Source organism: Sesamum indicum, linkage group LG4 (genome assembly GCF_026168435.1).
Source record: "Sesamum indicum cultivar Baizhima isolate 11 linkage group LG4, ASM2616843v1, whole genome shotgun sequence".
Lineage (NCBI taxonomy): Eukaryota > Viridiplantae > Streptophyta > Magnoliopsida > Lamiales > Pedaliaceae > Sesamum > Sesamum indicum.
The window spans coordinates 10,842,505-10,914,593 of record NC_142660.1 but is presented as its reverse complement, the minus strand read 5'-3'; the positions used below and the strand labels follow the sequence as shown (position 1 = coordinate 10,914,593).

General features: G+C 36.9%; 2 protein-coding genes and 1 long non-coding RNA gene across 3 annotated transcripts; all 3 read left to right on the top strand.

The window, feature by feature from the left end:
* Positions 1-18,249: 18,249 nt before the first annotated feature.
* LOC110011904 (uncharacterized) lies at positions 18,250-21,027 on the top strand. The gene is made up of 2 exons (XR_016065125.1): positions 18,250-18,568; positions 20,820-21,027. It is a non-coding gene; the product is annotated as an uncharacterized LOC110011904 (long non-coding RNA).
* A 15,162-nt stretch (positions 21,028-36,189) lies between these two features.
* Positions 36,190-36,927, top strand: LOC148788455 (uncharacterized). The gene has a single exon (XM_088880091.1). It carries the CDS (start codon positions 36,190-36,192, stop codon positions 36,925-36,927), a length of 738 nt encoding a protein of 245 aa, XP_088736217.1.
* A 4,603-nt stretch (positions 36,928-41,530) lies between these two features.
* On the top strand, positions 41,531-44,915 carry LOC105160176 (putative late blight resistance protein homolog R1A-3). The gene is made up of 2 exons (XM_088879352.1): positions 41,531-41,756; positions 41,976-44,915. Exons 1-2 carry the CDS (start codon positions 41,643-41,645, stop codon positions 44,544-44,546), a joined length of 2,685 nt encoding a protein of 894 aa, XP_088735478.1. The 5' UTR covers positions 41,531-41,642; the 3' UTR covers positions 44,547-44,915.
* Positions 44,916-72,089: the final 27,174 nt, after the last annotated feature.

Sequence of the window (72,089 nt, the reverse complement as noted above, 5' to 3'; positions counted from 1 at the left end):
TGGGTGAGGACGTCATGAGAAACTCACAATCTCATATGGAATAAGACTACTTTTTGGTGGAATAAGTAAGGGGAAGAATTCAGAGACCTCCTTAAATAATAAGAATGCTTAAAAAATTTTTTATGAAAATTAAAGTGTCAAATACCTCTCTTTGATATAAAATAAAGTTAAAAAAACTCCTTCCCTACAAAAATTGGGTCACACGCGCTTTGACTGCAGATTTGTTATGAAAATGCCTGTTTTTTAACATTTTTGTCCTTCTCTCCCATCTAATATATAACATTATATATATTTATTAATAATAAAATATTATTTTATATAATAATTATTTATATAATAAAATATTATTTTAATTAAATTTAATTAAAGATTAATTTATATGTTAAAAAGAAAAAGCAGCGGTGTCGGCGATGGTCGTCGCCCATCTCCAGCGAGGGCGATTGCCTCGCCTAAACGGGCGGTGAGGGGTGGGGAGTGGGGTGGAGGGGGTGGGGGTTATAATTATTATTATAAAAAATTTTTATAAATTATGATTATATATATTATTAATATATTTTAATAGATACAAATTATATATATTATAAATTAAAATAATTATATATTAATAGGCCTAATTTGATCGGTTGATTATAAGGAGTATTTTGGTCATTGTTTCTAAAAATTATGCTCAAATTGACCAGGGGGCTGTGTGATTATTTATTAAAAATATAGGGGTGATTTTTTATATTAAAAATTTTATAGGGGAATTTTTTATATATATATCAAGGGGGTCAAAATGAATTTAAACTAATAATTAAGTGAAATTTCTCCAATCTTGACATGAAAAATTCCATCTCCTAGTATTCATTGTCCTAAATCTCGCAAATGGTCCTCATATATTTAATTTAAATTCGACTCCCCCCAAAAAAAAGAATTAACAAAACTATATTACTTATCATAACTGAAAAGAAAGAACGGAAAAAATATAGTACAAAGTTATCTTAAGAAAGTATCGGTAACAATGAAGATTCTAACAAAGGCAAGACTACTAATCTTATACTGTCAGTTAAAAAGCAAAAGAAACCCCTTTGAGGTGCGCAATCTCAGGCTTGAATCGCCACGGGTTGTTCCCTCACCCACTCGAATGTGAGTTCCTTGTGATAGCGCAACCCATTTGAGGCGAATGGCAAGTGAAACTTGCAGTTGATGCTCCTCATAATTTTTATAGTTTTGGCATCTGATCCCTGTTGCTCAGCTACCTCGCGTTCTCGAAATGGTTTTCAGACCTGAGAAAAGAGCAAATCATTAGGCTTGAGAGCTTTACAATTAAAACCCTCTGATATTTAAGTTAGTAAAAGGGTTTGAGATAGAATCCCAATGTATTTAATGTAGATTTTAGTGTAATAAATATCTTACCATAAATGAACTGTACATGATGCATTTATAATGCTGGAATAGATCCCCTTTCCTATCTGAAGGGGTTCACTTGCATTGTGCCACGTATTGTGATCTTACTTTGTAGGATATCAGGCAAATCAACGGCCCTCAGCAATGGATCCTTTGAGTCGAATCGCAGATCGGACCCGATCTCGATTGAAAGTGCGTTTATCTTTTGCCTGACCATGTAGTAAATGCCCATTTTAAGGGCATTTGTCTGATTTTATTGATAATTTCCTTAATCCCCATCGACATCCACAAGCTTGCAGCTTAGCATGTACTTTCTAGTCGATGCGGTGAAGTTTAGCTCAAATTTGTATACTCCTAACGTAACAACCCAATGTATCCAGTAACAAACTAGGCATATATCACCGGCTACATCACCATACAATTAAAATAATAGAAGAAAATTTTGTTAACCATGTGCGTACATGGTATATTATTATACGCTACATGGATTAATTTACTCTTTAAATTTTCCGTTTTCTTTTTTTTACTAGCTCAGAGAATTACAGTAATTTGTTACTGGATACATAGGACTGTACTTTAGGAATAAGCAAAATTCTCCTATTGTAATTTTTAAATCAAAATAAAAATTATGGTCAAGACTAATATCATGGTAACATATATATATGTCTACAAATAATTAAAAAATGCTTAAGAAAAAAAATCAAGTCAATTGACATTTAAAATTTACAACACCAGCCCCTAAAAATTGAGATATAGAATAATAACGTTCGATCATAGATAATTAAGACTTCCTTATTCTTTTTTCAAAGAAAAAAAAGTTACCATCAAAATCTGTACTTGCATAAAAAAATTTATAACAATAATTTTACCATCAAGAAGAGAGATAGGCGTCTGATTTAGTGCAATTCTATTCCTTCTTGGACCTTGAGTCACCCATTATATTAACAATTAATTTATTTTGATTAATCAACATAGAATTGCCCTCCTTTATCCTTAAGATTAATCAAGAAATTATTTGGGGGTATGAAAAAATACCAAGAAAAATAAAAATAAAATCCATTTTTTCAAAAAATCAAATATTGTCATCATTTATGAAGCACTCAAATTTTGTCGACCATCAAGAAAAACTTAAAATAAAAAAGAGATAAAATGAACAATATTAATATAGAATAACAGAGCAAGAAAGAAATATAAGTGAGCAAGATGATGAAAAAGAGATCAAAGGAGAATTGCACGAGAAAAGAGTGAGGCAACATTGGGGGTTTTATAGTAGAAATTTTGTTTGGTAGATGGTGTGTAAGAATTCAAAATGATAATTTCTCCAAGATTTCGATTATTTTGAAGGAAACTACGCAATGAACATAAATGAAAAATATCAACATGTTTCAATATAGAAAATCTCAACATAAACTCTAATGATTCGATGCAAAATACAGAAATATCAACACATTTTAATGTAAAAAATCTCAACGTAAAATCTAATAATTCAATACAAAATACACTGCATAAAATATTAAATACAAAAGCATATCCACACCGAATACAAGTACTCATGACAATCTCTCTAAAATATTTAGATACACAAAATATAGACGTGTTCTAATTAAAATACCATTATACTAGTCAAAAGTTTTAACTTTTTCAATTGTACAATAAACATAACAATTTCTTAAGAATTGTACAATATAAAGATTTGGTAAAAACATAAGAAGGTTGATGTTTGGTTGGAATGTGTTTAAGTGCAAAGAATCCTTCTTTGTACTTATCTCGTACTAAATGGCAATCTATTTCAAGGTATTTTGTTCTCTCATGGAAGACAAGACTAGCTACAATGTAAAGGGCTGCTTGGTTGTCGCAAAAGAATGGAATTGGAGTAAGTACTGTAATCTGTAAGTCTGCAAGAAGGTTGTATATCCATATAAGCTCACAAGTAGTTGATCCCATACTTCGATATTCTGCTTCAGCACTAGAGCGAGCCACGGTGGTCTGATTCTTCGTCTTCCATGATATCAAACTTTGTCCAAGGAACACACAATAACCTCTCAAGGACCTTCTAGTGTCCTTGCATGTAGCCCATTCTGCATGACAAAATGCAGTGATATTGAAATATGCTTCTAAAGGAAAATACAATCCTCTGTTCATAATCTCTTTAAGGATCTCACAAGAAAAAGTGTTGTGTTCCAATGTGCCTTGCAAGAGTGTTGCATGAACTGGCTAAGTTGTTGAGTGCTATAGCAAATATAAGGCCTAGTGAACCCTAAGTACAATAGTCTGCCAGAAGCCTTCTATAGGATTCAGGATTTGACATTTGTTCTTCTTCAAAAACTGTGAGTTTAAAACCTATTGGCAGAGGGGTTGAAGTGGCTTTAGCCTGCATAAATCCTGCATTTGTCATAATTTTTCTTATATATTTTGTTTGCGTGATTGTAATTCCTTGATTAGACCTTGCAATTTCCAAACCAAGGAAAAACCTTGCTGATCCAAGGTCTGTAATAGTGAAAAGCTTGTCTAGGTATTGCTTAATTTCTGTAAGTACTTGCTTTGATGGACCTACAATTAAGACATCATCCACATATACAAGAAAACAAAAAAATCCTGCAGGTGTTAGGTTAGTAAATAAACAATGATCATGTTTTGACTGAATGAAGCCAAATTTTTCCAATTTTGTTATAAATTCTAAGTTCCATTGTATTGAGGCTTGTTTTAAGCCATAAAGACATCTTTTTAGTTTGCAAACATGCCCTTCAGGGACATTGTATCCTTCAGGTGGCTTCATATATATTTCATCTAAGGTTCCATGCAAGAATGCATTATTTATATCTAATTAGTGTAAATGCCATTTTAATTTAGCAGCAACAACGATAAGAACTCTCACTGGTACAGCCTTGGCCACAGGTGAGAAACTATCTATATAATATATACATTCTATTTGGTTATAACCCTTAGCCACTAATCTAGTTTTTTATCTTTCGATTGATCCATCTGGTTTGACCTTGATCGTAAAAATTCATTTGCTGCCTATAGTTCTTTTGTTGTGAGGAAGTTTAGTTATTTTCCATGTTTGATTTCCTTCAAATGCCTTAAGTTCTACAGCCATTGCATCTCTCCATTCTCTTTTGTTGGCTGCTTGAGCATAAGTTCTAGGCTCTTGTGGAAGTTGGGAAGCTGTGAGTAAGCAAGTATGCATTGAGTGGCTATGGATGATTGTAGGCAAGTCTGAAGAATTAAGGTTGCTAGAACATATAAAGTCTTGAAATTTTATTGGTCTAACCTTTAATCTGGAAGATCTTCTTAGTGTTTCATTAGGTCTATGATTTACATCTTCATTTCCTTCTTTAAGTGAAATGTCTGCAGAATCCCTATTTTCATTGTTCTCATTAGTTTCTGAGGCATGCTCAAAGTTACCAGTTTCCTTCTAGTCTAGATCGTCAAGCATTTGAGGTATGGGACAAGTGACAGGATCAGGCTGTTGTCCCATATAAGGAAAAACATCCTCTTTAAATGTTACATCTCTAGAGATTAAACTAATCCTTCTATTCAAGTCCTATAGCTGGTTTGGAGCATATCCTAAGAATATAAACTTATGTGCTCTAACATCAAATGGATTTATGGGGTAGTACATTTGTTGCAAAACACAAACACCTAAAAGTTTTGAAATGATTGTAATTCACTGGTTTATTATAGAACACTTCATATGGTGTTTTCCATTCTAAAACATGTGAAGGTATCCTATTAACTATATAGGTTGCTGCAAGAATTGAATCTGTCCAGAACATTTTAGGCACATTAGATTGAAACATGTTGAAATTCAAGAAAGAACTATCAAGAAAATTTATCAGGGAACAACTGAATTCACAGAAAAATTTGAGAGAGTTGCAGCGTGGGTTTCTGTTCTAATATATATTATGACAGAGGAGGGGGAAAGCTTTTAATACATAGAAGGCCAACTAACTTAACTAACTGATAAAGTGCCTAATCACTTAAACGTATAGTACAAAGCTTGTTTTAATAAACACGATTTCTATCTCTATAAAGACTAGACTAATGCTCAGTAAAGTCAACTGCTACTGTTCATCTTTTTCCTTTGTCTGTGACTGTTGTTGCTGTTGTACAGAATCCATGGATACTGATCCTTGAATTTTATTACCCCCTCGCAAGTTAAACTTGGGTTGAGGGTAACCAAGGATAATGTGGAACGTAAATGAAGAAATGAACTGCAGGAGAGTGGTTTAGTGAATATATCTGCAACTTGTTGTTTGGAAACCAAGTATGTTGGTTAAATAAGTCCTGCTTTAAATTTATTCCTCACCACACGATAGTCAATTTCGAGGTGCTTTGTTCTTTCATGGAAGAGGGGATTCGCTGTTATATGTGATGATGCCTTATTGTCACAATAGAAGGGAATTTGTGTCCTAACTTTGATTCCCGAATTCTTCAACAGATAAACTAACCAGGTAACCTCACAAGTAGTTGTGGTCATACTTCTATATTCAGCTTCGGCTAACGACCTTGCCACTATTGTCTGCTTCTTGGTCTTCCAAGATACAGGCGTTTCTCCCACAAATATGCAAAATCCAGTCAAGGATTTCCTTGTTAATTGGCACATTCCCCAATCTGCATCACAAAAAACTCAAAGTGAGAAATCTGTTTTTGCAGAGAAAAACAAACCTGAAGTTATGCTGCCTTTTAGGTATCTGACAACATAGATAGCAACATTCCAGTGTCCCTCACATGGTTGCTGTAGATGTTGACTTAATTGCTGCACTGCATAACATAAGTCAGGTCTTGTAAATGCTAAATGCAATAACCTTCCAACAAGCCTCCTATATCTTGAAGGATCAGTGAGTGCAGCCCTGTTTCTTTAGTGAGTTTCAAGCTTGGAGGCAGTGGGGTAGTGGCATGCTTGACATTACCAAGTCCAACATCTTTTATAATGTCTTGAGCATACTTATGTTGAGTAACAACCAATCCTTCTTCAGAACGAGTCATTTCAAGGCCTAGAAAGTACTTAGCATTGCCCAAATGTTTGACAGAAAAATGTTTGTCCAAATAATTCTTAACATTCATTATGGAATTTTTGGAAGTAGATGTGACAAGTATATCATCAACATATTCAAGTAGAGCTACTAAATTCATACCTGATCCCTTCACAAATAAGCAGTGATCATGGCTGCATGGTACAAAACCAAATTCACTAATCTTATTTGTAAATTCCTCATTCCACTTCCTAGAACGTTGTTTTAATCCATACAATGATTTTTCCAATTTGCATACCTTACCTTTTGGAATATCATAGCCTTGTGGACCTTCCTTGTAAATATCCTCATCAAGAGTGCCATGCAAGAATGCATTAGTAACACCAAGGTGGTTACAGGCCATCCTTTTCCCACAGCCATAGCCAAGAAGAGTCTCATAGTGACTGCTTTGGCTACAGGAGCAAAGCAATCATTGTGTCTTCCCCCTCAATTTGGCTACAACCCTTTGCCACCAACCATGGTTTATATCTGTCTACAGTGCCATTAGGATTAAGTTAAATCTTATACAGCCATTTGCATCCAATGGCTTTCTTATTAGGGGGCAAATCAGCAATCTTCCAGTTTCTGTTTCTTTCTAAAGCATTGAGTTCTTCCTACATAGCTTTTCTCCATTCTGTTTTATCTTGAGATTCCTTAAAGTCTTTGGATTCCTGCAAGTTAGAGAGACTTTCCACAAAGCAAGAATGTGCATGTGACATATGAAAGTTAACATGAGTGTCAATGTTATAGCATTCATAATCTCTCATCCAGATGGGCTTATTAGTGATTCTGCCAGATCTCCTAGGTTGTTCAGTGTTTTCCTCATGCACTTGATCAGTTTCTGTGGGAGTCTATGTAGGTTCATTACTATCTTTAACATCATTACACTCATCCACAGCAGGAAGTGGGCAAATTATATCACCTTCATCATCTTTAGAATCTGAAAAGGGAAATGAATTTTCATAAAAGACTGTATCCCTAGTTATATGTATGTTGCCTGTTCCTAGTTCCACGACTCTGTATCCTTTGACACCATGTACATATCCTACGAATACACATTTCAATGCCCTTTGTTCAAATTTCCCTTTAAAAGGTGCAGTGTTGGTGATAAAACAAAGGCAGCCAAACACTTTAATGTGTTCATATGTAGGTTTTGTCTTGTATAGGAGTTCATAAGGGGTTTTCCATTTTAACCTTTGACTAGGCAATCTGTTTCCAAGATAAGTAGCCATCAATAAGGCTTCAGTCCAAAATTTGGAGGGCATATTAGCTTGAAACATTAGAGACTTGGCAATTTGAAGAAGATGATGATGTTTCCTCTCAACATCTCCATTTTGTTGAGGGATATAAACGCAGGTTCTTTGATGTATTATGCCTTTATTTTGAAAGAAGTTTTGGCATTCTTTATTGACAAACTCAGTTCCGTTATCAGTTCTGATTTGTTTTATTTGAACATCAAATTATTTCAGCACCATGTTGTAAAACAGTTCCAATTTTGATTGTCTTTGGGATTTGTGCAACATTACATAGGTCCATGTACTCCTACTAAAGTCATCTACAATAGTAAGCATATACTCATAATTGTTGATAGGATATTTTCTGTAGGGTCCCCATACATCTACATGGATGAGTTCAAAAACAGATATAGTATTGGAATCACTCAACGAAAAAGGCATTCTGTATTGTTTTGCCAAAGGGAAAATCTCACATTTCATTTGTTCAGTAGTACTGTTGCTACAAATTTTCATGTGCTTCATAACATCTAGGCTTGTGTGACCTAGTCTATTGTGCCACAAAGTTTTGTTGCCTTCAGCTCTACATTTATTCACATAATAGGCATCAGTACGTAGATTTTCTTCAAGGTTCAGTCTAAGTGCTTGTGGTTCTCTTTCTAACACATAGATTCTTCTTTGTTGCCTACCTACAACAATCACCTTCTTTGTCTGAGGGTCCTGCACAACACAAGTTTTGTCTGTGAATTGAACACTAAGATTATCATCTTTACATAGTCTACTAACAGAGAGCAAATTATGCTTAAATGCAGGGGCATACAAAACATTCTTTAATATGATATTTCTTGTAATATGAACATCACCTATTATCTTGACCATTTGGTTAGTTCCATCAGGGAGTCTAACAGGTATTTTATTGTCAAGTTTATGAGGATTCATTAAAAATTTCATTAAAGCACACATGTGGGCTGAAGCTCCACTGTCAATAACCCATACCTTTGTAATGTTAGAGTTATTACCTTATCCTTCAAAGTCTGAGAAATTGGAGCTTATTTGACTGTTGTTTTGATCCTGAATGATTCTGAGCCTTTCTTGTCTAATGATTTCTATGATTTTTGCATTTGAATCATTATCCAAAGCTGTCTGTAGGCTATTGACTTGATGATGAATTTTGGAATTTGAAGTTCTTGGATTCATTGGTCTTCCAGCAGCTTTTCTTTGATCTAACATGTTCTTATACCACTCAGGGTATCCCACTAATTCAAAACACCCTTCCTTTAGATGTGCCTTCTTTTTGCAATGATCACATTGCATTTGTCTTTTATCAACTGTTGTTCCTTTCTTGTAATTGGTCTTCACGTTTTCCTGTTTTCTTGTCTCTGGTAACTGCACAGCCATAGCACCTTCCCTTTCTACATCAGCAATTCCAGAATTGACTTGCCTTTGTTTTTCAACTGTGCGAACCATGGAATAAACCTTTGCAGCTGTAAGTAGAGGATCCATGAGCAATATCTGGTTCTTGACATGATCATATATGTCACTAAGCCCCATAAGGAACTGGATTAATTGGTATGATGTTGATTTTTCAGACATCTTCTGGTTTGCCCCACACGAACACACAGGTAAGGGATCTAAAGACCCCAACTCATCCCAGAGTTTCTTGAGCTTTGTAAAATACACTGCCACAATTGAGCTATTCTGAGAAATGGAGGCGGTTTCTCTTTGAATTTTGTAGAGAAGAGGGCCATTGCTCTGACCAAACAGCATCTCAAGATCCACCCACAAGTCCCTGGCTGATGCACTTTGTGCATTTTTTCTCTTATTCTCTTTTAACAAAGAGGTTGTAGAGATTCCGAATTTGGTATGGTCTAAACAAATTAGAGGGTTGCTACATTGGAGCCTCAAGTGAAGGATATTCCAAGCGACCGTGAAAAATGAAAGGTAACATTTTTTTCACCCTTGTGACTTTCGGTTTTGATGCTTTTACATTAGCCCCATGTATGTTTTTATTTTAGAATATTGAATGCTCGTGTACTCCAAGGGTACACCCCTTGGATTCGTTTAATTCTCGTGTATATTTTTCGTTATTGTGCGTTATATTTTATCGCTTCCGCTAGCGCATTCCCGGGTTGTACCATGCGATCCTTCAGCACGCACGGCTAGGCGTGCGCGCAGGCAGGGAAGCTAGCGTGTAGAGTGGGCCGCGCAGGCAAGCTGTGATTCCAAGTACGACGAAAGCTCACGCTGCAAGGCCAACGGTCGACGGTTGGGTCGTTTCACTATTTTTTGAAAATTTAATTTTTTGGAATTTTTTTTCATTATTAATTGTGCTAATTTTAATTTAATTTGGATAAAATTTAATTTTTTTAAAAAATGATTGCATGATTAATTGGATTTATTATGTGCATTGGATGCACATAGTTTTTATCATCCTTTAATTGCAAATTGCGAACTTGTATTTCCTTCGTATAGTTTATTTTGTGAAATTGGATATCATGGATTGCAATATTATGTGGGATGTATATTATGAAATGTATGGATGGAGGATCACGAAGTCGACAAACTCTTTTATGTTTATGTTTATGGTTGGAATGCTATCTTCTCTCTTCGTCTCGTTTTTAGCCTTGGAATAATAAGGTTTGCTATCTCCCTCCTTTTGTACTCACCCTGACTTCTGATCAGGGTTGCTTTTTAAATATAATGAGAGTAGTATAGGAATTTTTGTTTGATTTTTTACTTTAAAGCAAGCCCATGGATAAGAAGGTCCATGGAGGAGGAGTCCCTTGGAGAAGTTAGGGCCCAAATATTTGATATTTTTGCATGCAGACAATAAAGTGTTAGGGTCCAAAATGGACTTGGATTAAAATGGTTTGATCTGTCCAAAGGTCTCCATCCACAATAATGTGGTGGAAAGCTGCCACTATCCAAGTGTGGTCTCACGAGTCGTGGCACATTTGGACTAGAGGCAAGCTGCACCATTATTGTGAAAAGAAACACGCTCACTATTTCCTTATATCAGGAGTCGTGGGGGGCGACAGTTGAGGTGAGACTTGGTTGATGGAATGAGCCCAACACTAATTAAATATTAAGCCCGTAATGGACTTGGATCTAAATGGCATTTCGATCTGTCCAAGCTTTCCATCCATAAAAGTATCATGAGGATGCTACCGCTATCCAAATGTGGTCTCCAGAGTCGTGGAACGTTTGGAATAGAAGGAAAGTTCTATAATTGTTATGAACAAAGGAATACACTAATTGTTTTTCTGTCGCACGAGTCGTGGGGGGCGAAAATTGAGGTGTGATTTGGTTGATTGGTTGGGCTTAACACCGAGTTACATGATTCGGTTGGAGTCGTCGAGATCATATGAAGAAGTGAGGCAAAATATCTTGGGAATGTCATGAGATGAGAATGGCATCAATTGCCTACCACGAGGCCTTTTCCATGTGAATCATAAAAGTGGGGCATGGTAAATTATTCTTTTAGATTTCAAGCCCACTAGGAAAGGATTTATCAAAACCCCACTTGAGAGTGGTGGGATTTTGTGAAGTAGGAGGGGTTAATGACTAAAACACCAAGTCTTCACTCAAACTCAATATTACTATGATCTACTTATTGTTTCTGCTCAATGTTTAGAATGCATGTTTTAGATCTGTTTTTCAGTTTTATTTTTGAGATTTATTTGATGGAACACCATCAATTAAATTAGCTGGAAAAATCGAAGGATTGCCCTCGATTTTCGAACCTAGCTTATGTCATGGAAAAGCCACTTATCGAACTTGCAAAAGGAGTCCTTACTTAAAGAACGTTTGGCGTTTAGGATTAAGACATAAGGACAATCACAAGGTCCGCACGTCATACATGCTTCTATCATCCATGAGCTATATGACAGGCTGGATATTATTGGCTCAATAATGCTCCACATAAATCAAATTTATGAGGCACCGAACCGGCATATTGGATATACCGCGACGGATGCAGTTCTTGAAGCCAAGATGACTGAAGGTCGTCTGTACACAAATATTAGGTTAAGATGCAATCCCTTATGGAGAAGCTCTAAGCCCTCAATGTTGATCTTAAAAGGAGATGTACATTTACGTAATCCTTCAGATCTCTTCATCCCTTCCGTCAATATATTTATCATGAACTCTAAATGGGCTTAAGAAAACCATTCATGAGACGATAAAAATGGTTAGACCAATACGAGGCAACGATTGAAAAATCTGCGTTGTCAGTATTGAATTTGAAGGCTTCGATCTCAAGAGCGAAAGGCAAGCGTGCCGAACACCGAATGAGAAAGAAGGATGAAGCAAAGTCAGCCGCTGCAAGCTTTTTTAGTGGACGTATGGCCACGATGGGCAAGGGTAAAAGGAAAAATGGAATAATAGTTCGATAGTCAAAATTCACGTATTATGCTTGCATAAATTGCCAAAGGGAATTAATTTAAAATTAATTCGAGAAAAATGAATTAATTTAATTAGATTAAATTAATTTAAGGAGAATATAAAAATGATTGGATCATTTATTTAATAATGCATTTGATGGATGGCTCAACAATTAATTAATTGGATTAATTAATTTTAGGCTTAACACCTTTAAAATTAATTAGATTATTTTGTTTTTGACAAACACCGAATGCCCGAGAATCTCAAAGGGAACACCCCTTTAAACTGTTTTAATTATTTTTTTATTTCACACTTCCACCACGTTTCCGGCCATATCGATTAGGATAATTAGGAGAACAAAACCTTTGGAAAATTAGGAGAATTAGACTTGAAGTGGAGAACAAAACTGGTTGAAAAATTAAATCCTTCGGTTAGATCGAGGTAGTGTGTATTTAGTGGGAGTTCTTGAAAAATCTGACCAGAATGGAATTCTCACTCATTGGAGTTCTTCCTCATATGGCAACAATTGAACGGTGTCTCTCATAAAGGAGGGATCGAACCTTGTTGGACTTGGTTCGATTGATCTTTCACTGACGTGAGGAGTATCTCCTTGAGGAATCAAGTGAAGAAACACCTCAGTCAAATGTAGCAAATATCGTTTATAATCGGATTCTTCCACTAACTCACTATATTTTAGCCTCCTGAGGGATGACTAGAATACCTTAGTTACCTAATAGGTACTGGTTTCTGAGTTTGACTAGTCAATTGGATTATGATCCGAAGACATAAGGAGAAGCGATGCAGGACATTGGGTTGGATGAATGGCTTGGAGCCATGAGATTCGACAAGGAGTACAAACTAAGTTTGAAACTTCCTGTATCTAGAATATTCGTGTAGATAAGGTCATGAAGGGTATGACTCAGGTGGAGAATAAGTTAGAAGTGGGAGCTTAGTTGTGCTCCTAGTGTTTTAGGTGTGAACGTCTTACTCATTTGGAATGATGTGAAGATGTTGGGAGACACTGAAGCACAAACATTATTCAAACAATTCTCCATGAAGGAATTGGATTCCTTTCCTTATCCTAGGGTTAAGCCATCCAAGACTCAGTCTTTGAGGATTGATGAGGAGCTTAGAAAGATGTTTGACATCCTTTATGTCTTTTGTTGTTCACAACATGGGTATGTGGTTTGATGCACTAGGCCGAATGTTGTGTGTGCTTTGACCACAACCATAGATATCGGGAGTGTATCGATAAGGCACTGCATAAGAGTCAAGATTACTCTTTAGTACCTCAATAAGGATTAAAGAAATGTTCTTCATGCAAGTCAATAGAGGGTTGATTTTGGAAGGTATGGCAACACTAGTTTCCAGTTATATGTGACTGGTCGGCTAGTCTCAATTTGAGTGTACATTCAGACTTAATGGTGATGTGGTGGCTTGGAATGGTTTCAAGCGGGATGCCACAATGGTTTTCACCATAGAAGTCAAATGTATAGTGACTTTAAAAGTTGCTCAAGAAGTTTTTTGAATGAAAATCCACATCTAATGGTTGAATGTGGAGCCTAGCACGACCAAGCCAGTAGTTAACTGGAGGATAACAACTCTGTAATGGCACAAGGAAAAGGGCCGAGATCTCATCAAAGATTCAAAGAATATTCTTAGACGCCACCATCAGTTTGGAACAATGGTAGGAAGAGATGACGTGAGTTGGACCGCGTCATTTCGGCAGAAAATATGGTGGACCCATGAGACCGAGCAAGTATCGCAAATTGCTCACTCAGATAGCTTTGAGGGATATGGGCGATTGGCTTTAGGTCAAATGGGAGATTGTTATAAATGGTGACTAGAAAGCCAATTGTTGGCGATTTTGGGAACCATGAATATGATATTATCTTGATGAATATAATAAGCATTCATCTGCGGCACCATATGTTTGTTGTGCTTACTATTTACATTGAATGGTGTCTTAACGTTACAAAAAATACCCATAGACCAATTGAATAACCCATGTGGTTGGGTTGCGCATTGGATGGTAGCTATGAGACCAACTTTTGCAGGTTGGTCTGAAAAGTTCCAAGTCAAGGACTTGAAGACTGGGCATCGAGAGTCCTATAGAGACTTGCACTAAGTATTGTATTCATTGGATGAGTGTCGTATTTCATCGGCGTCAAAAATCGGACGTCTATGCAATTTTAGTGAATTAATTAACAAGGTGGTTAACTGATTGAACTGACTCGTGGGAATCGTCATATGGAAGTCTTGGAGGCTTAATCGGTATGACTTGAATTTCAGGCTCCGATAGTACAGGATTACTCCTTGGACTTGAGGAATCATTATGATGGCTGTATCTTGGATCTGGCGAGAGATGATTGTATCTTCGATGTGGTCGTTATAAGTCTTGTCAAGTGTAGCCTGAGTATGTAGTGAGGATGGTGGATTTTACGCTTCGAATCCGTCCCCTATCAATATATGATGGATATATCTCCTATATGCTTTGAGATGATTTAGACTCTCTAAGTTTATGGTCATAGCGATTGGTCGAATAGGAAATGGTTTCCTTTATCGATCAATAGAGTAAATGCAACTCAAGTATTCAGTATAGTTGCCTGGTCCAGGATGGGAACCGACCCAAATTCCATGGGCTAGGCTAAGGGTAGGAGATGGTTGATGGACGGAACGTATCTGTATGGAACTTGAGAACCTAAATGTTCAAACCAACATTCACCTAGTCTCTAGTGCCATGGACCGTTGCTAGATAGCCACCTATAGTGACAGGCGCTTTCGATTAATGGTTAGTTGAAAATAATAAATTAATTTAGATTCAATTATTTGTGTTGGACACAATGCCCAAGTTTAGTTGATGGTGAACCTAAAGAGTCACACACAAATCACTATGTAATTGGTGGAATTAATTTGGAATTAATTCTAGAAGAAACGAATTAATTTTATTGAATTAAATTAATTCAAGGAGAATATATAAATGATTGGATCGTTTATTTAATAATTTATTTGATAGATGGCTCAAGAATTAATTAATTGAATTGATTAATTTTGGGCGTAACACCTTTAAATTAATTGGATTAATTTATTTGGTTTGCCTTAATTCATTGATTGGATCAATTAATTAGAGGTTGGGCTTAAATTTATTTAATTATATTAAATGAATCTTCGAACATAGATGGGCTAAAATTAATTTAATTAATTATTGTAATGGACTTTGGTTGGCCTCGATTTGATTTGATTATATCAAACCCGGTGCATACTTGAAGTACAGGCCCATTTGAGGGTTATTGGAGCAAGCTAAGAAGGAGTTAAAACTCCTCACCATGATGAACACTATGGATTGGTTATTTCATCATTGTTAAAGATTATATGCATGTGTGTGTATAGGTTGCCTTGGAGGGCAAACTTGATACTAATTGAATTTTGAATTCAATTATATGTAAAATGCAAAACTACACACATCATGTATGACCAGTGCCTAAGCCACAAAATTTGCTCTCTTTTCTCTCCAAAAATGTTCTCCTTTTTGTTCTACATTGAATTGGATTCAAGTTAGATAAAACACTCCAAAAGCACTAAAAAATAGTGTTAGTATGGAGTTCTTTTTTTTCTTGTTCTTTGTTCTGTCTAGCAATAGAAAAAGAACTATATCTATGCGTTAGTGTGCTGTGGACAAATTAGAGGAGTTCTAATTTGGATCCTTAAGTGAACGAAATGGGAGAGCGTAAAAGGGAACCAATGCACGTTGCTGCTCAACTATAGAAACAAAAAGCAAGTAAAGTTTCATTCTTGTTTCTATGTTTTTGGTTTCATCCTCTAGCCACTTGTCTAGCATGTTTATATATTGATTATTATACTTTTGATAAACACCGAATGTCTGCAAATCTCAAAGGGAAAACCTTTTTGAACCGTTTTAATTATTTTTTATTTCATACTTCCGACACGTTCCCTAGCCATACCGATTCTTTCAGGTATATATAGGTGTATTAGTTATTTGGAATAACTAATGAATGAATACAGAATACACAAAAATAATTTCTTACATCCTAACTCCACCTCTCGGCCGCCCCTCTTGAATACACACTTAGTGTGTATTTTTCTCCCTAATTTTCTTCTAGCAAAGAGAGTTGAGGGATCCCGATTCCAGTGTGGTGTGGGCGCAACTTTAGAGAGTTTCTACGTTAAAGCCTTAGGTGAACGAATGAAGAAGGTGTGATATAAATCAAAGAGATAATTTTTATTTATAATTTTTGAAACTCGTTTTCATTCAACCAATAGCCCCGTTAATTTTTTTATTGTTGTTGTTTATTATTATTAACTACATCGAACGTCCGGGAACTCCAAGAATACACCTCTTGGAACTATTGTTTTATTATATTTTTATTTTATTTTACGCATTTTAATCACCGCTTTCGCTTGCGCGTTCCCAAGTCAATCCACTCGCACTTCGAGGTGCCTTTCAATTGTGTCACAAACATGATCGTCATAAGCATTGTCTAGTATAAACGGAGTATGTAGCAATAACGGTGAGTTTCAAGAAGAGGATCCATCCCCTGTCAGTATGTGACAAAGGTATCTCCTATGCACTTGGAGATGCATTCATGCTTTTTGAATCCATGGCTACAATCATTCATCAAATAGGAAAAGGAGGTTCCTATATCAAGAAACTTTGGCGTAACGCGATCTCAAGTATCAAGTATAGATGCCTAGTCCAGGATGAAAACCAACACCTAACTCCATGCCCTAGATTAAGGTCGGGAGGCGGCAGACAAAAGTCCTTACCCGTATGGACTCAGAACCCTAACTGTTCACACAGTAATTCACCTAGTCTCTAGTGTCATGGACCGTTGCTAGACGGCCCCCGTGGACGGGCTTTCTTGAATAAGGGTTCATCAAGAATTATTAATTAAATTGGATGTAATTAATAAAAGTGTTAGACACTAGCTAGAGTCTAGCTGAAATGTGAACCTAAAGAGTCATACACAAATTATCGAAAAGAAACAAGGAATTAATTTGAAATTAATTCCACAAGTAATTGGATTACTTATAAAGAGAGATCCATTGGTTGAAAAAAGGCTCCAAAATGGTATTGATTTGTATTGGACTTGTCCTTATAGTTTAATAAGTTGGATCATATTAAATAATAATGATAATTTGGGCTTATGAATTTAATTGGATTAATTATAAGTTGAGCTGAATTAAATTAATTTTTTATTAAATTGGATTTAAATAAAAATTCATTGGGCTTGTATTTTTAAGAACAAAAAATCAGCCAAGCCTAATTGTTTTGAGCACATGAAAAATTTCATGGAAGGAAATAAATTGCTAGCAAATTGTAATTTTGGAAAGTTCAATTCTAGCCATTCTGGGAATCTCTTTATTTGGAAAAGAGAAATATGCCTTATAGATAATAGGATGTATTTAGAAATATTCTTAATTATAAAACAAGGTATATATATATAAAATATAATTATTTGAAAAATAATTATGATCATTGTTACACAATCAAAAAAAAAAAAAAATCCCCTCTTCCATCAAGAGAATTCAGCCGCCACTCTCTTTGTGCACTAAGGTGCAATTTTCTTCTCTTCTAGCAAAGAGGAAGTACAGATCCCGACTTCGGTATGGTGTGAACGAATTAGAGGACTTCTATATTGGAGCCTCAAGTGACGATCAAGCGATCGTGAAAAACGTAGGTATCATTGTTCACCCTTTTTATATTCGGTTTTATAATTTTGCATCAACCCCATGTTCGTGTATTTTATATTACATCGAGCGTTTGGGAATTTCAAGGCTACACTCCTTGGATTCGTTATTTCTATGCACTTTACTTTTTGTTATTACACCCCTTGGATTCATTTTTCGGCTATACCATGCGATCCTTCACATTGGACCCGTGCTATTTTCTCACACATCACTCCTATTCATAATTTCTACTATTTTTGTTGATTAATACTAATAATCTTAAAATTAATTAAAAAAATTAAGATTCAAACACAAAATTAACTCTATAACTAATATTACTTTTTGACCTTTTTTATCACAAACATTAATAAATATCTTTTAATATAAATAATATTATTTATTTATTATAAAATTAATTCAAAATTAACTCTAAAATTTTCCTCCCAATTTTTAATAACACAATTTTTCATTTCCCCCTTTCTTTCCCCCCTCTCTCTCTCTTCCCTCTTCCCTCTACCTCTCCCCCCCCCCCCCCCCCACACACATTTTCACGGCCTTTCTCTTCAACTCTCTTCTTTTTTCTTTCTTCCCCTTTACTATTCAGCACCGCCTGGGCCACCCTCCTTCCTCTACTCTTTTTCTTTTTCTTCTCTTCCCTTTTCTTTTTTCTTTCTCTTCTCCTCTTTTCAGTTTGTTTCTTCCGCAACCGTTGACCAACCACTTGCGTCGACCATTCGCCGCCTCAGTCAGCTTCCTTCCTCTTCTCTTTTTCTTTTTCTTCTCTTCTCTTTTTCTTTTTCTTCTCTTCTCCTCTTCTTCTCTTCTCTCTTTCTTTCCGTCGCCGCTGTCTCTCTGCCGCCCCAGGTATTTATTTTATAGTTTTTTGTAATTTTCATTATTTTTACAGATTTTAAAAATTTATTATGAACTTTTAGATTTTTTACACGTTTTAGGTTTTTACAGTTAATATGTACTGATTTAATTAACCTTTTAAAAATTTTATTTGTCATTACAAATTCTTTTCTCTGACTCCGTCATTGTCCAGGTATTTATTTTAATTTTACAAATCTTTATAGCTTATGAGTTGTTAGGTATATTCATTTGTTGGTATATTGAGTTGTTTGGAAAATTGATTTGTTTGTACATTGATTTTTAGGTATATTAAGTTGTTTGTATATTATGAATTGTTTGTTATATTGAGTTGTTTGATATTTTTGTTTTTAAAAACCACTCGAAGTTGGGGGAAGCTTTTTGGAGTCCCCTTCCCTTCTATATTAAATCAGATGATGCTCCAAATTTACAATAGGGAGAACTAACTCCCTAGAGATGCCTAGAAAGTCATAAATACGGAGTACTACTCATTACAAACAAGAATTGTCAAAATGTGAACGAGTACTACTCCTTTCCAAAGATAAATTAAGAAAGCGTAACTAAGAGTACTACCCCTTACAAAAAATGTAGTTAAGCCAGAGACAAAAGTTAGTGACCTAAGCTCGAAGATAAACCTTCAAAGTGCCAAAAGAAATTAACCATGGCACTAAATGAGCATCAGTCAGGAGCCCCTTGCAACAAGAGATCAACCCAAGCAAGCTAAAAAAGAGGGTACGTCTAACAGACATGTTTCAATTACAACTAATCAAAAGAGGTGCAAATAAATGACACCTTGGCAAGCAGTAGGAGGAAGAGCAACTCCTTTACGATTGTAAGCAAATGACCCAAAGAATGGACTAGTGAGAATCAATTTGCAAGAGTGAATCACATGCTTCCACGAAACAAATGAAAGGCATGGTTTCATAGTACTTTTAGTTTCAGCTATCAGGTAACTGAAACTAGAAGTACTATGAAAACCAAAAAACATGGGCAATTAAGATGATCAAGTTTAACAATCCTTGTAATCTTACTATGGAGTTGGTCCTTAGTGATGATGGAGTCCATATATTCCTAAAGATGGGAGTGATAATTTTATGATCTCTGATTTCCTCTCAGACTGATAAAGTTGTGGCCTACCATCTTGGATGATTTTCAAAAGGGCTGATCCTATTGGCCATGTACAATAAGAGCTGCAACAATGAGGTTGGCGATGTCATGTGGAACAGTTCTATTCAGTTCATTCAAATTCCACATTCCATCTTCTCAGAGCCAATTGACAGGAATATTTATGGATCTTCATGATTACAAGGATTTTGAAGTGAGCCGTCTGCAAGCTCAAGAAAATGTGGCTTTGAGCAGCCTGATGGACTTTACAAAGCCTTCTGCAAGTAGGTGAGTCGTCCCTTGAAACCTTGGTGCAGAAGGGGCATTGTTCTTGCAATACTTGTTTAGTGTGTTGAGGGCCCAAAGTGAGTTATTCAATCTGAGTCTCCACCAAAGTTTGGCTAGAATGCCTCAACATCTCTCAGGTTTCTGACGCCAAGGCTTCCCTCAGCAATGGGGTACCAAGTATTGGTCCATTTGGTCTAGTGAATATTTTTCTGAGAAGCGGTAGTACCCCAGAAGTATCTAGCAAAGAGTTGACTGTCAATTTAAAACCTTTAAATAAACTAATTAAACTTAGTTAACCCACAATTTAAAATCTTTAAGTAAACCAATTTAACTTGGTTAAGTCTTAACTTTAAACCTTCAAGTAAACTAATTTAGCTTAGTTAAGTCTCAATTTAAAACTTTAAGTAAACTACTTTGACTTAGTTAACTTTCAATTTAAAACCTTTAAGTAAACTAATTTAACTAAGTTAACTTCCAATTTAAATTTTTTCAAGTAAAACTTGAAGTTCATGTAGATATGGTACGAGGAGGTAAAGCTCATAGGGTTACATTATCATCCACCCCACCGCTTGTTCCACCTTCACCTGTAGCTTGAGAGACGCCATCCTCGTCTCCATTTGTAGCTCCATTCGCATCACCTACATATATCCTCAACACCACCACCACCACCACCACCACCATATGTATCAGTTCCTAAAGTTGCCTCTAATGATGACCTTTCTGTAACAACTCTATTGAATGTCCTTACTCCAGAGGATATCATGTAAGATAGTTTATATTATTGAATTGTTAATAAAATATTTTTAAATATTATATCATATATGTTAGTAATTATTTACTTGTTATTTTGTAGGGATTCAGAAGAAGATACTAGTGAATCAGAGGATATTTTCGGTGATAATAATTCGTCATCCCATTCCAACCAGTCACCTTCAGCAGATTGTGAAAATGAATTTGATCCCCTTTTGTAATTATGAATACTTTAAAATATATCATATTTATTTTGTGGATTGTATTGAATTTATCTTTATTTTTTGGATTGTATTGAGTTATCTTTCTTATATGTATTTTTGCTTAAATATTTTATTATATTTGAATTTATAGATTATTAGAGTCAAATGAAATATAATTTTATTATTAAATATTAAATTTAAAAATTTTGAAAAAAATTACAATGATTACGTTGCAAATGTCGCTGCAAAGAAAAAAAAATTTGCAACGGATTGTCTTTATAAAAATGCATTACGATTTTGCGATAACTTCCGTTGCAGATGAAAATGTTTTAAAAAGAATATTTTATTGCAAAATTTGTACGGAATGTCAATGCAAAAAATGTATTTCAATATTGCAAGCACTTCCGTTCTAATGTCCTTGTAAATAAAAATTATTTTGCAACAGCTCATATTAAAATATTTGCAATGGACTATTGATGGGAAAATGCATTGCAATATTACGACTTTTCTGTTGCAAATATGGTTGCAAATAAAAATTAATTTTGGAAGGAAGGGGTCATCAACATTACCACTAATATACTATTTTTATAAAATATGAAAAGTCAAACTTTAAAACAACGTTTTGCAACGAAAATTTACAACAAATAAAAAATCGTTGCAAAACCTTTCAACGGCTGAAAAATTCGTTGCTATATAGTAGTGTACCTATAGCAATGGACAATATTTCATTGCAAAAGTCCGTGACAAATCTATTTTGCCACGAATTTTTCAAGAAATTCATTTGCTATAGGTCTATTTTTTTGTATTGTACATATATATATATTTTGTTTTCGTATATTGTTAGAATTTATTTATTTTGGTAAGTACTATGAACTCTACTTAAGGCTTTGGTTTAATAATTATCGATTAGTTATTGTAATTTTTCTGTGTAAATGTGTTTGTGAGGAGGAAACTGGTTTATATTAATTTAAAAAATCTTTTGGTAAATTTATTATGTCAGACTAGATATAAAAACACAAGGCATGGTGCATATTCTTTTCTTTTCTACTTTAATAATGTTAAATTTATAAATAACTATGATATTTTAGCTAATAGCTTATAAATAATTTAGTAATAAAAAATTTAGTTTACCTGTTATAATCTTATAACAATATGCTAATATATTTAGTGCATGATACAAATATTCAAACTATTTTTTATCATTTCGTATATTTATAAAATTAAAGTATCAAATACCTCTCTGCAATATAAAATAAAGTTCAAAAAACTCCTTCTGTACAGAATTTGGGCCACACAAGCTTTAACTGCAAATTTGCTATGAAAGTACCTATTTTTTGATATTTTTATCCTTCTCTCGCATCTAATATATAATATTATATATATTTTATATAATAAAATATTATTTTAATTAAATTTAATTAAAGATTAATTTATATGTTAAAAAGAAAAAGCAGCGGCATCGGCGACGGTCATCACCCATCTCCAGCAAGGGCGATTGCATCACCCAGACGGGTAGTGAGGGGTGGGGAGTGGCGGTGGAGGGGGTTGGGGGCAAATTGGACGGTGGTGGGGGTTATAATTATTATTTTCAAATTTTTTTATAAATTATATTATATATATTATTAATATATTTTAATAGTTATAAATTATATATATTATAAATTAAAATAATTATTTATTAATAGGCCTAGTTTGATCAGTTAATTAGAAGGAGTATTTTAGTCATTGTTTCTAAAAAAATAGACTCAAGGTGACTAGGAGGCGGTGTGATTATTTATTAAAAATATAGTGGTAATTTTTTTTATTGAAAATTTTATAGGAGAATTTTTTATATTTTGATATATCAAGGGGGTCAAAATGAATTTAACATAATAAGTAAGTGAAATTTCTCCAATCTTGACATGAAAAACTCTATCTCCTATTATTCATTGTCCTAAATCTCGCAAATAGTCCTCATATATTTAATTTAAATTCGACACCCCCAAACAAAAAGAATTAACAAAACTGTAGTACTTATCATAACTGCAAAGGAAGAATGGAAAAAATATAGTACAAAGTTATCTTAAAAAAGTATCAGTAACAATGAAGATTCTAACAAAGGCAAGACTAACAATCTTATACTGTCAGTTGAAAAGCAAAAGAAACCCCTTTCAAGTGCGCAATCTCAGGCTTGAATCGCCACAGGCCATGCCCTCACCCTCTCGAACGTGAGTTCCTCGTGATAGCGCAACCCATTTGAGGCGAATGGCAAGTGAAGCTTGCAGTTGATGCTCTTCATAATTTTTATAGTTTTGGCATCTGATCCCGGTCGCTCAGCTACCTCGCGTTCTCGAAATGGTATTCAAACCTGAGAAAAGAGCAAATCATTAGGCTTGGGTAGTTTCCAAGTAAAACCCTCCAATATTTAAGTAAGTAAAAAGATTTGAGATAGAATCTCAATGTATTTAATGTAGATTTTAGTGTAATAAATGTCTTACCATAAATGAACTGTACATGATGCATTTATAATATTTGAATAGATACCCTTACCTATTTGAAGGGGTTCACTTGCATTGTGCCACGTATTGTGATCTTACTCTGTAGGATATCAGGCAAATCAACATCCCTCAGCAATGGATCCTTTAAGCCGAGTCGCAGGTCGGACCGAATCTCAATTGAGAGTGCGCGAATCTTCGGCCTGACCGTGTAGTAAATGCCCATTTTAAGGGCATTTGTGTGATTTCATTGATAATTTCCTTAATCCCCATCGACATCCACAAGCTTGCAGCTTAGCATGTACTTTCCAGTCGATGTGGTGAAATTTAGCCCAAATTTGCTTACTTAACGTAACAACCCAATGTATCCAGTAACAAACTAGGCATATATCACCGGCTACATCACCATCCAATTAAAATAATAGAAGAAAATTTTGTTAACCATGTGCGTATAGGGTATATTGGGATTAATTATTTTTTTCCAAGTGCACACATAAGTAAGTAAAGGCGCGTTCACGTTTCTATTTAAATGTTGGAGGTCACTTATAGAGTCATGCCTGCACTTCTTTGTTAATAAAGGCGCTATTTGTTGTTATGCGATTTCACTGCTGGCCTTCTTCATCTTCCTTATACTAACTTCTGGTACTTCTTCTTCTCACGATGGAGATGGCAAGTTGGTAGGAATTAGTGTCATACTACTTCTTTATACCCCCCCTTCAAGTGGGACTTATCAAGGACGTTGATGAGTCCTAACTTGGAGACGAGAGACATAAATTGAGGTCTTGGTAAAGCTTTGGTAAAAACATAAGTAGGTTGATGTTTGGTAGGAATGTGTTTAGGTGCAAGGAATCGTTCTTTGTACTTATCTCATACTAAATGGCAATCTATTTCAAGGTATTTTGTTCTCTCAAGGAAGACAAAACTAGCTACAATGTAAAGGGCTGCTTGACTATCGCAAAAGAATGGAATTAGAGTAAGTCTGTAATCTGTAAGTCTGCAAGAAGGTTGTATATCCATATAAACTCACAAGTAGTTGATCCCATACTTCGATATTCTGCTTCAGCACTAGAGTGAGCCACGGTGGTCTATTTCTTCGTCTTCCATGATATCAAACTTTCTCCAAGGAACACACAATATCCTCTCAAGGACCTTCTAGTGTCCTTGCATGTAGCCCAATCTGCATGACAAAATGCAGTGATATTGAAATCTGCTTCTGAAGGAAAATACAATCCCCTCTTCATAGTACCTTTAAGATATCTCACAAGATAAAGTGTTGTGTTCCAATGTGCCTTGAAGGGTGTTGCATGAACTGGCTAACTTGTTGAGTGCTATAGCAAATATCAGGCCTAGTGAACCCTAAGTATAATAGTCTGCCCAGAAGCCTTCTATAGGATTCAGGATTTGACATTTGTTCTTCTTAAAAAACTGTGAGTTTAAAACCTGTTGGCAGAGGGGTTGAAGTGGCTTTAGCCTGCATAATTCCTGCATGTGTCACAATTTCTCTTATATATTTTGTTTGAAAGATTGTAATTCCTTCACTAGACCTTGCAATTTCCAGACCAAGGAAGAACCTTGCTGGTCCAAGGTCTTTACTAGTGAAAAGCCTGTCTAGGTATTGCTTAATTTCTGTAAGTACTTGCTTTGATGTACCTTCAATCAAGACATCATCCATATATACAAGCAAACAAAAAAATCCTACAGGTTTTAGTTTAGTAAATAAAGAATGATCATGTTTTGACAGAATGAAACCAAATTTTTCCAATTTCATTGTAAATTCTAAGTTTCATTATCTTGAGGCTTGTTTTAAGCCATATAGAGATCTTTTTAGTTTGCAAACATGCCCTTCAGGGACATTATATCCTTAAGGTGGCTTCATATATATTTCTTCATCTAAGGTTCCATGCAAGAATGCATTATTTATATCTGAATGCATTATTTATATCTAATTGGTGTAAATGCCATTTTACTTTAGCAGCAACAACGATAAGAACTTTCGTTGTTACAGCCATTTGGTTTGACCTTGATCTTAAAAATCCATTTGCTGCCTAGAGTTCTTTTGTTGTGAGGAAGTTTAGTTATTTCCCATATTTGATTTCCTTCAAGTGCCTTAAGTTCTACAGCCATTGCTTCTCTACATTCTCTTTTGTTGGCTGCTTGAGCATAAGTTCTAGGCTTTTGGGGAAGCTAGGAAGCTGTGAGTAAGCATGTATGCATTGAGTGGCTATGGATGATTGTAGGCAAGTCTGAAGAATTAAGGCTACTAGAACATATAAAGTCTTGGAACTTTACTAGTCTAATCTTTAATCTGAAAGATCTTCTTAGTATTTCGTTAGGTCTATGATTTACATCTTCATTTCCTTCTTCAAGTGAATTGTCTGCAGAATCCCTATTTTCATTATCCTGATCAGTTCCTGAGGCATGCTCGGAGTTAACAGATTCATTCTGGTCCAAATCGTCAAGCATTTGAGGTATGGGAGAAGTGATAGGATCAGACTATTATCCCATATAAGGAAAAACATCCTCTTTAAATGTTACATCTCTAGAGATTAAATTAATCCTTCTATTCAAGTCATATAGTTGGTTTGGAGCATATCCTAAGAATATACACTTACGTGCTCTAAGATCAAATGGATTTATGGAGTAGTACATTCATTGCAAAACACAAACACCCAAAAGTTTTGAAATGATTGTAATTCACTGGTTTATTATATAACACTTCATATGGTGCTTTCCATTCTAAAACATGTGAACGTATCCTATTAATTATATAGGTTGCTGCAAGAATTGCATCTGTCCAAAATATTTTAGGCACATTAGATTAAAACATTAATGCTCTAGTTATTTGTAAAAGGTGTTTGTGTTTTCTTTCTACAACACAATTTTGTTGGGGAGTATAAATGCAAAATGTTTGATGTATTATTCCTTCTCTTTTAAAGAAATTCTTACACTGTTCACCAAGAAATTCAGATTCATTATCACTTCTTATGACCTTAATGCTTTTATCAAATTGAGTGAGTATCATTTTATGAAAGTCAATTAGCAAATTAATAGCTTGAGATTTAAATTGCATTAAAAAGGTCCAGCTAGCTCTGCTGTAATCATCAACTAAGGTCAGTAAGAATGTACATTCTGAAATTGAATACTCTTTATATGGTCCACATATATCTGTATGAACTAGATCAAAATAATTCTGGGAAATAATTATACTAGTGGGAATAGGTTGCCTTTCCTGTTTAGCTTGATGACAGACTTAACAAAGTATAGATTGTGTTACATTGTCTTTTATCATTCCTGCATGAAGCATTACATTGTGCGATGCATGCCCTAGTCTTTTATGCCAAGTTTCTGCAGAAATATAAGGTGCACTAAGTCCACATTCTCTGCAGGAAGATATAACAACCTCTATATGATCTTTGTCAAAGGAGTGTTTCTTGAGGATATTCAGTTTTTCTATTAAGCATGTTGCTGCAACTACATCCTTAGTCTTGTGGTCCAGCATCACACAATAACATTTGGAAAATATGAATCTGAAATGAACCACTGCATAATTTACTAATGGACAAGTTAAATTTCAAGTCAGGAACCAACAGAACATTGTCCAAATTGATTTTATCAGATAAAGTTACTTGTGCATTTTATAGTGTATTTGGTGCCATATGCTAAGTGAATATAAGTATTAGGAACACTAGTTTTAACTTCATCAAGGAGTGAAGAATCATTGCATATGTGAGTGGTTGCTCCACTGTCTAAAATCCAGGCATCAACAAACAAATTATCTAAGACTGTGTTTCTAGAATACTTACCTAAAAATTCTGTATTGTCCTCGTTTGAAGAAGTTGGTATTTTTTATTCCATCCCTCCAAAGTATCTATGAAGCTCAGACCTTATAATCTCTGTCATGGATCTTCCATCAACCACACTATGCATTGATTCCTCAAGTGTAGTGGCTGCTGCAACTTTATTTGTTGCAGGCCCTGTTTTCTTTCTTTGCTCAATTAGTGTCGTTTACCAATTCGGATACCCAGAATTTCGAAGCATGCCTCCTTCAGATGTGCAGATTTACCACATTCTTTGCATATTTGATTTCTCTTGTATGTAAAATTCCTCGTCCTCTAAAAATTTCTTTGAATTTCTGGTCTCTTAGAGACTTGTATAACAATGCCGTGAGTTTACTTCCTTTTGTTTTTCAATCCTCAAAACCATTGAATAGGCCCTGCTAGTGTTAGGAAGTGGATCCATCATAAGTATTTGATTCCTTACATGATATAGCCATCATGTAAGCCCATTAAAAACTGCATCAATTGATCCCCCATTTTAGTATTTGTTGTTTTCTTAGATTCACCACAAGTACATTGAGTTGTGGGTGTAATACATGCCAATTCATCCCACAACCGTTTTAATTTCATGTTCAATCCACAATTCTCTAGATGTAGATGTGTATAGAAAACTTTCTACAATGTCTTAAGAATCCAAGAGGTTACCATATAGTCTGCTCTAATCCACTGCTCTAATTATTTTCCATTCTCTGTTGGTTCAATGCCTTCTCCATTGATAAAACTTAGTTTCATCTTGGCACCTAGTGCTATTTTAACTGATATGCTCCAGGACAGGTAGTTGGACCATCATTGATGGCTCTGATATCATGTAAAAATGGCGACAACGTGCACAAAGAAAGTCAAGACTTCCATTGATGAATTCACAATTACAGAGAGATGTTTGCAAAGAGAATTGTTACAAAGTGATTCTTGTTTCCTTCACAGCGAAGAAGACAACTGTTCTTGTCTATATGTACATATCACTTAGCTGAATAACTACCATAACTAATTCTTTACAAGTGCGATGTAAAAGTAAGTAAAGACGCATTCCCGTTTCTATTTAAAAGTTGGAAGTCACTTATAGAGTGGGGGGGAATGACTTATGTGTACAGTCCAAATAAATCTCAGCCCAAGAAGTATAAAAAGGAATCAAGGATGACCAGTACCTGAACGCCAACAGCCTAGAAAGCTTAACGGCCTATGAAGGAGGGTAGGAGTCTAAGGTGTCCTTGAATTTAGCGTAGAAGTATGGTCCAATAAGGATGATTAACTCATGGCCACACCCAGCCATCCCCACGTCGCATACACTTGGCTTTCCAAGTGCGCTTCGCTATCAGTTGGGAAGACACATTTCAGGAAAGGTCTCCCTAGAGCCTTGGATTCCTTAGCAGTTAAGAGTCCTCACTGATGGAGGGTCTCCCCCAACCTGAAGATAAGCAGTGAAAAACGACCCTAAACAGAAGATTAAGGCAGGATTAGTTTATTTAAACCACCCTTATCCTCTTTCTCCGAAAGTGAAGGAAGATCTACAGACCGCAATTATATGGGCGCATCACTCTATAATTACAGGTTTGGTCCCCAGGTAGGGAAAACCTTCCAAACGTTCAAGCAGTCTTATTAACACTGACTTGAACATTCTTTTGCAGGATAAACATATTTTCTAGCATGATTCGATCTTTATATTTCAATCTCTTTTTTGTTTTATTTTTTATCTCTTCTTAAATCTAGTACAAACTTGGGCATCGGAGTGCTAACGTGTTGTTTTGTAGGTCTCGTTTCTTAAGATTTAGCGTGCATCAGCCCAAGTTCAAAACAACAATCCAAGCTCATTGTGTTGTAATAGGTAAACAAAAAAATCAATTAGATTGACGGTTTTGAGAACCATTCAAAAAAATTTTATTTAGGCAATATCATCCCGAGGAATATGGTAATATTCGTTTTCGGTGCATGTATCTGTTTTTGACGTCACATTAGATGCCCACAAACCACTTAATAACCTATGTAGTTGGTTAGCATAAAATTACACATAGCAGTCACAAAGCGGAAAAATTATGGTCTGATACAAAATCAATACACCGTTAATTCTTTTCAGAAGTTTCCTCAAATGCTACATTCACTTCTTCTTTATTTTTATTATATCTTTTTGGCATTTTACAATTTTTTATAAAATAACCCTTTTTACCACAATTGTAGTACCTCCTATCTTTATATTTTTTATCCCTAGTTCCCTTCTCATCATCACGTGATTCAGAACCACTGTGGCTTTTATTTTTTTTCTTTACTATGTCTTTTATGAAAAGAATTTCTATATTTTGTTCTTTCTTTAACAAAATTAATTATATATTGGTCTTGACTAGGTTTGTTAGTATTCAAATCTATTTCTTTGCTCTTTAAACCACTATCACAGTTTCTAAATTTCTATTGTCCCTTCCATATTTAATTGCATATTTAACTTCACTATGTGCTTATGAAATTGCATTTAATAAAACTATTAGAGAATAGTCATGAATATTTTTATCTCCAGTCAACTTAATTTCCTGAATTAGTTTTGTAAAATCATCAAGATTTTCCTCAATATTTTTAGATAAATCCAATTTGTTTCTAAAAAATTTCTCAAGGTAAAAACAATTTACTAGGCAATGATGTTTCAGTATACAATTCTTCCAATTTATTCCATAAATCTTTTGTATTATTTTGTTTTCCAACTTTTCTCAAAACAGTGTCAAAAAGATTTAATATTATTGAAGAATAAGCATACTCATCATTTTCAATTTTCTTCTCTTCTGAAATATTTTCTATATATTTCCCATCTATTGCTTTAAAAACTTTTGTTGTGTTAAAATTCCCTTCATTTTTTATTGCCAAATTGAAGAATCAATTTTACCATTGAAAGATTGTAAATTATAACCAGCCATTTTGCATAGATAGAAATATACAGCAAAAATATTATATTAACAGAAAAATCAACCATTCACAGAAAAATCAATGAATCATAATATATGATTTTACATTGAATAACCAAGGATTCTTAGGCCAAATCTCGACTAGATACCAGACGACCTCAAGGGTCCGGTCAGGTGAGGAATTTGCGGGGAATTAAGCCTCAGTTTTTATAATAAAATTTTAAAAGTATATAATCAATTAACAGATTAACAATATTTCAACAGATGAACTTAGTAGAATACTATTTTTCAAATATATTTTGCACCAAACAAAATAATGACAATGTTATCAACAATACTCTTCAACAGTCAACTAAATCCTCAAGGATATATTTGAACAAAACAGGAATCTTGCACTGAGAAAAATTATTAACTATTTTTTTATACTAAGCAAAAAACAATTTCAAAAATATTTCTCACAATTTTCAGAAATTTCACACAAATCAGAAAATAGAAATTTCAGTAGATTTCAATAGAAAAATAATCAGAGAGATATAGGAATTTCAACAGATATAAGCACAAAGTATCAACAGTAAAAAATTACAAAAAATTAAAGAGGAGGGGTTTAGAGGTTACCACCACCAAGGCTAGAGATTAGAGACCAAGCTCTCATACAACCGTAAGAAATTTATCCCCAAAGTTGATGAGCACTAAAAAACTATTACAGAGATAATGATTGATTTTCAAACCCTTATACAATAATTTCATAAACAAATTACGGAATAAATATACAAAGATAGAAATGATAATAATATGCCAGAAAACTGAAGAATCCAATAGATCGCCTCAGTGAGCCAATAAATAGGAGAGCAAGACCTCAACCATCAAAGGCCGACAGCTCTCACGGTTGCTCGGAAACCCAACAATAGTCACAAAGAACTTCAGTCACCAAGACCTACACAAGAACTACTAAGGTTTATTTTGCAGAAACAGTTCACTAAAAACTGAGATCGATTATAGAGTGAGAGAGGGATATTTTGTTCGGTTAATCAGAGATCAAAAGCCATGGATGGCTTTATAGATGAGAGATATGGAAGAGGGAGTGAGAATCAAGAGGAGATGGCATATTTCTAATGTCATCGGAATAAGGTGGCGAAGAACGAGAGAGAGAGAGAGAGAGGGAGAAGCAATCCTCACAACAGTGCAAGAGGAAATGGGGGGAAAAGGGCTAGGGTTTTAGAATAAGTATAGGTAGCCGGGTCAGGATCATCTATATATATATATGTAATTTCTGAAAAATCTCGATATGATCATAATAATTTTACTAATTTGAATTATTAAAATTTTTTGGTTACGTACTTCAATTAATTGAAGATTCATAGTTGTTTACTTTTTAAAAATGAATTAATTATGTACATTTCTGAAGCCATATATTTTTATTAAGAACTTAAATATAAGATATATTTATTTTATGTTTTATTTTAATGTTAGGTTTTAATCTTTTTTTCATGGTGTTATATATTTTAATATTTGTTGTATTGCATATTTTATTTTATAAAAATAATATATAAAATAATATATATATATATATATATATATATATAAGCCGTTTCAGTACAATGCATGTCGTATATATCCTAAAATTTTGAAATTTTTTGTGCCCGTATCGCTTACCCATGTCCATGTATTATAGCTATCAGACCTTGCTTACATAGGCCTCAGTTTTGGAGAAATTCTTTCTACATGCAATAAAAAGAATTAAAAGAAACAAATAGTAATTAATTGAGGACTAATGAGTACTATTATGTATATATATATACGATATACATTAGTAAAAAAATATATTAAATTATAAGGATAAAAAAGTAATTAGATATGTAGGAGACACACCTTAAACATATACAACCCATCAAATCATATAATTTTCAATACCACTATAAATACCAAATATTAATTTTGTATGCAAGTTACTATTCATTGACTGAGACACCATTCTCTTGAAAACTGCACCTCTTACGGAAAATGCATTTCACCTGGTGTGCAATTGCGTCGTGATAAAAATTTTGATTTTATCCTTTAGCAAAATAACCTCGACCACATCATTAAGGCCGTCTGTGGGAAAATTTACCTCGACGCTGAGCATGCAGACCAGGTCTCGAGCTCGTGACGTCCACGATCTAGACGTAATCCGCAAAGCCCAAGTAAACGGAACGGAACAGAGCCCGCCTGGCGCATAGTCAATTCCTCAGGAGGTAACCCTCCTGACGCATGAGCAGGCACCCCTCAATGGGGAAGTCCCCTCATCACATCAACAATCTCCGGCCGTGCCCCCAACCAGAGTACTCCTCCCGGATGCTCCACCCCAAGAACCAATGATTCAGCTGACATACGAGGCCTTGCTAGTCTTGATAAACGACGCATCTTCTTGAGCTGCGGCTCAAGCCGTGGCCCAATTTGTGGCACAACCACCAGCGAACCCGCCCCTTCCTTCCCCTTGCAGAAGTCGAGAACTATCATCGGCTCCAAAGAAGGAAGAGTAGAGGCGAGAAGAAGTAAACAGTCGGGTCTTCAGACCCAAAGTTGCACAAACTCAAGATCGGAATCTCCATAATCAAGAATCTTCCGCCCTCCTACCACCTCGGGGAGCCGAGGATTCCTACTTGCTGTTGGCTGTGGCACCTCCAAGACGATGCCCATTCGCCCCAAACATTCTGGCCGAGGCGCTCCCAGCTGGTCTCAAGGTGTCGAATCTATCGTAATATGATAGGACAGGAGACCCACAGGAACACCTAGACAAGTTCTATGCCAAGATTGATTGGTATGATCTGAGTGACGCCGCGTACTATAAGGTTTTCCGCACTACACTCTCAAAACGCGCGTTGGCCTGGTTTAACCAACTGCCCGCTGGAACTATTTCCAGCCTCGAGCAGTTGGTTCAACATTTTTTGCACCACTTCTCTATGAACAAAAAAGTCCCGAAAACGGCGGTATATCTATTTACTATTCGCCAGAGGGAAGCCGAGACCCTTAGAGACTTCATGCAAAGGTTCGTAGATGCAATGCATGAGGTTCTCCATGTTAATCAAGTGTTGTTAGCTAGTATTGTCCAATAGAATCTACAACCGGGAAGATTCAAGGAGTCTATAGCCGGCAAACCCCCTAGCACTATGGAGGATTTACTTGTGCGCTCCCAAAAATACATCCGCATTGAGGAGTCGAACGCGATGGACCCTTCCTTCAACAACAAATGGAAGGGTCGGGAAGAACAGAAAGAGCCGAAGAAGGAGGAGGAACGCAAGCATGTACCTCCAGCTGGTTTTGCCCACTATACCCCTTTGAATGCTCCCAGAGGGGAAATACTAGTTGTAGCTAAGCATAAGGGACTAATCAATCAATGACCAAGAAAAATGAAAGACAACCCTAAGAGGCTCAAGTCCGACAAATATTGTCGTTTCCACTGAGACAGAGGGCACACGACGGAGGAGTGCCACCACTTGAAAAATGAGATAGAAAAGTTGATTAAGAGATGATACTTAAAAGAATACGTCATCAGGGATCGAAGCCCCAACCTCAGGACTCAACATCCAATTAAATTGGGAATGGCGACAACCTCCCCACGGTAGGGGTTATCGCCGTGATTTCGGGTGGCCCCGCTGGGGGTGACTCGATCAATGCGAGAAGGGCCCTCGCTCGAGCAGCTAGGGGGAGTCATGCGCAAACCCCTATCCAAGTTCATAACATTGGATCGCAGCAAGAGGACGAGATTTCATTCGGCCAGCAATACTTCGACCTAATGAGGAATCAAAACAACGACGCCCTGGTCATCTCCGCCACGATATCTAACTTTTGGGTCAAGAAAATTTTGGTGGATAGTGGGAGTTCTGCTGATATTATATTCCATGAGGCATATGTCCAATTAGGGATTGATAACGCACAACTTCGGAAGGTGAACACCCCTCTCACGGGTTTTAGCGGAGACATGATCCAACCAGTGGGGGAGGTGACGCTACCATTATCCCTCGGTTCTTATCCAAAGAGATCCATGAAATTAGTGAAGTTCCTCGTAGTGAAGGCCCCATCCGCCTACAACGTCATCTTGGGGAGACCAAGCCTAAACCTCTTCCGAGCAATAGCATCTATTTTCCACTTGAAGCTGAAATTCCCCACTCCTGACGGTGTGGGGGAAGCAGTAGGGGACGAGAGAATGGCAAGAGAATGCTACGTGAATGCACTTAAAAGATCACGCGAGAAGATGAATGAAGCGACCGATGAAAAAATGAAGAGAAAGATGACTGATGGGAGACGAGAGACAACAGATCCCCTGGAAGAGTACGTAGGAGCACCCAGTGGGGAGAAAATAGTTGAAGCCGTGGAAGAGCTGAAGCTGATCCATCTCTCTATAGATGGTGAGAAGACATTAAAGATAGGCACGACGATATGTCAATCCACCGAAGAGAGTTTAACCCGATTTTTAACTGAAAATGAGGAAGTGTTTGCATGGAGCATGATGGATTTCCATGGGATCCCACCCGGCATCATCACCACCAGCTCAACGTAAATCCCGAAGCAAAACCAGTATAGCAAAAGAAAAGGATATTCGGGCTGAAGAGAAGTCAAGCGATAAAAATGGAGGTGGATAAGCCAAGCACATACGCCCGGTGGAATATCCAGAGTGGTTGGCTAACGTCGTCTTGGTTCCGAAGCCAAACGAAAAATGGCGCCTCTATCGACTTCACAAATCTGAACAAGGCGTGTCCAATGGATCCCTTCCCCCTCCCACGGATCGACCTGTTGGTTGACTCCACCTCCGGATGTGAAATGTTGAGTTTTCTCGACACATATCAAGGATACAATCAAATTTCGTTGGCCCGTGAAGATCAAGAGAAAACAAGTTTTGTCACAGACCAAGGGATCTTCTGTTACAATGCCATGCCATTCGGCCTGAAAATACAGGAGCAACATATCAACAGCTTGTTAACGACATGTTCAAAAACTAAATTGTTCGAAACTGGGAAATATACATAAACGATATGCTGGTTAAGAGTGTAAAAGAACAGAATCATGTCAAGGATCTAGAAGAATGCTTCCAAATCCTGAAAGCTTTTGGCATGAAGTTGAATCTCGCAAAGTGTACCTTTGGGGTGCGGGGGGGAAATTTCTCGGGTACATGATCTCCGAAAGAGAGATAGAAGCAAACCCCGAAAAAATCAGTGCTATCATGAACATGCCCCCACCCAAGTCAATCAAAGAGGTACAAAAGCTCGCGGGAAAATTGGCTTCCCTGAATAGATTCAGTTCGCGATCTGCGGATAAGGCCTTCATTTCTTTAAGAAACTTCGTGGCGTAGAAAAGTTTGAATGGAACAAATCTAGCCAAGAAGCATTTGACGAGCTGAAGAGGTATTTGTTTTCACCACCTCTATTGACAAAACCAAAAACATGAGAAACCTTCTACCTTTACTTGGTAATTTCTAAAGATGTTGTTAGCTCAATTTTGGTACGACAGGAAAATAGAGAACACCACCCGTTGTACTATATTAGTAGGATACTGCAGGGGGCCGAATCCAGGTACTCCCAAATCGAAAAATTAGCCCTCTCTTTAATCACCGCAGCCAGAAAGTTGAGGTTGTATTTTCAGTCGCACCAAGTGGTGGTGTTGACGAATCACCCTTTGAAACAAATACTGTCGAGTCTAGAGCTCTCCGGGAGAATGGTCAAGTGGGTTATAGGGTTGAGTGAATTTGGCGTCGAATTTCACCCCAGGCCAGCCATTAAAGCACAGGTGCTAGCCAACTTCATCGTAGAGCTAGCACACGATGAAGCAAGTATTTCTACGCCTTCCTGAACTTTACACGTCGATGGATCATCAAGGTTAATGGGAAGTGGGGCTGGAATAGTTCTAGAGAGCCCTGAAGGTGACAAATTCGAGTATGCTATAAAACTGGAATACCCCTCGTCGAACAATGAAGCAGAATACGAGGCATTCTTAGCAGGAGGTGAGTTAGCTTTAGCCGCCGGGGCAATGAAGATTATCATTTATAGCGACTAACAATTGGTGGTTAATCAGATCCAGGGATCATTTGAGACTCAAGATGAAAAAATGGCAATGCATTCGTTGAAAGAAAAAGATCTACTTAAAAAGTTTAAAGAAGCCTCTGTTGTCCAGGTGTCGAGGACGGAAAATGCCATGGCTGACCAACTGGCTAAACTAGCAAGTTCGATGGCAGCCATCCGAAGCAGGAGAATCACTTTTCTCTCTTCAGAAAGAGCCGCGATAGAGGAGCAAGAAGAGATCATGTGCGCAGACCCAACACCTCCGACCTGTAAAGAAGAGATCGTCAGATTCCTAACAAGTGGAGCCGTACCAGAGAACCAAAAGGAGGCGAAGGCCTTGAGAGGAAAAGCATCCCACTTTGTCATGATAGATGGAGAATTCTACAAACGCGATTTCTTGATGCCCCTCTTAAAATGCCTAACTCCTGAAGAGGGAAATTATGTCCTACGAGAGATACACGAGGGAATTTGCGAAAACCACCTCGGAGGAAAAGCCTTAGCAGGAAAAGCCCTCAGGCAGGGTTTCTTTTGGCCAACGATGCTCTCTGATGCGCACGGGTTAGTAAGGCAATGCCGGGTGTGCCAAGAACATGCAAACATTAATCACCAGCCGGTAGCGCTGATGCATCCCCTAGAAAGCCCCTGCCCTTTTGATCAGTGGGGTATGGACCTAGTTGAGCCATTTCCGCAAGCTGCAGGGCAAACAAAGTTCCTGATCGTAGCAGTGGACTATTTTACAAAGTGGGTAGAGGCCGAACCATTAGCGAAAATATTAGAAAAATAAGTGAGTGTAGGGGCATACAAGTTGCAACAGCTCGATGGAAAGAACATCCCTCGCACGTGGAACATCGCAAATCTCAAGAAGTATTATTGTTAAGTTCTCTGGATAGATAGAGTGGAACATCATACGTGGAACATACTTTTTGAACATTTTGTAATAGAGGGCGAAGTAGAAGTGTAATGTTTTTGTCCCTCCCTGGTGACCCCTTGTGAATCCTCTGTAATTCACGCTCAAGTAATGAAGTTAATTTTCCTGTTGTAGTTAAACTCTCCAACAAGGGGACTATGGATCTTCGTGAGGCCCCCTTGAGGCATCAATTGCCCCGGGACCCCTAAACGAAAGTCCATCAAAGATCACCCTCTAGCGACGTTGTCCCAGAAAATTTTGCCCTCCCTAAATGAAGTTGGTAGAGATCCAACTATGGGACTCGAGCAAAACCATCCCTTGAGACAACACCCAATCAAAATACTTTGCGTAAAAGAAGGCAAACTCATCAAAGAAACATATAAGGCAAACAAAATAAAAGCCGATTACGTAAATTACTACAATCAAATCAAAGTCGATTACAGGCTGGGAATCAAAGTCATACTAAATAATAAATCCAATTACATGCCGATAATAAATCCTAGAAAACACATGGAAAACTACGAAACTTCTAGACTTGGGGGGCTCAACCGTCGGCAACTTCCACCACCTCCTCTTCACCCTTCGACACCTCGGGATCGAGGAGTCCAATGTCCTCCTCAACAATTCAGCCTTTCTCGCGAAGGGTCTGACGAAGGACTCGATGGCACCTCCGAATTGCGTCATCATAATTAGGAGCTGCCCTGTCAGTTAAGATTGTCTCGAACTCCTCCAATTCCTGGAACTTCTAAATCGCCTCCCCTTGAGTCCTAGCAATAAAAGCAACACCGGAGGGCGAGGATAAAAATTTCTTCCCACTGTAGACCTCACGCTCAAATTGATGCTCCCAAGAAGCAATATTCCCCAAAGCCTCATCCCTCTCTTCTTTGAGCCAGGAAAAGTCGCCTTCCCGCTGCTCTAAAGCAGCCTCCAAACGCTTCATTTCCGCCATTCGGGCGGCTTGTTGATTTTTAGTGGCCGTTGTCACAACCAGAGCCTGAAAAAATTAAATAAACTACTCAAAACCAACAAAATCACACAAAGTAGATAGGTAAAAACACAACACAAACCCGAGCCATGTTCTCAGCCAGCAACTCATCCATCTGCTCCTCTGAGAGGTCCGCAACCTGACTCAAGTCTTCTTCACTCATGATACCTCTGGTGCGGCTCCAGTGGGACGAAGCACCTCCCACGTGGCTCGCCCCTGCATCACAAGCATCGCCATCTGCCAAGAAAAAGGCGCCTCTCTGCATCTTCGGAGGAGGGGATGGACCAACTAGGGGAGTTGGAAGTGAACCAGAATGGCGGCTCCCAATGGAGACCCCATGAGGCGCGACAGAAACGGAGCTCCCCACCTGTAGCGGTGCCGACTCTTGGTCGCGTCTCTTCTGCTCCCTAACCGCCGCCTTTTGGGCACGCACAGCGTCGATCTCAAGCTTCTTACCTGAAACAAAATCAATTTAGCGCAAGAAAACCCAAACCAAGTTTATGAAAAAACAAAAATGTAAATAAATGTAGCGGGGGAAAAACTTAGTTGTCGTATGACAATTGCAAGGAAATACCAGAAGGAAAGTAGTGAGCGACATCCACCATTCGGCTAAACAACCCCGCTGCCATACACCCCTGACGCAATTTTTCAAACTCTTACGGTGAGTAATCGTGATAGCCGAGCTATTACACTCTGAGGCCAAACCCCAACCATTATCTCTAACGTAAAAAAAATTTTCCTTCCAAGGACCCTTAGAAGAAACAAACCCTTTCAAAAACCTACAAGCTTTCTGAGGAGTGAAGTAAAAATACCGTCCATCATAAGAAGAAACAGACACTTCCGCCACGCGGTGGACAATCCATAAAGCGTGAAAGCTTTCTAGAGTCAACGGAAGCCTTAATTCTATAAGACGACGTTGTCAACCCTCAAAACACATAAACGCATTTGGCGTAAGTTAGCTAACACAAATACCATAACTCCGAATCACCTTGACAAGTAAAGGATGAGGAGGAATAGAAAATTAGTTACAAAATAGGTAGTATAAATAGTGAAACACCCAGCTGAAGGATCTCTAATCCTCCGACCTCGAGAGAAAAGGATAAACTTGTGTGCAGAGGGTACCCTATAAGTCACCCGAATGCCGACAAGCTGCTCTCTAGTCAAAACGTTGTCGCAAGTACCAATATCCACCGTGCAACAACGTGGGACGCGATAACCAGGAATGCCTGGACGTCTCCCATCAACCCCCAACGCCACAACTACACTCGGTCGGGTGGACACTTCGGTAATTTCTGTCTCACTATCATTTTCAACCTCCCCCCCTTCACTTTTGTCTCCTCGTCCTCGCTGACGACCTCATCGTTAGTCTTACTTCGCCCAGAGCCAGCCTCCCCATCTGATGCCATATCATCACATTGTTCGCTACGCCTAAACCCCGTTGAGTCCAACTCAAAATCAGACAAATTCTCTAAATTTTCACCTGAGTCAAAAGAAGAACACTTAGGCAAACTCATAATCGCGGCAATATGGTTGGGTGAATAGCCTTCTAGGTACGGAGGAAGATTATCCCAAACTTTTTCAGCAGGCGGAATAAAGTTCGAAAATTCTCCTCTACCGAATCCCAGTATCGAACCACCCGAGGGAGGGGCCTCCGCCCCCAGCCCGAAGCGCCGCCTCGAGCTGGAGGGGGGACCTTGCCCCCCAGCCCGAGGAGCTGCCTCGAGCTCGGAGGGGGGGTCGCGCCTCGAGCCGGCAGCGGGGCGTCCACCCTCCGGCTCGAAGTCTCACCCGTGCCTCCCCCCACCTTCGCCGTGCCCTCCCGTTCGTCGGACATGCCGTCACCTATTGGCTATTTTCACATTCACCCTCTCCACCCCACATTTTTTATTAAAGTAAAATACGAAGCAAGTGCACCAAATGAAAAGAGAAGCAAAATTTAACTAAGGGACCTTTGCTAGCTATTGTGGAGAGAAGTTTGGAAGTTAGAGATGCAAATCGAAGGAAGGCAAATGTGAAAAAAAAAAAAAAGTATAACTAAGTAGGTGGAAGGCAATTAATAGCTCCCACCCACCCAACCACTCCCATTTATTATATTCAATCAGTTTTCTTTAACATTTACTCTCGTACAAAATATTACACCGGCAAGTACATATTCCATCCAAGAGTGGGGGTTTGTATGATATACATTAGTAAAAAAAATATATTAAATTGTAAGGGTAAAAAAGTAATTTGATATGTAGGAGACACCACCTTAAACATATATAACCCACCACACCATATAATTTTCATCACCACTATAAATACCAAAATATTAATTTTTTATGCAAGTTACTATTCATTGACTAAGACTCCATTCTCTTCAAAACTGCACCTCTTACGAAAACTGCATTTCACCTGGTGTGCAATTGCGTCATGATAAAAATTCTGATTTTATCCTTTAGCAAAAAACCTCGACCACCTCAATACATAACTTTTTGACTAATTGTTTTAGCATTAGTTATTTTGTAGTATTTAATTTTATGAAACAAGCATCAATATTTTGTAATCATTTTTTGCAAAACAAGTTGATGTCAGTTAAAAGAAGTGATTTAATAATTTTAAAAAATAATCTAAGGTACAAATATAATTAATATTAGTAATACGTAATTTACTAATATATAAAATTATTTATGTTAAACAGGACTTCATATTAAAATTACTAAATTAATAACTTAGTTGCTAATACATGCTAAGAGATTATTTATTAATTATCAATGCACCAACTTTGTAAATTCAAAGCTTCAAAACAATTTTATGTATAGTTTACATACATATACAGAATATATATATATACTATAATATATTTATAGTATTTTTTCTAAATAAAACACACTATATTCTTCATAATCTAACCTATGAATTACCATTTAAATTGAAATCCAATTTTAAGATTAACATATTATTTCAAGTTAGCAATTTAATCATGGCAATTACAAAATTTTAACACACTGCCAATAATATTTTGGTGAAAACAAGAGTTGTAATTGAAAGTTCACTTAATTCTTTTTCTATTGATGTTTGTTCAAAATACTTTGGAGTGAAATAATTTTTTTTTTTTGGCTAAATTATCTTCTTATATGCTAAATGTATGATGTAAAATAGTAGTTTGATCAAAAAAGAATTGTTTGACCAACAATAAGATAGTAATAAGTCAATTGACGATAAATATGAATTTTCATTCAACTTAATTTTTATGCTAATATCAACAAATTAGGTGAATTTTGATTAGCGGATGCATTTATTTATTAGACAAAAATAAATATAAAAAATACTAAATATAATTTTTCAAATAATATGATTTTTATATAATTATACCAAATCTCAAGCTACGATTGATGTAATTATCCATTTTTATAATGTAGGGGGAGATAATGTAAAGATACTACTTTAAAGGGACATTGATGCAATTATACCCACGCATTATCATAGTAATTATCTCCTCCTTGACGTGGATCCGTTGACTTAGATCTGATTCAAATCTCAAGTGACAGTTCAGTTCACCTTCATTTCCTTCTCGTCTTTTTCCATTAGAGTTGACTTGCTAAAACTAGTGATCCTGCAACTTTAGATGGCGGCTTACAGTGCTGTCATTTCTCTCTCGCATACCCTAGACACCATCTTGGCTCCTGGCGGCCTGCCGATTTCTCCCCAAAGAAGAAAACTTGAATCTCTCCGTGATAAGGTTAGTTTCTTGCAACAATTTCTTGAAAGTTCTTTAAGGAAGACGGGCGATCATGCAGCTGCAGAAAGTCTTGAAGCCAAAATCAGGGACGCGGCTTTCGAGGCTGAAGACATGATTGTATCCCGGACATCCTACATTGTCGAAGTATCTGAAACCAAACTCCTTCTTTTCGTGTTGAGAAGCGTCATGGTGTTTATCTTTGTCAACACTATGTTGCAGTTTGCTGTAAAAAATTTCGTGTCTGCCGCTCTCCAAAGTGTGACGTTTGATGTTGTCCGTATCTTGATGCCTGTTGTGGTCATCCTGAATTTGACGTACTTATTGTCCAAATATGTGATGGAATTTAAGACCAAAGCTAGAAATGTCAAATATGAGGTTCAATTTAATTCTCAGGAAATTGAGGCCTTGCATAAGATAATAGAAAAAGTCGGGTCCGTGGTGGAAAAGATGATAAAGATTAGGGATGAGAGTGAAGCAGATGATCAGAAGCCGATGAGGAATCTCTCCTCGGCTGGATCATCACCTACAGGCGATTTTTCTGTTGGTAGTGGAAAGAATGTTGTGGTGGGATTTGAGAGTGATTTGGAAGAGATGAGGACTCGACTAACGGGTGCTTCGTCCAAGCGTGACATTGTTTCGATTGTGGGGATGGGCGGCATTGGTAAAACTACTCTTGCTAGACAGGCGTACGATGATAGCTATATCGTCTATCACTTTGATACCCGGGCTTGGGTGACAGTATCTCAAGAATATTCCTTGCGCCAAGTCCTGATTGGCCTTTTAGATTCAGCAAAAATCCTCACTGAGAAGATGTACGACAAGAGAGAAGAAGAATTGGCTGACTGTCTGTACAAAGGCCTCGTGGGAAGAAGGTACCTCATAGTAATGGATGATATTTGGGATACACAGATTTGGGATGCTGTGAGAAGATTTTTCCCCAACGATTGCAATGGAAGTCGTATCCTTCTGACTACTCGGCTATCAGATGTGGCCCTTTGTGCCGACTCTTTTAGCCCTCTTCATAAAATGCAATTCCTCAAGGAAGGTGAAAGTTGGAATCTTCTTTGCAAAAAGGTTTTTGGAGAAAAGGATTGCCCCCGCGAATTGGAAGACATTGGAAAGGCGATTGCACGAAATTGTGGGGGACTTCCGCTAGCAATTGTTGTAATTGGTGGTCTCCTCTCCAAGGAAAGTAGGAGACAAGAATATTGGAGAAATCTAGCTGAAAATTTGAGTTCAATTGTGACTAAAGATGACGACCAGTGTTTGAAGATATTAGGTCTGAGTTATAACCGCCTGCCTCAACGCTTGAGAGCTTGCTTTCTCTATATGGCTGTGTTTCCAGAGGATTATGAGATCCCTGTCGCCAAACTTATCCGCTTATGGGCCGCTGAGGGATTTCTGAAGCCGAATGCATCTAAAAGTTTGGAAGATTTGGCAGAGGAGTACTTGGATGATCTCATCGAGAGAAACCTCATTTTGGTCTCCAAGCGGAGTGCTAATGGAAAGATCAGAACATGCAATATTCATGATCTATTACGGAACTTGTGCTCGCGAAATGCTCGGAAGGAAAAATTTCTTTATATGGTGAACTGCAAGGATAATGTTCTTAAACAAGGTGTAAATATCACTCCACACAGATTAAGCAACCCTCCACGCAGATTAAGCATCCCGCCACGCAGATTAAGCATCCATCCCGATCTTCTGAGCATTCAATCTCAGATTCTATATAAAAGTGAGATTCATAACTCAAGTGCTCATTCTCTCCTATGTACTGGTGCACGTCTTATATATCCATCATGCGTCTACCTTGGTTATAGACTGCTGAGGGTACTGGATTTAATCATAGTACGTTTCTTTCACTTCCCAGCTGAAATAACTAAGTTGGTCCACTTGAGATACCTTGCTTTCACCTACAATGAGGCGCTTCCTCCATCGATAGCTGAGCTCTGGAATCTACAGACACTTGTTTATCACAATTGGACATTTGGAAAATGTCCTGTTTTCCCTGTGGAAATCTGGATGATGCCAAAACTACGGCATTTATGCATCACACCCTGTAGATTGCCTGTTCCTCAGAATGTGCGAATGCTTGTTCTAGGAAACCTCCAGACGCTTTCGGAAGTAAGGAACTTGAGATGTAGCGTTGATATCTTTAAAAGAATTCCAAATCTGAAGGAACTGGGAATTTCCTATGAGGTCTCCCCCTCGGAGAATTGGTCAAAATATCAACTTGAAGCTCTTGTCAATCTACATCAGCTCGAAACATTGAAACTTCTCTTTAAGAATTCTTCCCATGCATCAGAAATTGTCAATCCGCCAAAGCTTGCTTTCCCTGAGAAGCTTAAAAGATTAATTCTAGCTGGTTGTGGAATTCCTTGGTCAAGTATGACAATTGTTGGTGCGTTGCCTAATCTTGAAGTGCTCAAACTGCGAAAAAATGCTTGCCAAGGCATTGAGTGGGAGCCAGTTGAAGAGCAATTTTGTCAACTTAAACACCTGCTGCTAGAAGAGGTAGATCTTGTACAGTGGGTGGCCAATGAAACCCATTTCCCCCGTCTCCAACGCCTTGTTATTAGGTCCTGCTACAAGCTAAAGGAGATTCCTTCTGGTATTGGTGAAATACCGACACTTGAATTGATCGAATTGGTCGACTGCCATCATTCTGCTGTGACTTCTGCAGAAAAAATCCAAGAGGAACAAGAAGGCCTGGGAAACGAAGAACTCAAAGTTCATATTGATTTGAGGCGATACTTCAAGAATAAATTTTACTCCAAAATCTTTCATTAAAAGGTGAAGCCTCTTTGAGTGATTGAATATTACATTTTTTCACCTGTGTGAATTTAGGTGCATTTAGCCGCAACGATTCCTCCCATGACGATTGCTGTTCCAAACATAAATCCAATCTTATGATTCTAGCCTTAAATTCTGAGTAAAATGTGTGTCGTTTTGGTTTTCCTTTCTTTCCTTTGTCAAAATTGTACTGCATGTCCTGGTTGGAATTCAGTTCACCCTGAGCAAAATGCAGTCTCATGTTTTGCATTTGATTTGTTTACCACTTAGAATTTCCATTGTAGATTAATCAGGACATCGACATGAGGCCCTTGACAATCTTGTGACTTTGAACATGTTTATCAAGAATCAATCATCATTGTTGAACTCCTTGCACAAGTACACAAATACAACCAACTGTTTTGGTGCGGTTACTGAGGTTGTCCGATTAAGGGAAATTTTATCGACTTAAATGCCCGTTGCTTGAAGAGATGGATCTCATGCCATGAAGAGGGATCAAGATTCCTGGTTGCAGAGGTCGTAACCAGATATGACAAAGCTAAAGGCGAATTTTAGTATGTTAAATTTTAAATATTATTTGTAATAAATAATAAAATATATTTAAATTTTAATAATAATTCAACTCAGTCAATAACATATACATGAAGAATCAAGTTCAATAACAGAGCAAAATTACACAATGAAACAGAGAAAGTCAGAGAATCTGCCATGAGTTTCATTCGTCTTTTGTTAATTCTGTTACATAGAGCTATCCAGGAGGATGAAGACTGTTTAAATTAACAAACCACCAGCAAAGAATCTACCAATCAACAAGTGCCCAGTTACACGACGTGGACCAATCATGGCGCGAATAAACGACTGGAAAGAAAGTGTAAATAAACCAAGAGAAAATGTAATAAGCTAAAACACGACTTTGAACTACGTTTAATCTATCCTTGATTTAATAGATCATCTTCAACACCTGGTGTCTTCAGTGCATTGAGGGAAGAGTATGGCTGCAGTAGAGCTCCAAGTAGCGTCATCAGGAGGTATTCCAACAGCCCCCCCATAAGTAGGACTAGGGGCAAAAGGCACAAGTCCCAACTTGGAGAGAAAGGAACTAAACAGCTACAAAGGGAGAGCTTTTGTGAAGATGTCAGCGATCTGGGCAAAACTCCGAATCAAAACAGGGGCAGCAAAGCCATCTTTGTATGCATCTCGAACGAGATGACAATCAATTTCAATATATTTTGTACGTTCAGGAAAGACGGGGTTGGCTAAAATGTGAACAACCGCTTTATTGTCACAGAAGAGAGAAATTGGCAAGGAAATTGTAAAACCAAAATCATTCAGTAAGTACAAAAGCCATTGCAACTCACATTTAGTAGAAGCTAAGTTGTGATATTCCGCTTCTGCTGAAGAACGGAACACCATTGATTGTTTCTTTGTCTTTCAAGAAATGAGAGCCTTACCAAGGAAGACACAAAATCCAGTTAAGGATCGTTTGGAATGACAGCATGATGCCCAGTCAGCATCGCAGTAACCTCGAAGGTTTAAGGTATTAGCTGCAGGCAAAAATAAACCCACCGTAGGATAACCTTTAAGGTATTTAACCACATGGAGAGCTGCCTTCCAGTGTGTATCACAAGGTCGATTCAAATATTGACTCAATTGCTGCACCGACTATGAAATGTCAGGCCTAGTGGAACCAAGATAGAGTAATAGACCTACTAGACGCCTGTAGGAATCAGGGGCTGAGAGCAAAACACCAGAATTCGAGCTCAACTTAAGCCCCAGAGGAAGAGGCGTAGGGGCTGCCTTAGCATGCGGCAAACCAGTGTCAGCTATGATATCTAGCACATACTTCATTTGAGCCAAATAAATCCCATCAACATTTCGTGCTATCTCCAAGCCCAAAAACTAGCGTGCCTCCCCAAGATCTTTAATAGTAAAAAGATCATGAAGGTAAGCTTGAACCTTGTGAAGTTCATCAACACAGGCTCCAGCGAGAAGAATATCATCGACGTATACTAAGAGAGAAACAAGACCACGAGCAGTATGGAGAAGAAACAGATAGTGGTCATGTGCACACTGTGTGAAACCAAATTCCTGTAATTTCAGTTTTAGTTCCACGTTCCATTGACACGAGGCTTGTTTCAAGTTGTATAAGGACCTTTCTAATTTGCACACAAGGCCTGATGCAACCTGGTAACCAGGTGGAGGAATCATATAGATGTCCTCATCCAAATAGCCATGAAGAAACGCATTATTTACGTCAAGTTGATGGAGAACCCAACTATTAGCAGCAGCAAGCGTGAGAAAGAGGCGTACTGTCACTGTCTTTGCCACAGGGAAAAAGCTTTCTGTGTAATCGATCCCTTCAATCTGATTATATCCTTTAGCAACAAGGCGCGCCTTGTATCGTTCCACACTACCATCAGTTCGTAATTTACCTTGAAGACCCACTTGCATCCGATAGCTCACTTTCCAACGGGTAACGGTGTAAGCTTCCAAGTGTGATTAGTCTCCAATGCCCGAATCTCTATGTCCATGGCTGCTCTCCATTCTGGAGATTGGACAGCCTCCGCAAAAGAGCAAGGTTCCTTTACCGCTGAAATAGACGCCACAAAAGAAGAGTACGTAGGAGAATTACAGTGCATAGTTGATGAATTTTGTTGACATACAAAATCGTTGAGCCACAGAGGTTATTGGCTCACTCTAGTCGATCTTCGAGTAGGTTGCTGTGAGCTAGTACCAACATCATTTTACTGAACAATAATTGCAGTCTCAGGGCTAGCAACATGTGAAGGTGAAGGCACAGTGAGTGATTCAGTATTGTTGTCATCAGTGTCTACTGGAGGAGTGGGAAGTGGACATTCAAAGCATTCCGTCTTGGCCTTGAGCAAAGGGAAATATAAGTTTATAAAAAATCACATCCCTGGATGTGAAAAGAATATTATCCTCCAAATCATAGACCTTATAACCTTTTTGCGTCATCGAGTAACCAAGAAAAACGCACTTGTGAGCTCTATTGTGGAATTTCGACTTGTGTGGATTGAGATTCGTTGCAAAGCATAGACATCCAAATATCTTAAGATGAGTGTATGTCGGGGGATGTCCATTCAAGGCTTGGTAAGGAGTGATCCATCCCAAGATATCCGTAGGAGTTCTGTTGATAATGTACGTAGCAACTAATATGTAATTTCCCCAAAATTTAAGTGGGAGTGATGCGTCGAACAAAAGCGCTCTAGCAACGTTGAGGAAGTGTCTGTGCTTGCTTTCTGCCCTCCCATTTTGTTTAGGAGTGTAAACGCAAGAAGTTTGATGTATGATTCCCAAACGTTGACACAAATTCTGACAATTCAAGTTCACAAACTCAGACCCATTGTCGGACCGAAGTACTTTTATCTTGACCCCAAATTGTGTCTCAACCATAACTGAAAAATTGTGAAGTGTCGTGGTTACATGATCCTTATATTTGATGAGATAAGTCCATAATGATCTGCTAAAATCATCCAAAATTGTCAAAACATAGTGACACCCTATCGTACTAGGTGCTTTATACGGTCCCCAAACGTCTAAGTGAACCAAATCAAAAAGTGCCTCAATGTGTCATTCACTTGGTTTAAAAGAAATTCTACAGTGTTTGGCCTTTGGACGAATATCACTCTTCAATTACAAAGATTCTTTTGAAATATTACACTCCGGAATGTGTTTAATTGCTGTCATAAAGGCATGCCGAGCCTTCTATGCCACAACGAGTCATTACAATCGACAACGACAGTACAGGAATTAGGAACAGCCACAATGGAAGTAACCAACGGCTTGAAAACAGCGCAATGCACAATATATAGATTCTTCTTCAGCATTCCTTGTGCCACTATTGCTATAGTTGCTTGGTCCTACAAAATGCAACCAAACTTGTTGAAAGAAAAAGTGTAGGAACCCCCAGAACATATCTGACTTACGGACAAAAGGTTGACAGAAAAATCTGGAACATAAACCACTGAATTAAGCGTCTGCTTATCTGATATTCTCACTATTCCAATGTAAGCGACCTGCTTCTTCGTTCCATCGAGAAAATGAATAAAATGTTTGTGTGAAGGAGCAGAATATGTGTCAAAACACGACAAATGACCACACACATGATTTGTCGCTCCCGTATCAATTATCCAATCACCAACATTGAGCACGCTTGAATCAAATGAGTTACCTGCGAATTGCTCTTCTGTTTGAACGTATTTTGCGAAGTTGGAGATAGGATCTGAAGGTGTTTCCTTGTTCCTTACCAGCTTTAACAATTCAGCCAATAAATCAGCACTTCGATTCTCGAATCTGTTTTCACTGTTGAGACATTACAAGTGCTAGTTTCTGCTGCTTTCAAATTACCAGTAAAATTATAATTTCCCCCAATTTGTTTCCTCTTATCATTTAGCGATTTGTACCATTCCGGTGTTCCATGAAGTTGGAAACAAGTCTCTCTCAAATGCCCTGATTTGTGGAAGTGTGTACACAACATAGATCGTTTGTCAATGGATGTTCTACGTCTTTGTGTCTGTCTATAATTCCCTTCCTTCTTGTTGTCTCTTAAGGATACTTCAGCGATTTGGGTCTGCACATTGCGCTGTTGTTCCACCACAAAAATCATGGAGAAAGCTTTCTCTAGATCGGGTAACGGATCCATCATAAGCAGTTGGCTTTTTTCTTTGTCGAAGCTTTCGTGAAGCCCCATGAGGAACTGCATAGGTTGCATTGAGGAGAACATCTCACTAATGGCCTTGTTCACTCCACGTGTGCAACCACCACATGTGGATTTCGGTGATGGAGCTAGACAAATCACTTCATTCCAGAGTTTCTACACCTTCATTAAGTAGCTAGTCAATGTCATGTCACCTTGCGAAACGGATGATATTTCTCTCTGTATTTAGTAGATTGTAGGAGCACTACTGCGACCGTATCGTGCTTGAATCTCTAGCTATAATTCTCAGGATGAACCACGTACGTGAAAGCCTCCACGATGTCCTTCGAGATCGTATTCCAGAGACACGAAGTGACCATAAGGTCTACTCTCCTCAATTGCTCAAACAGAGAAGAACCTGCTGGAGGACGAGGAAAGGTTCCGTCGATAAACGCAAGCTTCATCTTGCAACCTAGAGCAACATAAACGGCTCTGCTCCACGTCAAGTAATTAGGACCGTTCAAAGACGAAGAAGCCAGCACAAAGCTAGAGTTATCAAAAGGATGTAGATAGAGGACTTCCTTCTCATATTGTTCCGACTCCATTGCCGAAAAATTTGCCATAATTTTCTTTTGCAATTGCAGCAATTTTTTGCGTTAAAGGCAAATACAAGTATCAAGAGACCTTCAAGATGAAGGCTCTGATACCATGTGAAATCAAATTCAATAACAGAGCAAAATTACGCAATGAAACAGAGAAAGTCAGAGAATCCGCCATGAGTTTCATTCCTCTTCTGTTAATTCTGTTACATAGAGCTATCCAAGAGGACGAAGGCTATTTAAATTAACAAACCACCGCCAAAGAATCAACTAGTCAGCAAGTGCCCAGTTACACGACGTGGCCCAATCATGGCGTGAATAAATGACTGAAAAAAAAAGTGTAAATAAATCAAGAGAAAACGTAATAAGCTAAATCACGACTTTGAGCTACTTTTAATCTATCCTTGATCTAATAGATCATCTTCAGCACCAGCAGCACCTGCAGTGTCTTCAGTGCATTGATGGAGGAGTATGGCTGCAGTAGAGCTCGAGCTAGCGTCATCAGGAGATATTCCAACAATATAATTATTATAAGAGACTTTTATATTATATGAATTGTTAATTTGAAAAAAGTGAATTTTAATATATTAAATTTGTATTGTGTTTTTTAAATTTAAATTTTTAACTTTTAAAATAATTATATACTTTTTTAGGTGTTTTTATATTTAAATTAATATATTTCATAAATAAATATAATTTATTATAATATGTTTGGTTCAATAAATAATTTAAATTAATCAAATATATTTAATAAATAAATATATTTAAATGTGAAAGAAAGCGACAAAATAGACACTATACACTTAAAATAACTCCAGAAAAGGCCAAAAAATGAAGCGTACTCGCACAATAGACGAGCGCCAGACACTCTTCCTTAGTTTTTAATGGAGAAGGGTTTTTGTTATATTGTATAGAATACGAAAGGTTTTTTTCCAATAATATTAAAATTAGATGATTTCTCGGTATTTCACCAAAATATAAGGGGTATTATGCAATTTACCCTGTATTTTATTATATCACAAGAAAAGCATAACACGGAAACAAATGTGAAACAAATACCCTACTAAAAAACCAAAATGCAGAACACGGAAAAACGTATTGGATTAATGAAAGTAGGAGAAAATAATTAACAAAAATAAACAAAACAAAAGATTTAATGAAGGAGAGTGATCAACTGAATTAGTATTTTAAGAATTTACATTGGTTTGTGCATCTTGATTAAAACAGATTAATTACTTTAAATTCAATTTTACTTTGTGTCAAATTGCATTTTCTTTTTTGGTAAATTTAGTTATAGTTTTTTTTAAATATCAAGGAAAAATCTATAAGAAAAATTAGTAAATGTAGTTATACATAAAATAAATATAAAGAAAAGACAATAAGAAAAACATAAATCACTATCAATAATATTATCTTAAAATCAAAACAACATTGAAAAATAGTCATCTATTATTATTAAATTCAATTTAATTAATAATCTCGATCAACCCTTAATCAAGAAAGCCCGTTATCATGGGTGACCGTCTAGCAACTTTTAGGCTCCCAAGTCCATACGGGTACGGTCTTTCCGTCTACCGTCTCCTGACCTTAATCTAGGGCATGGAATTGGGTGTCGGTTCCCATCCTGGACTAGGCGTATATGCTTAATACTTGAAATCGCATTACGCCAAATTGCTCGACATAGGAACTTCTTCTTTCTATTCGTCCAATGATCGTGGCCACAGCTTTATAGAGTGTAAACGTATCTCCAAATGCATAAGAGATACCTCTATCATGTTTTGACAGGGTAGGGATCCTATTCTTGGAACTCACTGTCCTCGCTACATACTTTGACTGCACTAGAGAATGCTTATGATGACCATATTTGAGACACGGTCACCTCCGTACAAATATAAGATACAGTCATTGCATGCATGTGAGTGCCATGATTCCTCAAGTCTGAGGACTACTCCCATACTATCGGAGCCGGGGACTCAAGTCATACCGACCAAGCCTCGAAGACTTCCATATGATGATCCCTGCGAGTCAGTTTAGTTGATTCGACACCTAGCCAATCAGCCCATTAAGATCTCATAGACATCCCACGTCTGTCGCTGATGGAATACGGGACTCATTAAATGAATGTGACTCTTAATGCAAGTCTTAGTAGGACTCTCGATGCCCAGTCTCGAGGTCCTCAACTTGGAACATTTCAAACACAACCCTGAACAGTTGGTTTCATGACCGCCATCCAATGCGCTATTATCTTGATGAATATAGTAAGCATTAATCTAGGGCACCATGTGTTTGTTGTGCTTACTACTTTTGTTAAACGGTATTTTAACATCACAACAAATGCCCACAAACCAATTGAGTAACCCTGGGTCACGCATTGGATGGAAGCTATGAAACAAACTTCTGAGGGATGGTTTGAAACGTTTAAAGTTGAGGACCTCAAGACTAGGCATCGAGAGTCCTATGGGGACTTGCAGTAAGTATTGCATTCATTAGATGAGTGCTGTGTTTCATCGGCGACAGACATGGGATGTCTATGCAATTTTAGTGTATTAGTTGACAAGGTTGTTGACTGATTGAACTAACTAGTGGGAATAGTCATATGGAAGCCTTGGAGGCTTGGTCTGTATGACTTAAATTCTCGGCTTCGATAATACAGTCCTTGGACTTAAGGAATCATGGCGGTCGCATGCATATCATGACTATATCTTGGATTTGGCGAGAAATGACTGTGTTATCGATCTGGTCGTTATAAGCCTTGTCCAGTGTAGTCGGAGTATGTAGTAAGGACGGTAGATTTTAATATAGAATCCGTCTCCTATTAGTATATGATGGATATATCTGTTATGCGCTCTCTAAGTCTATTTTCCTAGCGATTGGTCGAAAAGAAAATTATTTCTATTAATAGAGTAAATGCATTTCAAGTATTCAACATAGTTGTCTGGTCTAGAATGAGAACTGACACCCGATTCTATGCCCTAGACCAAGGCTGGGAGATAGTCGACAGAAGTTCCATACCTGTACGGAACTCGAGAGCCTAAATGTTCACGCCAACATTCACCTAGTCTCTAGTGCCATGGACCGTTGCTAGAAGGCCACGGGCATTTTTGATTAATGGTTAATTAAAAAAATTAATTAAATTATATTTAATTAATTATTAGTGTTGGACACAAATGCCCAAGTCTAGCTGAAGGTGAACCTAAAGAGTCACACATAAATTACTATGGAATTGGTGGAATTAATTCGAGAAGAAATGAATTAATTTAATTAGATTAAATTAATTCAAGTAGAATATATAAATGATTGAATCATTTATTTTATAATTCATTTGATGAATGGCTCAAAATTAATTAATAGGATTATTTAATTTTTGGGCTTAACACCTTTAAATTAATTGGATCAATTTATTATGTTTGGTTTAATTAATTAATTGGATCAATTAATTAGTATTTTGGCTTAGATTTATTTAATTGGATTAAATGAATCTTTAGACTTTGTTGGGCTAAAATTAATTAATTAATTATTGTTCAATGAATTTTGGTTGGACTTGATTTAATTTGATTATATCAAGCCCGATGCATAATTGAAGTCCAAGCTCATTTGAGGGAGGTTGGAGCAAGTTGAGAGGGAGTTCAAACTTCTCCCCATGATGAATATTATGGAGTGGTTATTTCATCTTGTTTGAAGGTTATATACATGTGTGTATCTAGGTTGCCTTGGACACAAACTTGGTAGTTATTGAATTTTGAATTTAATTATATGGAATATACAAAACTACACACATATCCTATAGGGCTAACCAACAAGCCGCGAAATTTGCTCTTATTTTCTCTTTCAAAATAGTCTCCTTTTTTTTCCAATATTGAATTTGATTCATATTATAATATAAAACAATCCAAAAACACTAAACAATTTGTTTGGAGTTGTTTTTCCTTCTTATTCTTTGTTCTATCAAGCAATAGAAAAGGAACTATATCTATTCAGTAGTGTGGTGTGTACAAATTAGAGGGGTTCTAATTTGAATCCTAAAATGAATGGAAGAGGAACGAACAGGGGAACAACGCACGTTGCTGCTCATCTATAGAAACAAATGGTAAAGTTTCATGTTTTATTTCTATACTTTTGTTTCATCCTTTAGCTACATGTCTAGCATGCTTATATATTTGTTAATATGCTCTTGACAAAAACGGCTGGAAATTTTAAAGAGAACACCCCTTTGAATCGTTTTAATTTTTTTTTATTTCGCGTTTCCGCCGCATTCCCAGGCCATACTGATTTCTTTCATATATAACCCATTTGAAGAAGCGCGAAAAGTTTGAGGGGATACCTCCCTCATCATGAAAAAGAGGAGGTGTGGCTGAAGACCTGGCAGAGCTGGTCAGAGGAGTGCCCAGAGAATTCATCTTGGCCTTTTTGGAGGATGCCCTGGGCGTGGCTCTCGATGTAGGCGAAGTAGGTCGCTTGCCTTTGGATTCGCTGGTGGGTGGGGTCCCTTTAGTAGATCTTGAAGGAGGGGTCCTTGTTGCACGACACGCCCACCCCTACCCCCCCGAGACAGCCTCACGCATTAATTTGCTAGACATAATACTCACTGCCAAAACAAAGGATTAAATATGGTCATGATCACATCAGATTGAAAAAACCAAGAATCAAGAAGGAATGGGGACATGGGGAGGAGTTAAATTCACGTTCCCCTATAACCGTCCCTAATTGGGCGGTTACCTGGAATAGTAGGTGCATGAGAGGGGGCAGTTATCATATGCCCCCTTTGAGGCAGTAATTATGATGGATAGGAGTAGCCCTAGCCAATCGCATCACCACTGACAAAGCATAGGGCTCAAAGCTCGATATTTCAAAAAGGAAATAGGAGGCTGGAGAAGAGCAAAGATTGGAGGCACTTGGGACAACTAGCTCCTCCAAAACAATGAAGGAAGTACCCCCTCAGACACTAAGACTCTCCTACTCTAAGAAGGAGTTGTTGGACACCCCTCCTCCTTAGAGTGGTGGGGGTGCTGAATTATGTGTATAGCAATAAAGCTCAGCCCAAGAAGTATAAAAAGGATCAAGGATGACTAGTATCTGAACGACAATGGCCCAGAAGGCTTAAAGCCCATGAAGGAGGGTAGGAGTCCAAGGTGTCCCTGAATTCAGCCTAGAAGTATGGCCCAATTATGATGATTACGCCAAGGTCACACCCAGTCGTCCCCACGTGGCATACACTTGGATTTCCATGTACGTCTCCCCATCAGTTCGGAAGACGCATTTCAGGGGAGGCCTCCCTAGAGCCTTGGACTCCTTGTCAGTTAAGAGTCCTCACCGATGGAGGGTCTCCCCCAATGTGAAGATAAGTAGTAAAAAACGATCATAACAGAAGATTAAGGCGGGATTGGTTTATCTAAACCTTCCTTATCCTCTTCCTCCGAAAATCAAGGAAGATCTAGAGACCGCATTGTATGGGGGCATCCCTTTATAATTACAGATTTGATCACCAGGTAGGGAACACCTTCTAGACTTCAAGCATTCTTATTAACACTCACTTGAGCATTGTTTTGCAGGATAAACATATTTTCTAGCATGATTCGATCTTTATATTTCAATCTCTTATTTTATTTTTTCTCTCGATTATCTCTTCTTAAATCTAATACAAACTTAGGCATCAGAGTGCTAACATGTTGTTTTGTAGGTCTCGTTTCTTAATATTTTATGTGCATCAGCCCAAGTTTGAAACAACAATCCAAGCTCATTGTGTTGGAATAGGTAACCAAAAAAATCAATTAGATTGGCGATTTTGAGAACCATTCAAGAAATTTTTATTTAAAAAATATTATCCCGAGGGATATGGTAAGTCTTCATTTTCGGTGCATGTATTTATTGTGCTTATCAAATTACGTCAAGCATTGCTTTGACGTCACAATAGATGCCCACAGACCACTTAATAACCCATTTAGTTGGGTTGCGCATACCAACGTTTGAGGGTTGGTCTAAAATCTCCAATCAAGGACCTCGACACTGGGCATCGAGAGTCCTATTGAGACTTGCACTGAGTATTGCATTCATTGGATGAGTGTTGCGATTCATCGGTGACAGACGTTGGATGAGTGGATTAGTTGATAAGGTGGTCAACTGACTGAACTAACTTGCGAGGATCGTTGTGTGGAAGCCTTAGAGGCTTGGTTGGTATGACTTGAGTTCCTAGCTCCGATAGTACGGGAGTAGTCCTCAGATTTGAGGAATCACGATAGTCACATGCATACGATGACTGGCTTGGGTCTGTGTGAAAGGTGACTGTGTCACAGACACATCATCTTAAGCATTATCCAGTGTAGTTGGAGTATGTAGCGAGGACGGTGTGTTCTAAAAAGAGGATCCATCCCCTTTTAGCACACGATAGAGGTATCTCCCACACACTTGAAGATGTGTTAACGGTATGTAAAATCGTGGTCACAGTTGTTAATCGAATAAAAAAAGCTATTTTCTATGTCGAGAAACTTGGCGTAACGCGATCTCAAGTATTAAGCATAGACGCCTAGTCTAGCATGGGACCCGACACCTAATTCCATGCCCTAGACCAAGGCCAGGAGGCGATAGACGGAAGGACTATACCCGTATGGACTCGAGAGCCTAAATGTTCACTCGATAATTCACCTAATCTCTAATGCCATGGACCATTGCTAGACGACCACCCATGGTGAAGGGCTTTCTTGATTAAGGGATAATCAAGATTTATGAATTAAATAGGATTTAATTAATAATAGTCTTAGATACTAGCCCAAGTCTAGCTGAAAGGTGAACCTAAAGAGTCACACATAAATCACCGAAAAGGAACAAGAAATTAATTTAGAATTAATTCCACAAGTAATCGAATTACTTAAAAAGAGAGAAAGATCCATTGGATCGAAAAGGGCCTAAGAATAAATTAATGACATTAATTTATATTTGGACTTGTCCTTATAATTTAATAAGTTGGATCTTATTAATATTAAGAATAATTTGGGCTTATGTATTTAATTAGATTAAATACAAATTGGCTCAATCAAATTAGATTTTTATTAAATTGGGTTTAGATAAAAAATTCATTGGGCTTGTGATTTTTAAAGGTAAAAATCAGCCAATCCACTAATTTGGGTCCTATGGAAAAATCCATGGAAGGAAATAAATTGATAGCAAATTGTATTTTTGGAAGGTGCAATTCTAGCCATTTTGGGGAATGCTTTATTTGGAATAAAGAAAAATATGTAGATAATAGAATGTATTTAAAAATATTTTTAATTATCAAACAAGGTATATATATGTGTAACATAATTATTTATGAAATAATTATAACTACAACTACACAATACAAAAAAAAATCCCTCCTCTCTTCCTAGCCATCCGGTCACCCCTCTCTCTCAATGCACTTGGTGTATTTTTTTTCTCATTCTCTTCTAACAAAGAGAACATAGAGATTCCAACTCCGGTATGCTGTGGACAAATTAGAGAGCTGCTACGTTGGAGCCTGAAGTGAAGGATATTTTAAGCGATCGTGAAAAACGAAAGGTATTTTTTTTTTCAGTCTTGTTTTTTTCGGTTTTGATACTTTTTATATCAGCCCCATGTATGTTTTTATTTTTGTAAGTTAAATGCTCAGGTACTCCAAGGGTATACCCCTTAGATTCGTTTAATTCTCTCATATATTTTTCGTTATTGTGCGTTATGTTTTATCACTTCCGCTAGTGCGTTCCTAGGTTCTACCACGCGATCCTTCAGCACGCACGCAGGTAGGGAAGCTAGCGCATAGCCTGGGCCGCGCAGCAGGCAGGCCGTGTGCGCAAGTACGATGAAAGCGCGTGCTGCAAGGCCGACGGTCGACGGTTGGGCCATTTTTCACTATTCTTCGAAAATTTAATTTTCTGGATTTTTTTTTTCATTATTAATTGTGCTGATTTCAATTTATTTTGGATAAAATTGGATTTTGTTAAAAATTGATTGCAGAATTAATTGGATTTATTATGTGCATTGGATGCACATATTTTTTATCATCCTTTAATTGCAAATTGCGAAATTGTATTTTCTTCGTATAGTTTATTTTGTGATATTAGATATCTTGGATTGTAATATTACGTGGGATGTATATTATGAAATGTATATATGGATGATCACGTAGCCCACGACCTCTTGTATGTTTATGTTTATGGTTGGAATGTTGTCTTCTCTCTCTGTCTCGTTTTTAGCCTTGGAATAATAAGGTTTGCTATCTCCCTCCTTTTGTACTCACCCCGAATTTTGATCAGGGTTTCCTTTAAATATAATGAGAGTAGTATAGAAATTTTGGTGAGGTTTTTATTTTAAAGCAAGCCCATGGAGAAGAAGGTCCACGGAGGAGGAGGACCATGGAAAAGTTACAAAGCCCATCTACATATTGATGGATAAATTACTTTTATAATAGCATAGGGCCATCTTAGACTGACCACAGACTCATTGCGGGCTCAGTGGGTTGCATAGGTTGGGCTCGTGATTATCCCATAGGAATATGTTTAATTATTTTGTATGCGATGCATTTAATACTTTCTTTTAAATGCATTTATATATTTGACATTTGTGCATACAAACAATAATGTGTTTAGGTCTCAATCAACACTCAAAATTAACTCTCACTTGGTTGGACCAAGTTAAGTGTTAGGGCCCAAAATGGACTTTGATCAAAATACTTTGATCTGTCAAAAAGTTTCCATCCACAATAATGTGGTGGGAAGCTGCCACTATCCAAGTGTGGTCACACGAGTCGTGGCACATTTGGACTAAAGGCAAGCTGTATCATTATTGTGAACAAAGAAACACACTCACTGTTTTCCTATTTCACGAGTCGTGGGGGACGATAGTTGAGGTGAGATTTGGTTGTTGCATTTAGCCCAATGCTAATTAAATATTAAGCCCACAATGGACTTGGATCGAAATGGCATTTCGATCTGTCCAGGCCTTCCATCCATAACAATATCATGAGGATGCTACCGCTATCCAAATATGGTCTTTAGAGTCGTGGCACATTTGGAATACAAGGAAAGCTATACTATTGTTATGAACAAAGAACACACTCATTGTTTTCCTGTCGCACGGGTCATGGGGGGTAACAATTGAGGTGTGATTTGGTTGATGGGTTGGGCTTAACACCAAGTTGCATGATTCCGTTGGAGTCCTTGAGATTCTATGAAGAAGTGAGGCAAAATATCTTGAAAATCTCATGGAATGAGAATGTCATCAGTTGCCTCCCACAAGGCGTTTTCCATGTGAATCGTAAAAGCAGGCATGGTAAATTGTTCTTTTGGATTTCAAGCCCACTAAGAAAGGATTTCTCAAAACCCAATTTGATAGTAGTAGGATTTTGTAGAAATAGTGGGTGGGGTTAACGACTAAAAGACCAAGTCTTAACTCAAACTCAATATACTATGATCTATTTATTGTTTCTGCTCTGTGTTTAGAGTGCACGTTTTAGATCCGTTTTCCAGTTTTATATTTTAGATTTATTTGATGGAACACAATCAATTAAATTTGCTTCGAAAATTAAAGGATTGCCCTCGATTTTCGAACCTAGCTTATGTTATAAAAAGCCACTTCCATGGACTTGTGAAAGGAGTCCTTACTTAAAGAATGTTTGACGTTCGGGATTAATGAAAGAATCGGTATAGCCCGGGAACGCGGCAGAAGCGTGAAATAAAAAGTTATTTAAAACTATTCAAAGGGGCGTTCACTTTGAAATTCCCTAGAGCTTGGTGTTTGTCAAAAGTATAATAATAAACAAATAACAATGCTAGACAAGTGGCTAGAGGATGAAACAAAAATATAGAAACAAAATTGAAACCTTACCTTTTGTTTCTATAGTTGAGCAGCAACGTGCATTGTTCCCTTTACGTTCTTCCGTTCACTTTAGGATCCAAATTAGAACCCCTCTAATTTGTCCACAACACACTAAGAAAGAGATATAGTTCTTGTTCTATTGCTAGATAGAACAAAGAACTAGAAGAAATAACAACTCCAAAAAAGTACTATTGATTAGTGCATTTGGAATGTTTTATGTTCTAAATTGAATTCAATTGAATATAAAACAAAAGGAGAACATTTTTTTTGGAGAGAAAAATGGAGCAAAATTTCGTGGCTAATGTTATTGGTTATGCATGATATGTGTGTAGTTTTTATATATTACATACAATTGAATTCAAAATTGAATAACCACCAAATTTGCCTCCAAGACAACCTATACACACACATGCACATAACCTTCAACCATGATGAAGATAATGGAGTTCAACCATGATGAAAATAACCACTCCATTATCTTCATCATGGTTAGGAGTTTCAATTTCTCCTTAACTTGCTCCAACCACCCTCAAATGGGCTTGGACTTCAAATATGTACCGGGCTCGATTTAATCAAATTAAATCACGTCCAACCAAAGTCCATTAGATAATAATTAATTAAATTAATTTTAGCCCAACTAAGTCCAAAGATTTATTTAATCCAATTAAATAATTCTAAGCCCAAACTCTAATTAATTGATTCAATCAATTAATTAAGCCAAACTAATTAAATTAATCTAAATAATTTAAAGGTGTTAAACTCAAAATGAAATAATCTAATTAGTTAATTCTTGAGCCATCCATCAAATGGATTATTAAATAAATGATCCAATTATTTATATATATTCTCTTTGAATTAACTTAATCTAATTAAATTAATTTGTTTCTTCTCGAATTAATTCCACCAATTCCATAGTGATTTGTGTGTGGCTCTTTAGGTTCACCTTCAGCTAGACTTGAACATTATGTCCAACACAAATAATTAATTAAATTATTTCTAATTAACCATTAATAGAAAACGCCCATCACCATTGGTGGCCGTCTAGCAACTACTAGAGACTAGGTGAATGCTGGCGTGAACAATTAGGCTCTCGAGTTCCATACAGGTACAGTCCTTCCGTCGACCATCTCCCGACCTTAGTCTAAGGCATAGAATTGGGCGTCGGTTCCCATCCTGGACCAGGCAATTATACTAAATACTTGAGACGCGTTGATCTATTGATCGGCAAAGGAAACTATTTCCTATTCGACCAATTATTATGGCTATAGACTTAGAGAGTCTAAACCATCTCAAAGCGCATAGTAGATATATCCATCATATACTGATAAGGGATGGATTCTATCTTGAAATCCACCATCCTCAATACATAATCCGACTGCACTGGAAAAGACTTATAATGACCATATCGAAGATATAGTCATCTCTCGCCAGATCCAAGATATCGCCATCATATGCATGCGACTGCCATGATTCCTCAAGTCCAAGGACTAATCTTGTACTATCGGAGCCGAGAATTCAAGTCATACTGACCAAGCCTCCAAGGTTTCCATATGACGTATCCCGCGAGTCAGTTTTATCAGCTAACAACCTTGTCAACTAATCCACTAAAATTGCATAGACATTCCATGTCTGTCGCCCATGAAACACGACACTCATCCAATGAATTCAATACTTAGTGCAAGTCTCTATAGGACTCTCGATGCCCAGTCTCGAGGTCCACGACTTGGAACGTTTCAGACCAACCCTCAAAAGTTGGTTTTATAGCTGCTATCCAATGCGCAACCCAACTACATGGGTTATTCAATTGGTCTGTGGGCATTTGTTGCGACGTTAAAACACCGTTCAACGTAAATAATAAGCACAACAAATACACGATGCCACAAATGAATGCTCACTACATTCATCAACATTATATCACATTAATAAAGATTGTTAAATGGTTTTCAAAACCACCAATTGGATTGGCGATTTTGGTAACCATTTAGCAATTTAGTGGGAATTGTTGAAAAATCTAACCAGAATGGAATTCTCACTCGTTGGAGTTCTTCCTCACAGTGCAACAATTGAACGGTGTCTCTGATAAGGGAGGGATCGAACCTTATTGGACTTGGTTCGATTGATCTTTCACTAATGTGAGGAGTAGCTCCTTGTGGAATCAACTGAAGAGACACATCAATCAAATGTAGCAAACATCATTTATAATCGAATTCTTCCACTAACTCACTATATTCCAGCCTCCTAAGGGATGACTAGAATACCTTAGTTACCTAATGGGTACAGGTTTCATAGTTTGAGTAATCAATTGGATTATGATTCGAAGACATAAGGAGAAGCGATGTAGGACATCAGGTTGGATGAATGGCTTAGATCCATGAGATTCGACATGGAGTACAAACTAAGTTTGAAACTTCCTGTATCTAGAATATTCGTGTAGACAAGGTCAGGCAGGGTATGGCTCAGGTCGAGAATGAGTTAGAAGGTCAGTGGGAGCTTAGTTGTGTTCTTAGTGTTTTACGTGTGAACGTCTTACTCATTTGGAATGATGTGAAGATGTTGGGAAACACTGAAGCACAAATATTATTCAAGCAATTCTCCATGAAGGAATTGGATTCCATTCCTTATCATAGGGTTAAGCCATCCAAGAATCAGTCTTCGAGGACTGATGAGGAGCTTAGAAAGATGTTTGACATCCTTTATGTCTTTTGCCGTTGACAACATGGGTATGTGTCTGATGCACTAGGCCGAATATTGTGTGTGCTTTGAGCACAACTATGGATATCAGGATTGTAACGATAAGGCATTGCATAGGACTCAAAATTACTCTTTAGTACCTGAATAAGGATTAAAGAAATGTTCTTGATGCAAGTCAATAAAGAGTTGATTCTGGAAGGTATGGCGACACTAGTTTCCAGTTATATGTGACAGGTGGCTAGTTTCAATTTAAATGTACATTCAGACTTAATCGTGATGTGGTGGCTTGGAATGATTTCAAGCGGGCTGCCACAATAGTTTTCACCATGGAAGTCAAACGTATAGTGATATGTTGCTCAAGAGGTTTTTTGAATGAAAATCCACATCTAATGGTTGAATGTGGAGCCTAGCACGGCCAAGCCAGTAGTTTTCTAGAGGATAACAAATAGGCAATGGAACAAGGAGAAGGGCCAAGATCACATCACTGATTCAATGAATATTCTTAGACTCCACCATCAGGTTGGACCAATAGTAGGAAGAGGTGACGTGATGTTGGACCGCGTCATTTCAGCAGAAAATATGGTAGACCCGTGAGACCAAGCAAGTAACGCATATTGCTCACTCACATAAGTCTGAGGGATATGGGCGATTGACTCAAGTGGGAGATTATTATAAATAGTGACCAGAAAGCCAATTGTTGGCGGTTTTGGGAACCATAAATGTGATATTATCTTGACGAATATAGTAAGCATTCATCTGCAGCACCATGTATTTGTTGTGCTTACTATTTACATGGAACGGTGTCAAAACGTCACAACATATACCCACCGACCAATTGAATAACCCATGTAGTTGGATTGCGCATTGAATGGCAGCTATGAAACGAACTTCTGAGGATTGATCTAAAAAACTCCAAGTCGAGGACTTCGAGACTAGGCATCGAGAGTCCTATAGAGACTTGCACTAAATATTGCATTCATTGGATGAGTGCCGTGTTTCATCAGCGACAAACATAGGATATCTATGCAATTTTAGTAAATTAGTTGATAAGGTTGTTAATTGATTGAACTGACTCGTGGGAATCATTATATGGAAATCTCGGAGGCTTAGTCGGTATGACTTGAATTTTCGGCTCCGATAGTACAGGATTCTCGCATGCATATGGAAATCTCGCATGCATATGGAAATCTCGCATGCATATGATGGCTGTATCTCGGATTTGATGAGGGATGATTGTGTCTTCGATGTAGTCATTATAAGCCTTTTCTAGTGTAGTCGGATTATCTATTCAGGACGGTGGTTTTCAACATAGAATTTTTCCCTTATCAGTATATTATGGATATATCTCCTATGCGCTCTGAGATGGTTTAGACTCTCTAAGTCTATGGTCATAGCGATTGGTCAAATAGAAAATGGTTTCCTTTGTCATTCAATTGAGTAAACAAATTTTAAGTACTCAGCATAGTTGTCTGGTCAAGGATGGTAACCGATGCCCAATTCTATGCCCTAAACTAAGGTCAGGAGATGGTCGACGAAAGGACCGTACCTGTATGGAACTCGAGAGCCTAAATGTTCACGCCAATATTCACATACTCTCTAGTGTCATGGACCGTTGCTAGACGGTCACCCATAGTGACGGGTGTTTTTGATTAATGGTTAATTAAAAATAATAAATTTAATTTAAGTTAATTAATTATTTGTGCTGGACACCATGTCCAAGTCTAGTTGAAGGTGAATATAAAGAGTCACACACAAATCACTATGTAATTGGTGGAATTAATATTGAATTAATTCGAGCATAAATGAATCAATTGAATTGAATTGAATTAATTCAAGGAGAATATATAAATATTTAGATAATTTATTTAATAATTCATTTCATGGATGACTCAAGAATTAATTAATTTTGGGCTTAAGACCTTTAAATTAAATGGGTTAATTTATTTCGTTTTTCTTAATTAATTGATTGGATCAATTAATTATTAATTGGATTAAATGAATCTTTGAACATAATTTGGCTAAAATTATTTTAATTGATTATTATAATGGACTTTGGTTGGGCTCGACTTGATTTGATTATATCAAATCCGGTGCATACTTCCAGGCCCATTTGAGGGTAGTTGGAGCGAGCTAAGAAGAAGTTGAAACTCCTCACCATGATGAACACTATGGAGTGGTCATTTCATCATTGTTAAAAGTTATATGTATGTGTGTGTATAGTCGCCTTGGAGGGCAAACTTGGTAGTAATTGAATTTTGAATTCAATTGTACGTAATATGCAACCCTACACACATCATGTATGACCAGCGCCTAAGCCACAAAATTTGCTCTTTTTCTATCCAAAAATATTCTCATCTTTGTTCTACATTGAATTGAATTCAAGTTAGCATATAAAACATTCCAAAAGCACTAAAAAATAATGTTAGTATGGAGTTATTTTTCTTCTTGTTCTTTGTTTTGTGTATTAATAGAAAAGAATTATATCTCTTCCTTAGTGTGCTGTGGACAAATTAGAGGGGTTCTAATTTGGATCCTAAAGTGAACGGAATGGGAGAACGTAAAGGAAACCAATGCACATTGCTGCACAACTATAGACACAAAAAAAGGTAAAGTTTGATTTTGTTTCTATGCTTTTTGTTTCATCCTCTAGCCACTTGTCTAGAATGTTTATATATTGATTATTATGCTTTTGACAACACACCCCTTTGAATCGTTTTAATTATTTTTTATTTCACGCTTCCGACGCGTTCCTTGGCCTTACTGATTCTTTCAGGTATATATATGTATATTAGTTATTTGGAATAACTAATTTTCTACATCCTAACTCCACCTCTCGGCCGCCCCTCTTGAATACACACTTGGTGTGTATTTTTCTCCCTAATTTTCTTCTAGAAAAGAGAGTTGAGGGATCCCGATTCCGGTGTGGACGCAACTTTAGAGAGTTACTACGTTAAAGCCTTGGCTGAACGGATGAAATGAAGGAGGTGCGAAATAAATCAAAGAGGTAATTTTGATTTACAATTTTTGAAACTCATTTTTATTCAACCAATAGGCCCGTTAATTTTATTATTGTTGTTTATTATTATTAACTACATCGAACGCCCGGGAACTCCAAGGTTACACCCCTTGGAACTATTGTTTTATTATGTTTCCATTTTAATTTTACGCATTTATATCAGTGCTTTCGCTTACGCGTTCCCAAGCCGATCTACTCGCACTTTGAGGTGCCTTTCAATTGTGTCACAAACATTATCATCATAAGTTTTTGTCCAGTACAATTGGAGTATTTAGCAATGACGGTGAGTTTCACGAAGAGGATCCGTCCCCTATCAGTATGTGACAAAGGTATCGCCTATGCACTTGGAGATGCATTCATGCTTTTTGAATCCATGGCTACAGTCGTTCATCCAATAGGAAAAGGAGGTTCCTATGTCGAGAAACTTTGGCGTAACACAATCTCAAGTATTAAGCATAGATGCCTAGTCTAGGATAGAAAACCTCACCTAACTGCATGCCGTAGACTAAGGCCGGGAGGCGGTAGACAGAAGGATCTTACCCGTATGGACTCGAAAGTCTAAATGTTCACACAGTAATTCACCTAGTCTCTAGTGCTATGGACCGTTGCTAGACGGCCCCCATGGTTACGGGCTTTCTTGAATAAGGGTTAATCAAGAATTATTTCAAATTGGATGTAATTATTAAAAGTGTTAGACACTAGCCAGAGTCTAGTTGAAATGTGAATCTAAAGAGTCACACACAAATTATCGGAAAGAAACCATAAGTAATTGGATTACATACGAAGAGGTATCCATTGGATGAAAAAAAGGCCCCATAATGGTATTAATTTCTATTGGGCTTGTCCTTATAATTTAATAAGCTGGATCTTATTAAATAATAAGGATAATTTGGGCTTATAAATTTAATCAGATTAATTACAAGTTGAGCTCAATTAAATTGAGTTTTTATTAAATTGGATTTAAATAAAATTCACTGGGCTTGTATTTTTAAGAAAAAGAATTGGCCAAGCCTAATTGTTTTGAGCTCATAAAAAATTTCATGGAAGGAAATAAATGGCTAGTAAATTATAATTTTGGAAAGTGCAATTCTAGCCATTTTGGAATCTCTTTATTTGGAATAAAGAGAAATATGCCTTATAGATAATAGGATGTATTTAGAAACATTCTTAATTATAAAACAAGGTATATATATATAAAATATAAATATCTTGAAAATAATTATGATCATTGTTACACAACCAAAAAAATGAAATCCCCTCTTCCACCAAGAGAATTCAGCCGCCACTCTCTTTGTGCACTATGTTGCAATTTTTTCTCTTCTATCAAAGAGGACGTAGAGATCTTGACTTCGGTATGGTGTGAACGAATTAGAGGGCTGCAATGTTGGAGCCTCAAGTGAAGATCAAGCGATAGGTACCGTTGTTCACCCTCTTTATATTCGGTTTTATAGTTTTGCATCAGTCCCATGTTCGTTTATTTTATATTACATGGAACGTTTGGGAACTTCAAGGGTACACCCCTTGGATTCGTTATTTCTATGCGCTTTAATTTTGTTATTATGCGGTTTTATTTTACCGCTTCCACTAGCTAGTTTTTCGGCCATACCTAGGAATCCTTCACATTAGACCCGTGCTATTTTCTCACACATCACTCCTATTCATAATTTCTATTGTTTTTGTTGTTTAATACTTATAACTTTAAATTTAATTGAAAAAAATCAAGATTCAAACACAGAATTAACTCTATAACTAACATTGTTTTTTGAAATTTTTTATCACAAAAATTAATAAATATCTTTAATTATGAATAATATTATTTATTTATTAAAAAATTAATTCAAAATTAACTCAAAAATTTTCCTCCCAATTTTTAATAAGACAAATTTTCATTTCCCCCTCTTTCTTTTCCTCTCTCTTTTCGCCCTCTCTCTCTCTCTCTCTCTCTCTTCCCTCTTCCCTCTCCCTCCCATCCCTCTTCCCTCTCCCTCCCCCTCCCTTCATTTTCACTGCCTTTCTCTTCAACTCTCTTCTTTTTTCTTTCTTCCCCTGGGCCACCCTCCTTCCTCTTCACTTTTTCTTTTTCTTCTCCTCTTCTCTTTTTCTTTTTTCTTTCTCTTCTCCTCTTTTCAGTTTGTTTCTTCCGCAGTCGTTGACCCACCACTGCCGTCAACCATTCGTCGCCTCAGCCGGCTTCCTTCCTCTTCTCTTTTTCTTTGCTCTTTCTCTTCTCCTCTTCTTCTCTTCTCTCTTTCTTTCCGTCGTCGCCGTCTCTCTGCCGCCCCAGGTATTTATTTTATAGTTTTTTGTAATTTTCTTTACTTTTACAGATTTTAAATTTTTTTTATGAGCTTTTAGAATTTTTACACATTTTAGGTTTTTACAGTTAATATGTACTGATTTAATTAACCTTTTACACATTTTATTTTTCATTACAATTTTTTTTTTTGACTCCATCATCGTCCATGTATTTATTTTATTTTTACTAATCTTTATAGATTATGAGTTGTTATGTATATTGAATTACTGGTATATTAAGTTGTTTGGTAAATTGATATGTTGGTACATTGATTTTTTGGTATATTAAGTTGTTTGTATATTATGAGTTGTTTGTTATATTGATTTTTTGGTATATTGAGTTTATTGATATTTTTGTTTTTTAAAAAACCACCCGAAGGTGGGGAGAGTTTTTTGGAGTCCTCTTCCCTTCTATATTAAATCAAATGAGGCTCCAAATTTAAAATGGGGAGAACTAACTCCCGAGAGATGCCTAGAAAGCCATAAATAAGGAGTACTAATTACAAACAAGAATTGTCAAAATGTGAACAAGGAGTACTACTTCCTTCCCATGGTAGATAAAGAAAGCGTAACTAAGAGTTCTACGCCTAAGCTCGAAGACAAAAGTTAGTGACCTAAGCTCGAAGATAAAGCTTCAAAGTGTCAAAAGAAATTAACCATGTCCTAAATAAGCATAAGTCAGGAGTCCCTTGCAAGAAGAGATCAACCAAAGCAAGCCAAAAAAGGGGGTACCTCTAACGGACAAGTTCTAATTACAACTAATCAAAAGAGGTGCAAATAAATGACACTGTGGCAAGCAGTAGGAGGGAGAGCAACTCCTTTACGATTGTAAGCAAATGACCTAAAGCATGGACTAGTGAGAATCATTTTGCAAGAGTGCATCACATGCTTCCACAAAACAGGAGAAGGATATGGTTTCTTAGTACTTTTAGTTTCAGCTAGTAGGTAACTGAAACTAGAAGTACTACGAAAGCCAAAAACATGGGCAATTAAGATGATCAAGTTTAACAATCCTTGTAATCTTACTATGAAGTAGGTCCTTAGTGATGATGGAGTCCATATATTCCTAAAGATGGGAGTGATAATTCTATGATCTTTAATTTTCTCCCAGACTGATGGACTGTACAAAGTCATCTGCAAGTAGGTGAGTCGTCCTTTGGAACCTTGGTGCATAAGGGGCATTGTTCTTGCAATGTTTGTTTACTGTGTCGAGGGCCCAAAGTGAGTTATTCAATCTGAGTCTCCACCAAAGTTTGGCTAGAATGCCTCAACAACGTCTCTCAGGTTTCTGACACCAAGGCTTCCCTCAGCAATGGGGTACCAAGTATTGATCCATTTGGTCTAGTGAATTTTTTTCTGAGAAGCGGTAGTGCCCCGAAGTATCTAGAGAAGAGTTTGACTCTCAATTTAAAACCTTTAATAAACTAATTAAATATAGTTAACGCTCAATTTAAACATTAAGTAAACCAATTTAACTTAGTTAAGTCTCAATTTAAAACTGTAAGTAAATTAATTTAACTTAGTTAACTTTCAATTTAAAACCTTTATGTAAACTAATTTAACTAAGTTAATTTGCAATTTAAATTCTTCAAGTAAAACTTGAAGTTCATGTAGATATGGTACCAGGAGGTAAACGTCATAGGGTTACATTATTATCCACCCCACCGCTTTTTCCACCATCACCTGTACCTTGAGAGACACCATCCTCATCTCCATTTGTAGCTCCATTGCCTCACCTACATATATTCTCCTCATCATCACCACCACTGCCACCACCATATGTATCAGTGCCTGAAGTTGCCTCCCATTGAATGTCATTACTCCGGTGGATATCATGTAAGATAATTTATATTATTAAATTGTTAATAAAATATTTTTATATGAATTTAACCCAATAAGTAAGTGAAATTTCTCCAATGACATCTCCTAGTATTCATTGTCCTAAATCTCGCAAATAGTCCTCATATTTAATTTAAATCGACTACCAAAAAAAAAATAATTAACAAAACTATATTACTTATCATAACTGAAAAGAAAGAACGGAAAAAATATAGTACAAAGCTATCTTAAGAAAATATCGGTAACAATGAAGATTCTAACAAAGGTAAGATTAATAATCTTATACTGTCAGTTAAAAAGCAAAAGAAACCCCTTTAAGGTGCGCAATCTCAGGCTTGAATCACCCCAGGCCGTGCCCTCACCCACCCGAATGTAAGTTCCTTGTGATAGCACAACCCATTTGAGGCGAATGGCAAGTGAAGTTTGCAGTTGATGCTCCTCATAATTTTTAGTATTTTGGCATCTGATCCTGGTTGCTCAGTTACCTCGCGTTCTCGAAATAGTTTTCGGACGTGAGAAAAGAGCAAATCATTAGGCTTGGGAGGTTTCCAACTAAAACCCTTCAATGTTTAAGTCATTAAAAGGGTTTGAGATAGAATCTCAATGTGTTTAATGTAGATTTTAGTGTAATAAATGTCTTATCATAAATGAACTGTACATGATGCATTTAAAATGTTTGAATAGATCACCTTGCCTATCTGAAGGGGTTCACTTGCATTGTGCCACGTATTGTGATCTTACTTTGTAGGATATTAGGCAAATCAATGGCCCTCAGCAATGTATCCTTTGAGCCGAGTCGCAGGTCGGACCTGATCTCGATTGAGAGTGCGCGGATCTTTGGCCTGACCGTGTAGTAAATGCCCATTTTAAGGGCATATCTGTGATTTCATTGATAATTTCCTTAATCCCCATTGACATCCACAAGCTTGCAGCTTAGCATGTACTTTCTAGTCGATGTGGTGAAATTTAGCTCAAATTTGCGTAATCCTAACGTAACAGCCCAATGTATCCAGTAACAAACTAGGCATATATCACCGGCTACATCACCATACAGTTTAAATAATAGAAGAAAATTTTGTTAACCATGTGCGTATAGGGTATATTATTATAGGCATACGTGAATTGATTTACTCTTTAAATTTCCCTTTTTTTTTTACTAGCTCAGAGAATAACAGTAATTTGTTACTGGATACATAGGGCTGTACTTTAAGAATAAGCAAAATTCTCCTATTGTAATTTTTAAATCAAAATAAAAATTATGGTCAAGACTAATATCATGGTAACATATAAATATGTGTACAAATAATTAAAAAAATGCATAAGAAACAAAATCAGGTCAATTGAAATTTAAATTTTTTACAACACCAGCTCCTAAAATTTGAGATATAAAATAATAACATTCGATCATAGATAATTGAGACTTCCTTATTCTTTTTTCTAAGAAAAAACAATTACCATCAAAATCTTTACTTGCATAAAAAAATTTATAACAATAATTTTACCATCAAGAAGAGAGATAGGCGTCTGATAATAACAATTAATTTATTTTGATTAATCAACATAGAATTGTCCTCCTTAATCCTTAAGATTAATAAAAAAAAATTATTCAGGGGTATGAAAAAATACCAAGAAAAATAAAAATAAAATCCAAATTTTTTATAAAGAATCAAATATTGTCATCATTTATGAAGCATTAAAATTTTGTCAACCATCAAGAAAAACATCAAATAAAAAAGAGATAAAATAAATAATATTAATATAAAATAACAGAGCATGAAAGAAATATAAGTGAGCAAGATGATGAAAAAGAGATCAAAGGAGAAATTGCACAAGAAAGAGTGAGGCAACGTTGGGGGTTTTATAGTATAAATTTTGTTTGGTAGATGGTGTATAAGAATTCAAAATGATAATTTCTCCAAGATTTCGATTATCTTTTAAGAAAACTACTCAATGAACATAAATGAAAATAACCATACGTTTCAATGTAGAAAATCTCAACATAAAATCTAATGATTCGATTCAAAATATAGAAATATCAACACATTTTAATGTAAAGAATCTCAACATAGAATCTAATGATTCAATACGAAATACACTGGATAAAATTTTAAATACAAAAGCATATTCAGACCGAATAAAAGTACTCATGACAATCTCTCTAAAATATTTAGACACATAAAATATAGGCATGTTCTAATTAAAATACCATTGTTCTAATCAAAAGTTTTAACCTTTTCAATTGTACAATAAACATAATAATTTCTCAAGAATTGTACAATAAAGCTTTGATAAAAGCATAAGAAGATTCATGTTTGGTTGGAATGTGTTTAAGTGCAAGGAATCCTTCTTTGTACTTATCTCGTACTAAATGGCAATCTATCTTAAGGTATTTTGTTCTCTCGTGGAAGACAAGACTAGCTATAATGTAAAGGGCTGCTTGATTGTCGCAAAAGAATGAAATTGGAGTAAGTACTGTAATCTATAATTCTGCAAGAAGGTTGTATATCCATATAAGCTCACAAATAGTTGATCCCATACTTTGATATTCTGCTTCAGCACTAGAGCGAGCCACGGTGGCCTGTTCTTCGTCTTCCATGATATCAAACTTTCTCCAAGGA

Coding starts and splice junctions, on each gene's coding strand:
- LOC105160176 (XM_088879352.1), top strand. CDS start 41,643: ATGGCGGCTTACAGTGCTGTCATTTCTCTCTCGCATACCCTAGACACC. Junction 41,757..41,975: donor TTGAATCTCTCCGTGATAAG/GTTAGTTTCTTG, acceptor ACTATGTTGCAG/TTTGCTGTAAAAAATTTCGT.
- LOC148788455 (XM_088880091.1), top strand. CDS start 36,190: ATGGCAATGCATTCGTTGAAAGAAAAAGATCTACTTAAAAAGTTTAAA.